General features: G+C 43.3%; 2 protein-coding genes across 6 annotated transcripts; one reads left to right on the top strand and one right to left on the bottom strand.

Annotated features, from left to right (window-relative positions):
* Positions 1 to 201: 201 nt before the first annotated feature.
* LOC139416609 (regulation of nuclear pre-mRNA domain-containing protein 1B-like) lies at positions 202 to 10,084 on the top strand. 4 transcript variants are annotated; one of them, XR_011635110.1, is made up of 9 exons: positions 722 to 884; positions 1,217 to 1,426; positions 1,552 to 1,681; positions 3,192 to 3,331; positions 3,497 to 3,618; positions 3,910 to 4,036; positions 4,225 to 4,400; positions 8,618 to 9,878; positions 9,926 to 10,084. XR_011635110.1 is itself a non-coding variant. In XM_071165476.1 (8 exons), the coding sequence occupies exons 2-8, from the start codon at positions 1,276 to 1,278 to the stop codon at positions 8,765 to 8,767; spliced, it is 996 nt and encodes a 331-aa protein (XP_071021577.1). In that variant the 5' UTR covers positions 729 to 884; positions 1,217 to 1,275; the 3' UTR covers positions 8,768 to 10,084. The 4 variants fall into 4 exon arrangements, 2 of the variants coding, with proteins under 2 accessions (XP_071021576.1, XP_071021577.1); XR_011635109.1 differs by having other exon boundaries at positions 212 to 1,426; XM_071165476.1 differs by having other exon boundaries at positions 729 to 884; positions 8,618 to 10,084.
* Positions 10,085 to 23,376: 13,292 nt separating this feature from the next.
* On the bottom strand, positions 23,377 to 48,335 carry LOC139416610 (pleckstrin homology domain-containing family G member 4B-like). 2 transcript variants are annotated; one of them, XM_071165477.1, is made up of 24 exons: positions 48,070 to 48,335; positions 37,056 to 37,253; positions 35,403 to 36,843; positions 35,138 to 35,314; positions 34,911 to 35,034; positions 34,721 to 34,814; positions 33,313 to 33,399; positions 33,065 to 33,181; positions 31,582 to 31,680; positions 31,331 to 31,482; positions 31,088 to 31,226; positions 30,875 to 30,997; positions 30,555 to 30,749; positions 28,921 to 29,864; positions 28,501 to 28,750; positions 28,303 to 28,392; positions 27,974 to 28,192; positions 27,646 to 27,816; positions 27,252 to 27,429; positions 26,492 to 26,608; positions 26,142 to 26,399; positions 25,530 to 25,777; positions 25,313 to 25,370; positions 23,377 to 25,214 (listed from the first exon to the last, which is right to left on the bottom strand). In XM_071165477.1, exons 1-23 carry the CDS (start codon positions 48,070 to 48,072, stop codon positions 25,329 to 25,331), a joined length of 5,466 nt encoding a protein of 1,821 aa, XP_071021578.1. In that variant the 5' UTR covers positions 48,073 to 48,335; the 3' UTR covers positions 23,377 to 25,214; positions 25,313 to 25,328. The 2 variants fall into 2 exon arrangements, with proteins under 2 accessions (XP_071021578.1, XP_071021579.1); XM_071165478.1 differs by having other exon boundaries at positions 25,032 to 25,214; positions 26,142 to 26,372.
* Positions 48,336 to 72,089: the final 23,754 nt, after the last annotated feature.

Here is a 72,089-nt window from a genome sequence, read left to right on the forward strand (position 1 = left end):
GTTTTAATATGTTATTACAACAGATTTAAAAAAAAATACCTTTGCTAGTATATATTTAGTGACGGACATCTGAGACGAACTCATTTCGAGATACAGCACTGAAACTAAATGAAGACAGGCTAGCTGTCCTAGCCACTGATGGTCCCTGCTGTCCGTCACACAAGCATCACTATTTCCTGTAGGACGTCACTATTCTGCGACGCATACAGTTGTGAATGCTTCCCATGCTTGTTAGCGAGCTTTGGTGCACTTCATACTTTAAAAGAAAGATATTGCAACGGTTTTCAGATCAAAGTTCACTTCGCCCAGGTAGCTAAGCGAGTAGCCGGAGATACTCTTTGGCTACGCTAACTTACTAACAGTAAGCTAGCTAGCGCAACATTTTTGCTGATGATACTGTACTTGTCTTTAAAAAAAAATTTAAATGTCACATTTATTTAACCAGGTAGGCCAGTTGAGAACAAGTTCTCATTTACAACTGCGACCTGGTCAAGATAAAGCAAAGCAGTACGACAAAAACAACAACAGAGTTACACATAAACAAACGTACAGTCAATAACATAATAGCATAGTCTTGACCGACGTCGGTTGATCTAGCTAGCAACTTTGCATGTCATTTTAAGTCGTTTGAATAATGTTTATAGTCATGATCTAATTTCAAAAGATTCACAAAGGGTTTTGAACAGACTTTGAACCCTGTGTGTCGGGTGAAAGGTCAAGCGGCCATCTTTGAAGCGACCCAGAGAGCTGTGGTGGTTTCTAGAATGCTAGTTAACTAGCTACTATACTAGTACTGTAGCTAACGAAGAAACGTACGTTTCAAAGTAACGTTACAGCTACATGTATTCAAACGGCACATTACTAAATTATAAATAGATGTATTGGTAAGTAACTTACATCTAGTATCGTAGTAGCTAGCTAGTAAACAAAGCAAGTGGATAGATTAGCTAGCTTGCTAGGCTACCTATCTAGGACTTTCTAGTTGGCCATTTGTAAACAGATAGCTATTATAGTTGTCTCGCTAGGTAAACAAGCTTACACACTCATCAATGTAAATGCGCATGTATATTTTACACGGGTTCGTAGCTATCCTGTTAGCGAAGAGAAGCATAGACAGACGATTAGCTACTAACGAGTAGCTAGACAGTTTTATGCAGCAGGTTGCGTGTTTAACTGGCGGGAACTTTGTTTTTGTGGACATTGTTGGTTTCCTCAGTTAACCTCAAAGTTGTGGGGTGTGTAACGGTACATCAAAGAGTACTTTCTGGGCACATCATGTCTTCTTTTTCTGAGTCTGCGTTGGAGAAGAAGCTTTCTGAGCTCAGCAACTCTCAGCAAAGCGTACAGACGCTGTCTCTGTGGATCATTCATCATCGCAAACACTCGCCGCTCATCGTCAAAGTATGGCACAGAGAACTGAAGAAAGGTGAGAACTTATGAACGTTGCCACCTCGACAGCATTCTTTAACTGCTATTTACACACTGAAACGTTGTCACACGAAGTATGCCAAACCATATTTACCCGGTCTACGTTCTGTATTTGTCTTTCAGCAAAAAGCAGCAGGAAGTTGACTTTCCTGTATCTTGCCAATGACGTGATTCAAAACAGCAAGAAGAAAGGTCCAGAGTTCGCCAAAGACTTTGAGACAGTCCTTGTTGACGCTTGCTCTCATGTTGCAAGGTATGTGGTCTGGTATGATACAGTTTCAGGGCTAAACTTGTCTAGCACTGAAATGTGCAGGTTTGTGATGCAGGCCTATGTTTTTATTGTAAACTGGGTAGTTTGGGTACTTGTAGCCCTTGATCAGGACTCTCAGTTCCATTACATTACACATAAGTCATTAGACGAAAGCATCTTCTGTACATGGGAGTTTTGGTAAGAGCCCCTACGCTCAATCTGAACATTAACACCCATCGCGTGCGGTATGGTTTTGGAAGCATAAGGACTTTAATATCAGCTACAATGTTTCAAAAATCAAAAGGTTAAATTGATACACACCTTGATAGGATTAGTGTTCTCACATGGCCATATCTCCATGTTACAGGGCTTGTTTATGGAAGATGAGGCGAGCACCTGTGCTAATTAGGGGCTCCCGAGTGGCGCAGCGGTCTAAGACACTGCATCTCAGTGCTTGAGGCATCACTATAGACACCCTGGTTCGAATTCAGGCTGTATCACAACCGGCCGTGATTGGGAGTCCCATAGGGCAGCGCACAATTGCCCCAGCGTTGTCTGGGTTTGGCCGGTGTAGGTCGTCATTGTAAATAAGAATTTGTTCTTAACTGACTTGCCTCGTTAAATAAAGTTTACATACAATTAGGTACATGGCATGCTCCGAACACCTGTTTGTGAGAGAAATTCGGAAGTGTAGTGTCATCGGATGAAGGAACCCATAGCTGTATGGATCTGTGAAAAACTGCTACAGTAAGTGTACCTTTTTTTAATTAATGTTCTTTCTCGCTGATGAAAGATAAGGACCATATGTTTCGAAAGCCGCATCGCAAGCAATGATTATTGACGTTACGAAACGTTAAAGCATAGCGTCGGGATTGTAGTTCACATGAGTTAGTCGTGGGCAAAGATAATGGCTGAAAACTTGAAAACTGTAGGTAGAAAGCAGAATGTCGCCTAGAGTTTTTGAGAGCTAGGGTACCGGATGCTGATTAGCTTCAACAGCATTTCAGCCATGTGTGTATCCGACACTATACCACGGGTATGATGCAAAAATACATGTTTACTGTTCTATTTATGTTGGTAAGCAGTTTATAATAGCATCAAGTCACCTCAGGGGTTTATAGTATATGGCTAATTAATGTTGTCACGATACCAATATCGTGATACTAGGAAGTAAAGAAGCAAAGGAAACAAAACATCAAGCAGACTTAATGTCTTAAGGAAAACAGTCGTTGTGTTGGAAAAAAACAGCCCTATGTTGTCACCTAGAGTCACATTTGTTTGCAAGCTATAGAACACAATATTTTACAATGCCAAAATTTACCTGGGGGTGTTAATTTTAGGCCCTGGGTAGACATTAACCTGCTTCAAAACATTGGTAAATGGATTACACTGCTGCTGTCTTCTACAGCAGCATAACAAGACAAGAACAAAGAGGATCAAATAAGTTATTGAGTTGCTCGGTGAGGAAGAGTTGAATTTCATGATGAATCTCTGTCTCTTTCTCTCCCTCCAGAGAGGCAGATGATGGCTGTAGAAGGCCCATCGACAGGCTGCTCACTATCTGGCAGGAGCGCAGCCTCTACAAGGCAGAGTTCATCCAGCAGCTGAAGCTCGCTATCGAAGACTCAAACAGCCCCCAACACCAACCCACAGGTACAGTCAGAGTCCCCTGGGTCTCCACTGACAGTTCAGCTTTACATAGGCTTGTTTCCTATGTAGGCATTTTGGATGTCAGAATTTCCAAGAAACATGCACGTTGAATTTGTTGTTTTTGTGAATATGGGTGTTTTCTTTCTAAATCTGTGGTATCTTTTGCAGAGGAGAAGAAGGCCCCTAAACGGACCTATCAGAAGATGATCCAAGAGCCGGAGGAAGAGGAAGAAGATGACTACAGGGGCAACATGTCCCCACAGAATTCAGACTTCTCAGGGCCACAGCTGGTAGGCTGAACAAACACAACTCCATAAGCCTTTAGCTCATTCACCAGTACTTTGTCTATTACACTGCAATTTGTGACAGCTTTTCACACCAGCTGAAGTTATCTCCCAACTCTCCTCTAGGTGTCAGTGATACAAAGATTGTCCCATGGACTCTTGATTTGGAAGATTATATATTGTAGTTTGTGCTCTGGTTGTGAATTGTTGTTTAGAAAAATGGTCAAGCTTGAAAATTGGATATTGTTGGCCAGAGCTTTCACATACCCTTCTCTCCTTCCCTCCCTCTCCCCTCAGACGGAGGAGCTGGTCAAAGCCCTGCAGGACCTGGAGAATGCAGCCTCGGGTGATGCTGCGGTGCGCCAGAAGATTGCCTCTCTGCCACAGGAGGTGCAGGATGTGTCCCTGCTGGAGAAGATCACCGGTAAGGAAGCCTTCATGGTACCTGAAGCACAAGGGAACTTGACCCTCCAGCTTTCTCCAACCTCAATGTGTATTGTAGGCCTAAGGGATTGTGTTTTCTCAAACTTAATGTTGTTTCTATTCAATTGTTTCAATATTATGTAGGTAAAAACTCCACCCTATTTGACTTGACTCACCCTGTCCCTATAGATAAAGAGGCAGCTGATAAACTCTCCAAGACAGTGGATGAGGCCTGTCTACTGCTGGCTGAGTATAACGGACGTCTGGCTGCTGAGCTGGAGGACAGGAGGCAGCTGGCGCGCATGCTGACCGAGTACATCGGTAGCCAGAAGGAAGCCCTCACAGAGAGGGAGAAGAAACTAGAAGCAAGTCTAAACCATCAAAATCATTGTTTTGCTGTTACAAACAAGCAATTAGAATGTGAAAAATGTACACTACCATTCAAAAGTTTGGGGTCACTTAGAAATGTCCTTGTTTTGAAAGAAAAGCACATTTTGTCCATAAAAATAGCATCAAATTGACCAGAAATACAGTGTAGACATTGTAAATGACTATTGTAGCTGGAAACGGCAGATTTTGTTTTAAATGGAATATTTACATAGGCGTACAGAGGCCCATTATCAGCAACCATCACTCCTTTGTCTAGCTAATCTAGTCTAAAGAAGGCCAGTTTTATTGCTTCTTTAATCAGAACAACAGTTTTCAGTTGTGCAAACATAATTGCAAAAGGGTTTTCTAATGATCAACTAGCCGTTTTAACACAACGTGCTTCCGGTGCCGACAGAGATGGCCGCCTCGCTTCGCGTTCCTAGGAAACTATGCAGTTTTTTTACGTGTTATTTCTTACATTAGTACCCCAGGTCATCTTAGGTTTCATTACATACAGTCGAGAAGAACTACTGAATATAAGATCAGCATCAACTCACCATCAGTACGACCAAGAATATGTTTTTCGCGACGCGGATCCTGTGTTCTGCCTTACAAACAGGACAACGGAGTGGATTCCATGCAGCGACCCAAAAAAACAACTCAGAAAAAGAGGGAAACGAGGCGGTCTTCTGGTCAGACTCCGGAGACGGGCACACCGTGCACCACTCACTAGCATTCTTCTTGCCAATGTCCAGTCTCTTGATAACAAGGTTGATGAAATCCGAGCAAGGGTAGCATTCCAGAGGGACATCAGAGACTGTAACGTTCTTTGCTTCACGGAAACATGGCTCACTGGAGAGACGCTATCCGAGGCGGTGCAGCCAACGGGTTTCTCCACGCATCGCGCAGACAGAAACAAACATCTTTCTGGTAAGAAGAGGGGCGGAGGCGTATGCCTTATGACTAACGTGACATGGTGTGATGAAAGAAACATGCAGGAACTCAAATCCTTCTGTTCACCTGATTTAGAATTCCTCACAATCAAATGTAGACCGCATTATCTACCAAGAGAATTCTCTTCGATTATAATCACAGCCGTATATATCCCCCCCCAAGCAGACACATCGATGGCTCTGAATGAACTTTATTTGACTCTTTGCAAACTGGAAACCATTTATCCGGAGGCTGCATTCATTGTAGCTGGGGATTTTAACAAGGCTAATCTGAAAACAAGACTCCCTAAATTTTATCAGCATATCGATTGCGCAACCAGGGGTGGAAAGACCTTGGATCATTGTTACTCTAACTTCCGCGACGCATATAAGGCCCTGCCCCGCCCCCCTTTCGGGAAAAGCTGACCACGACTCCATTTTGTTGATCCCTGCCTACAGACAGAAACTAAAACAAGAAGCTCCCACGCTGAGGTCTGTCCAACGCTGGTCCGACCAAGCTGACTCCACACTCCAAGACTGCTTCCACTACGTGGACTGGGACATGTTTCGTATTGCGTCAGACAACAACATTGACGAATACGCTGATTCAGTGTGCGAGTTCATTAGAACGTGCGTTGAAGATGTCGTTCCCATAGCAACGATTAAAACATTCCCTAACCAGAAACCGTGGATTGATGGCAGCATTCGCGTGAAACTGAAAGCGCGAACCACTGCTTTTAATCAGGGCAAGGTGTCTGGTAACATGACCGAATACAAACAGTGCAGCTATTCCCTCCGCAAGGCTATCAAACAAGCTAAGCGTCAGTACAGAGACAAAGTAGAATCTCAATTCAACGGCTCAGACACAAGAGGCATGTGGCAGGGTCTACAGTCAATCACGGACTACAGGAAGAAATCCAGCCCAGTCACGGACCTGGATGTCCTGCTCCCAGGCAGACTAAATAACTTTTTTGCCCGCTTTGAGGACAATACAGTGCCACTGACACGGCCTGCAACGAAAACATGCGGTCTCTCCTTCACTGCAGCCGAGGTGAGTAAGACATTTAAACGTGTTAACCCTCGCAAGGCTGCAGGCCCAGACGGCATCCCCAGCCGCGCCCTCAGAGCATGCGCAGACCAGCTGGCCGGTGTGTTTACGGACATATTCAATCAATCCCTATACCAGTCTGCTGTTCCCACATGCTTCAAGAGGGCCACCATTGTTCCTGTTCCCAAGAAAGCTAAGGTAACTGAGCTAAACGACTACCGCCCCGTAGCACTCACTTCCGTCATCATGAAGTGCTTTGAGAGACTAGTCAAGGACCATATCACCTCCACCCTACCTGACACCCTAGACCCACTCCAATTTGCTTACCGCCCAAATAGGTCCACAGACGATGCAATCTCAACCACACCGCCCTAACCCATCTGGACAAGAGGAATACCTATGTGAGAATGCTGTTCATTGACTACAGCTCGGCATTCAACACCATAGTACCCTCCAAGCTCGTCATCAAGGTCGAGACCCTGGGTCTCGACCCCGCCCTGTGCAACTGGGTACTGGACTTCCTGACGGGCCGCCCCCAGGTGGTGAGGGTAAGCAACAACATCTCCTCCCCGCTGATCCTCAACACTGGGGCCCCACAAGGGTGCGTTCTGAGCCCTCTCCTGTACTCCCTGTTCACCCACGACTGCGTGGCCACGCACGCCTCCAACTCAATCATCAAGTTTGCGGATGACACAACAGTGGTAGGCTTGATTACCAACAACGACGAGACGGCCTACAGGGAGGAGGTGAGGGCCCTCGGAGTGTGGTGTCAGGAAAATAACCTCGCACTCAACGTCAACAAAACTAAGAAGATGATTGTGGACTTCAGGAAACAGCAGAGGGAACACCCCCCTATCCACATCGATGGAACAGTAGTGGAGAGGGTAGCAAGTTTTAAGTTCCTCGGCATACACATCACAGACAAACTGAATTGGTCCACTCACACAGACAGCATTGTGAAGAAGGCGCAGCAGCGCCTCTTCAACCTCAGGAGGCTGAAGAAATTTGGCTTGTCACCAAAAGCACTCACAAACTTCTACAGATGCACAATCGAGAGCATCCTGGCGGGCTGTATCACCGCCTGGTACGGCAACTGCTCCGCCCTCAACCGTAAGGCTCTCCAGAGGGTAGTGAGGTCTGCACAACGCATCACCGGGGGCAAACTACCTGCCCTCCAGGACACCTACACCACCCGATGTCACAGGAAGGCCATAAAGATCATCAAGGACATTAACCACCCGAGCCACTGCCTGTTCACCCCGCTATCATCCAGAAGAAGAGGTCAGTACAGGTGCATCAAAGCTGGGACCGAGAGACTGAAAAACAGCTTCTATCTCAAGGCCATCAGACTGTTAAACAGCCACCACTAACATTGAGTGGCTGCTGCCAACACACTGACACTGACTCAACTCCAGCCACTTTAATAATGGGAATTGATGGGAAATGATGTAAATATATCACTAGCCACTTTAAACAATGCTACCTTATATAATGTTACTTACCCTACATTATTCATCTCATATGCATACGTATATACTGTACTCTATATCATCGACTGTATCCTTATGTAATACATGTATCACTAGCCACTTTAACTATGCCACTTTGTTTACATACTCATCTCATATGTATATACTGTACTCGATACCATCTACTGTATCTTGCCTATGCTGCTCTGTACCATCACTCATTCATATATCCTTATGTACATATTCTTTATCCCCTTACACTGTGTACAAGACAGTAGTTTTGGAATTGTTAGTTAGATTACTTGTTGGTTATTACTGCATTGTCGGAACTAGAAGCACAAGCATTTCGCTACACTCGCATTAACATCTGCTAACCATGTGTATGTGACAAATAAAATTTGATTTGATTTGATTTGAACACAGGAGTGATGGTTGCTGATAATGGGCCTATGTAAAAAATAAAAAATAAATAAATAAATAAATATAAAAAAGTGCAGTTTCCAGCTACAATAGTAATTTACAACATTAACAATGTCTACACTGTATTTCTGATCAATGTAATTTTATTTTTATGGACAAAATGTGCTTTTCTTTCAAAAACAAGGATAATTCTAAGTGACCCCAAACTTTTGAATGGTAGTGTATATTTTCCCATTATCCAACTAGAGCAGCTTTGTGAGTCACTTGGGATTGTTTAAAAGAAGAAGAAAGTGGACCCACTGGAACTGTATCTTCTGACATGGGTACTGTTCTTTGTATTGCAGGAGTACAAACAGAAGCTGGCACGAGTCACGCAGGTGCGCAAGGAGCTCAAGTCTCACATCCAGAGCCTGCCTGACCTCTCTCTGCTGCCCAATGTGACGGGAGGCCTGGCCCCTCTACCCTCTGCTGGAGACCTGTTCTCCACCGACTGAGCTTCCTGCTCCCTGTCACACCCTGCCTCTCGCCAGGGCACACACTCCCTGTCGAACCCGCTCACTAGCTACTGAACCCTAGGGAGAGACTGAGAGGGACATTGGAAGCTTGGGGACATCCCTGGTGGGAGAGACAATGGTTGTGGAAGATTCCGTTCCACCAGCTTGGACAAATCTCTTTTACATTTTTATTCTGAACGCCAGTCAAACGCTAGCTAACTGATTCTGTGTTGAAGATAAATGTTGGGTCATTAGCCAATCCCCATTTTTGTGTTCATATAGTGAGATGGTGGCTCGCACACACACTAGATCACGTGTCAAACTCATTCCACGGAGGGTCAACTGTCTGTGGGTTTTCACTCCTCCCTTGTACTTGATTGATGAAATAAGGTCACTAATTAGTAAAGAAATCCCCTCACCTTGTTTCTGTGTCTTAGGGAAAAGCAAAAACCCTCCATGGAATGAGTTTGACACCCCTGCACTAGATCGTCGAGACAGCTTTGTGAAGAGACACATCACATTTATTTTAACGGCTTTAAGTTGGTTGCTTTTTAATGTTGATGAAATTTCAGGTGATTTTTTGTTAGGGTGTATGTAGGGAGGGGGCCTGTTTTTCCATGTAGGTTGTCATTATTTACCATTCTCTGTAATTCCAGTTCAACACACAACAATATCCTTACCTTTCAGGTTTGTCATACATAGCACTGAGTGGCCAATCATTGGTCAATAACATTTCATCCATGTAGTGGTGTTTCTCAATCCATTGTGAAATAGTTTAGCCCTCAGACAAGTGACTGATTGAAGTTATTTGATCAAACTTGGGGCAGATTGAGATGCTCACTGTCTTTGCTGAGCTCTGCTGATGTCATCCTTTGTCACAGATGATTGTATCACTTGGTACAAATGTCAAACTAAGAGGCTTTTCAGGACTTGGCCCGGCCACTACTTATTCAGCATTATTCAGACTTTTTTGAAGAGTAGCAGAAAGTTAACATGGTTTGTTCTGTCACTAGTTTGGATTATGGACACAGACCTGAGAGAGAAGTGTTTCCCCATGTTGAAGAATAGTAATATGACATCTGCCCATGGAAATGTTGCTTTACTACAGATGGTAGACCTGTGTGGCATGTATTTCTCTCTGCCGATGCTTTACTACAGATGGTAGACCTGTGTGGCATGTATTTCTCTCTGCCGATGCTTTACTACAGATGGTAGACCTGTGTGGCATGTATTTCTCTCTGCCGATTCTTTACTACAGCAGTCATTTCACTTATAGAATAATTCCATGGATAGAAATAAAATGGAACCATTTGGAAAGAGCTGTGCTGACTGGTTTATACTCTGAGTAATGTGACATTGATACGCTGGACCTGTTAATTTTTTGGGGTGGACGTTTGGAATCTATCGACTTTCACCAGCGTCTTCCGACAGGTGGCGTCACTCATCTTTCACAGCGTTCTTTCACAGCGTTCACGAAAAAAAAAAATATATATATATATACACAATATATACATTTTTTTTCGTGAAAGCTTATTTCTCTTAAAATTTTGTCCACTAATTTGTTTACATCCCTGCTAGTAAACATTTCTCCTTTACCAATATAATCCATCCACCTGACAGGTGTGGCATATCAAAAAGCTGATTAAACAGCATGGTCATTAGCCAGGGGCACCTTGTGCTGAGGATAATAAAAGGCCACACTAAAATGTGCAGTTTTGTCACAACACAATACCACATATGTCTCAAATTTTGAGTGTGCATTTGGCATGCTGACTGCAGGATTGTCCACCAGAACTGTTGCCAGAGAATATGTTTATTTCTCTACCATAAGCTGCCTTCAAAGTCATTTTAGAGAATTTGGCAGTGCGTACAGGCAAACATTGATAAATGTCACCTTGTCCGAGAAGATTTACAAGGGTGTCAAAATCCCACGCCAGGGTAAGCCTACACAAAACACAGCCCTTTTTTAAAAAATTCTGAAATCCCCTATGGGAAAAATGAATGGTGGAAAAACGATTGGAACCATTTCCCTGTTTGGCCGCTAGGTTTTATAGGTATTATGACTCATACTGTGGCACTCTATTAACGATGTGTTATATAGGTTTTGTATATTTCAACCAGTAGTTTTGAAAGTAGCGCTCACAAATGCAAGTATTCACACCCCTGAGTCAATACATGTTATAATAACCTTTGACAACAATTGCAGCTGTGAGTCTTTCTGGGTGAGTCTAAGAGCTTTGCGCACCTGGATTGTACAACAATATTATTTTCAAATTTCTTAAAGCTCTGTCAAATTGGTTGTTGATCAATGCTAGACAGCCATTTTTAAGTCTTGCCATAGGTTTATAAGTCGATTTTAAGTCGAAACTAACACATTTAATGTCATTTTGGTAAGCAACTCCAGTGTATATTTGGCCTTGTGTTTTAGCTTATTGTACTCCTGAAAGGTGAATTCGTCTCCCGGTGTCTGTTGGAAAGCAGACTGAACCAGGTTTTTCTATAGGATTTTGCCTGTGCTTAGCTCTATTTCTAGTCCTTACCGATGACAAGCATACCCATAACATGATGCAGCTACCACCATGTTTGGAAATATGAAGAGTGGTACTCAGTGATGTGTTGTGTTAGATTTGCCCCAAATATAATTATAGGACATAAAGTTAATTTCTTTGCCAACATTTTTTCAATTTGACTTTAGTGCCTTATTGTAAAAAAGGATACATGTTTTGGAATAATTGTATCCTGTACTCTGTCATTTAGGTTAGTATTATGGAGTAACTACAATGTTGTTGATCTATCCTCAGTTTTCCCCTATCACAAACATTAAACTCTGAATCTCTGAAACTGTTTTTTAGCCACCATTGGCCTCATGGTGAAATCCCTGAGCGGTTTCCTTTGTCTCCGGCAATTGAATTAGAAAGGATGCCTGTATCTTTGTAGTGACTGGGTGTATTGATACACCCTCCAAATGAATAACTTCACCATGCTCAAAGAGATATTAAATGTGTGCTTCATATCGCTTGACCCATAAAGGCAGTGAATATATTACAAGTAGGTGCAGATTACAGTCTAGACGGTGATGCAACTGGTCAGAGTGCTCTCGATGGTGCAGCTGTAGAACTTTTTGAGGAGCTGAGGACCCATGCCAAATATTTCCAGTCTCCTGAGGGGGAAAAGGTTTTGTCGTGCCCTCTTCACAACTGTCTTGGTATGTTTGGACCATGATAGTTGGTTGGTGATGTAGACACCAAGAAACTTGAGACTCTCAACCTGCTCCGCTACAGCCCCGTCAATGTGAATGGGGGCGTGCTCGGTCTTCCTTTTCCTGTAGTCCACAATCATCTCCTTTGTCTTGCTCACATTGAGGGAGAGGTTGTTATCATGGCACCACACTGCCAGATCTCTGAGTTATGGTCAGGTTTGCCAAATGGAGGGCGAGGAGAGCTTTGTACGTGACTCTGTGTTGTGGACTAAAGGTGGTCTACAGTTTTTCTTCCTCTGGTTGCACATGTAACATTCTGGTAGAAATGAGGTAAAACGGATTTAAGTTTCCCTGCATTAAAGTCCCCGCCCACTAGGAGCGCAGCCTCTGGATGAGCATTTTCTTATTGGCTTATGGCCTTATACAGCTCGTTGAGAACGGTCTTAGTGCCAGGTTTGGTTTGTGGTGGTAAATAGACAGCTATGAAAAATATACTCTCTTGGTAAATAGTGTGGTCTACAGCTTATCATGAGATACTCTACATCAGGCAGGCAAAACCTTAATATTAGATTTTGTGCGCCAGCTGTTATTGACATATAGACACAGACCGCCACCCCAGTCTTACCGGAGGCAGCTGTTCTATCTTGCCGATGCAGCGTAAACCCAGCCAGCTGTATGTTATCCATGTCATCTTTCAGCCACGACTGTGAAACATAAGGCACCACGGCCTGTGTCCCCTATATCTCTGTCTCTTCTTCATACGAATGACAGGGATTTTGGTCGGTGTATGAAAATCCTTCGTGTCCGACTCGTTAAAGAAAAATCTTTGTCCAGTACAAGGTGAGCAATCTCTGTTCTGATATCCAGAAGCTATTTTCGGCCATAAGAGACGGTGGCAGAAATATTATGCAGAAAATAAGTTACAAATAACATGAAAAAAACACACAATAGCACAATTTGTTAAGAGCCCGTAAAAGGGCAGCCATCACCTCCGGTGACAAAATGTTACACATACAACATATTCATGTACAGCATATACTGTACACACAACATATTCAGGTACAGTATATACTGTACACACAACATATTCAGGTACAGTATATACTGTACACACAACATATTCATGTACAGTACAGCATATACTGTACACACAACATATTCATGTATAGTACAGCATATACTGTACACACAACATATTCATGTACAGCATATACTGTACACACAACATATTCAGGTACAGCATATACTGTACACACAACATATTCAGGTACAGTATATACTGTACACACAACATATTCATGTACAGTACAGCATATACTGTACACACAACATATTCATGTACAGCATATACTGTACACACAACATATTCAGGTATAGCATATACTGTACACACAACATATTCAGGTACAGTATATATTGTACACACAACACATTCAGGTACAGTATATACTGTACACACAACATATTCAGGTATAGTATATACTGTACACACAACATATTCAGGTATAGCATATACTGTACACACAACATATTCAGGTACAGTATATACTGTACACACAACACATTCAGGTACAGTATATACTGTACACACAACATATTCAGGTACAGTATATACTGTACACACAACGTATTCATGTACAGCAGATACTGTACACACAACTGTTTAGGTCGTACAAAGTCAGAGTCATTGTGCCGTGAGGTGTTACCTCACTTTGTTTTGCTGCTTTCCTGAGTGACCCGAGTTGGAAGTGTTCCATGTGACCATCGCTCGGTACAATACTGTGAGTACTCTTGAGTGCATTCTGGATTTGGGGACTGAAGAGACCCCTGGTGCCATGTCTGGTGGGGTAAGTATGTGTGTCAGAGCTGTATGTAAGTTGATTATTCAAACTATTTGGAATTTTCAAGACATTTATGTTTCTTACAAGAGATGATGCAGTCAATTCTCTACTCCTTTGAGCCAGGAAAGACTGACATGGATGCTGTTGATATTAGCCCTCTGTGTACAGTGAAGGGCAAGACGTGCTGCTCTGTTCTGAGCCAACCGGAGCTTTCCTCGGTCTGTTTGCGCAGCTCCTGACTATATAACCATGCAATAGTCAAGATGTGATAAAAACCACAGCCTGCGGGACTTGTTTGGTTGAATGTGATGTTTAAAATGTTCTTTATCACAGACAGACTTCTCTCCATCTTTCCAACAACAGAATCAATATGCATTGACCATGAAGGCAACACCAAGAAGTTTAGTCTCCTCTACATTCTCAAGAGCTACATTATTCATTACCAGATTCATCTGGGTATGCGGCAGTCGGACAGCGGAGGAAGCTAAGCTGTTATCAGCACTCTGACCACTGCTACACAGTCATTGATGCCTATGACTAGGTATCCTCCTCTCCCTTTTCCTAATATACGGATTTTATACAAATCCTTGTACTTTAGTGCTCACACCTACCATGGTACTGACTCACATAAACTCACATTCTCCTTCCAGAACAGTCTGCATCAGCATCTGACATTATCCAGGAGAACACATCCAGCATCCCATGCTCAAACTGCAGAGGGAGAACCAGGACACAGGGATGATAGGAAGATTGCTATGGCTTGTCTTCTAATGTACGTCATTCTGATTCCCCATGATGTGTGCAGAATTTATTGTATCTATCACATAACGATCTTCGATGGAAGCACCATGTGTGCCACAGAAGGCTGTTGAGGGGAGGACGGCTCATAATAATGCCTGGAACGGAGCAAATTGAATGGCATCAAACACATGGAACCATGTATTTGATACCATTCAAGTGATTCCGCTCCAGTCATTGCCACGAGCCAGTCCTCCCCAATTACAGGTTGGTGCCACCAACCTCCTGTACCTAGCAAAACATCCACGAAGAGGCTTTGATTTGTTTCGTTGTAAATTTGTAGTTGAGACGAGCCTGGGATAACACATACTCCTACCTGTCACTCTCTTCCTCCATGTAAACTGCATCCTCTGTAGCCAAGAAAAATAGACATCTGGGTTACAGATCATATTCATTACACAGCTCCTTGGTCTAATGATGGCGACAGATGGTGCAAAGTAAACACTTTTACTTTGTACCATCTCATAGCTCCACAATGAGATAGGGTGCAGGCCAGGCAGCAGGCTGTTAGCCAGCCTGCCAGCTTAGTGGAGTCTGCCACTAGCACAGTCAGTGTAGTCAGCTCAGCAGTGATAAATTCATGAACTTCTTTGATGAAAAGTTAATGAGCATTAGAAAGCAAGTTACGAGCTCCTCTTTAAATCTGCGTATTTCTCCAGCGTGTGGGACTGTGGGTCAATTAACTTTGTCAGAGTTGTTGCCCTGATTCTAGTTTGTGAGCTAGGCAGACTACTGCCTGGGAAGGTCTCCCACTCAGAAGTATGAGATGGGGAGGAGGCGGGGGTAGGTGGACCTCAGGTCTCCCTACTGGAAGCCCGAGGTAGTGGGAGCGGGGGAATCTATCAAATAGCGCACCTCTAACTTTGTACAGACTAATGCAATTAGTCTGTATGCAATAGTGTAATAGTGTAATAACCAGGTCCTGTAGCATTTACTTCTGTCATCATGAAGTGCTTTGAGAGGTTAGTCAAGGATCATATCAGCGCCACTTTACCGGCAATCGCCATCACACTGCACACTGCCCTATCCCATCTGGACAAAAATAATAACTATGTAGGAATGCTGTTCATTGACTACAGCTCAGCATTCAACACCATCATCAACACTCATCATCAAGCTGGAGGCCCTGGGTCTTAACCCCGCCCCGTGCAACTGGGTCCTGGACTTTCTGACGGGCTGCCCTCAGGTGGTGAAGGTATGAAACAAATCAAATCAGATCAAATGTATTTGTCACATACACATGGTTAGCAGATGTTAATGCGAGTGTGGCGAAATGCTTGTGCTTCTAGTTCCGGCAATGCAGTAATAACCAACGAGTAATCTAACCTAACAATTCCAAAACTACTACCTTATACACACAAGTGTAAAGGGATAAAGAATATGTACATAAAGATATATGAATGAGTGATGGTACAGAACGGCATAGGCAAGATGCAGTAGATGGTATCGAGTACAGTATATACATATGAGATGAGTAATGTAGGGTATGTAAACAAAGTGGCATAGTTTAAAGTGGCTAGTGATACATGTATTACAGAAAGATGCAGTAGATGATATAGAGTACAGTATATACATATACATATGAGATGAGTAATGTAGGGTATGTAAACATTATATTAAGTAGCATTGTTTAAAGTGGCTAGTGATATATTTTACATCAATTTCCATCAATTCCCATTATTAAAGTGGCTGAAGTTGAGTCAGTGTGTTGGCAGCAGCCACTCAATGTTAGTGGTGGCTGTTTAACAGTCTGATGGCCTTGAGATAGAAGCTGTTTTTCAGTCTCTCGGTCCCAGCTTTGATGCACCTGTACTGACCTCGCCTTCTGGATGATAGCGGGGTGAACAGGCAGTGGCTCAGGTGGTTGTTGTCCTTGATGATCTTTATGGCCTTCCTGTGACATCGGGTGGTGTAGGTGTCCTGGAGGGCAGATAGTTTGCCCCCGGTGATGCGTTGTGCAGACCTCACTATCCTCTGGAGAACCTTACGGTTGTGGGTGGAGCAGTTGCCGTACCAGGCGGTGATACAGCCTGACAGGATGCTCTCGATTGTGCATCTGTAGAAGTTTGTGAGTGCTTTTGGTGACAAGCCAAATTTCTTCAGCCTCCTGAGGTTGAAGAGGCGCTGCTGCGCCTTCTTCACGACGCTGTCTGAGTGGGTGGACCAACTCAGTTTGTCCGTGATGTGTACTCCGAGGAACTTAAAACTTACTACCCTCTCCACTACTGTCCCATCGATGTGGATAGGGGGGTGCTCCCTTTGCTGTTTCCTGAAGTCCACAATCATCTCCTTTGTTTTGTTGACTTGGTTATTTTCCTGACACCACACTCCGAGGGCCCTCACCTCCTCCCTGTAGGCCGTCTCGTCCTTGTTGGTAATCAAGCCTACCACTGTAGTGTCGTCCACAAACTTGATGATTGAGTTGGAGGCGTGCATGGCCACACAGTCGTGGGTGAACAGGGAGTACAGGAGAGGGCTCAGAACGCACCCTTGTGGGGCTCCAGTGTTGAGGATCAGCGGGGTGGAGATGTTGTTACCTACCCTCACCACCTGGGGGGTGGCCCGTCAGGAAGTCCAGTACTCAGCTGCACAGGGCGGGGTCGAGACCCAGGGTCTCGAGCTTGATGACGAGTTTGGAGGGTACTATGGTGTTAAATGCTGAGCTGTGTGCAGTGTGGTTGAGATTGCATCGTCTGTGGACCTATTTGGGCGGTAAGCAAATTGGAGTGGGTCTAGGGTGTCAGGTAGGGTGGAGGTGATATGGTCCTTGACTAGTCTCTCAAAGCACTTCATGATGACGGAAGTGAGTGCTACGGTTCGGTAGTCGTTTAACTCAGTTACCTTAGCTTTCTTGGGAACAGGGACAATGGTGGCCCTCTTGAAGCATGTGGGTTCAGCAGACTGGGATAAGGATTGATTGAATATGTCCGTAAACACACCAGCCAGCTGGTCTGCGCATGCTCTGAGGACGCGGCTGGGGATGCCGTCTGGGCCTGCAGCCTTGCGAGGGTTAACACGTTTAAATGTTTTACTCACGTCAGCTGCAATGAAGGAGAGTCCGCAGGTTTTGGTTGCAGGCAGTGTCAGTGGCACTGTATTGTCCTCAAAGTCGGCAAAAAGTTATTTAGTCTGCCTGGGAGCAAGACATCCTCGTCCGAGACGGGGCTGGTTTTCTTTTTGTAATCCGTGATTGACTGTAGACCCTGCCACATACCTCTTGTGTCTGAGCCGTTGAATTGTGACTCTACTTTGTCTCTATACTGACGCTTAGCTTGTTTGATTGCCTTGCGCAGGGAATAGCTACACTGTTTGTATTCGGTCATGTTTCCGGTCACCTTTCCCTGGTTAAAAGCAGTGGTTTGCGCTTTCAGTTTCACACGAATGCTGCCATCAATCCACGGTTTCTGGTTTGGGAATGTTTTAATCGTTGCTATGGGAACTACATCTTGCACTTTCTAATGAACTCGCTCACCGAATCAGCGTATTCGTCAATGTTGTTGTTGGAAGCAATACGGAACATATCCCAGTCCATGTGATCGAAGCAGTCTTGAAGTGTGGAATCAGATTAGTCGGACCAGCGTTGAACAGACCTGAGCGCTGGAGCTTCTTGTTTTAGTTTCTGTCTGTAGGCAGGGAGCAACAAAATGGAGTCGTGGTCAGCTTTTCCGAAAGGAGGGTGGGGGAGGGCCTTATATGCGTCGCGGAAGTTAGAATAGCAACATCTCCACTTTAGTATCAGGAAAACTACCTGCCCTCCAGGACACCTACAGCACCCAAAAAGATTACCAAGGACAATAACTACCCGAGGCACTCCCTGCTCCCACCGCTTTCATCCAGAAGGTGAGGTCAGTACAGGTGCATCAAAGCTGGGACCGAGAGATTGAAAACAGCTTCAAGGCCATCAGACTGTTAAACAGCCATCACTAACTCAGAGAGGCTGCTGCCTACATTGAGATCCAATCACTGGCCACTTTAATAAATGGATCACTAGTCACTTTAAACAATGCCACCTTAAATAATGCCACTTTAATAATGTTTACATATCTTACATTACTCATATCACATGTATATACTCTATTTTATTCCATCTACTTCACCTTGCCAATGCCGCTCGGCCATCGCTTATCCATATACTTATATGTACATATTCTCATTCATCCCTTTAGATTTGTGTGTATTAGGTAGTTGTTGGGGAATTGTTAGATTACTTGTTAGATATTACTGCACTGTCGGAACTAGAAGCACAAGCATTTAGTTACACTCGCCTTAACATCTGCTAACCATGTGTATGTGACCAATAAATTTGATTTGATTGAGAATTTCTAAGCAAACAGCTGGAGGCAGGGCTTTATCCTATAGAGCTCAATTTTTATGGAATGGTCTGCCTATCCATGTGAGAGACGCAGACTCAGTCTCGACCTTTAAGTCTTTATTGAAGACTCATCTCTTCAGTAGGTCCTATGATTGAGTGTAGTCTGGCCCAGGGGTGTGAAGGTGAACGGAAAGGCACTGGAGCGACGAACCATTCTTGCTCTGCCTGGCCGGTTCCACTCTCTCTCCACTGGGATTCTCTGCCTCTAACCCTATTAAGGGGGCTGAGTCACTGGCTTACTGGTGCTCTTCCATGCCATCTGGGTTGGCGCCCCACCTCGGGTTTGTGCCGTGGGGGAGATCTTCGTGGGCTATACTCGGCCTTGTCTCAGGGTAGTAAGTTGGTGGTTTGAAGATATCCTTCTAGTGGTGAGGGGGCTGTGCTTTGGCAAAGTGGGTGGGGTTATATCCTGTCTGGTTGGCCCTGTCCGGGGGTATCGTCAGACGGGACCACAGTGTCTCCCGACCCCTCCTGTCTCAGCTTCCAATAATTATGCTGCAATAGTTTATGTCGGGGGGCTAGGGTCAGTCTGTTATATCTGGAGTATTTATCCTGTCTTATCTTCTGTGTGAATTGAAGTATGCTCCCTCTAATTCTCTTCCTCTCTTTATCTCTATCTCTTTCTCTCTTATCTCGTAGAACCTGAGCCCTAGGACCATGCCTCGGACTACTCAGGACTACCTCAGGGCTACCTCAGGACTACCTGACTCCTTGCTGTCCCCACTCCACCTGGTCATGCTGCTGCTCCAGTTTCAACTGTTCTGCCTGCAGCTATGGAACACTGACCTGTTCACCGGAAGTGCTACCTGTACCAGACCTGCTTTTCGACTCTCTCTCTCTACCGCACCTGCTGACATTTACTCCTGAGGTCCTTTTGCACCTTCTACAGTACAGCCACTGTGATTATTATTATTTGACCCTGTTGGTCATCTATTATTTGACCCTGTTGGTCATGTACTGTTATAATCTGTTATAATCTCCATCCGGCACAGCCAGAAGAGGACTGGCCACCCCTCAGAACCTGGTTCCTCTCTAGGTTTCTTCCTAGGTTCCTGCCTTTCTAGGGAATTTTTCCTAGCCACCGTGCTTCTACACCTGCATTGCTTGCTGTTTGGGGTTTTAGGCTTGGTTTCTGTATGGCACTTTGTAACAAAATATTGTGATTTACAGGCACACCAGAGATTAAAAATAATGTGATTTACTGGCACACCATTGATTGAACAGCAGTACAAACTCCCACAGTTTGACTTTCTGGCCCTGGTCCAAAGTCAAGAAGTACAGTCCAATGGGGACATCAGGAGGAGAGGACACAGATACTGAGATGACATTCCCAGAGGGAGTAGTAGCGAAAGCACTCCAGCCTGTCTTTGATGCAGAGTCAGTCAGGCTGAAGGTAGCCTTGGTGCCTAACTCCTCTCTCGGCAACAGCCCTGTAGAAAGATACACAGGACAGATGTGTTCAGGACATATCAGTGGACCGTATGCAGAAAGGAGACACCTAAAAGTACATATCTGTAAAGTCATATCTACAGTCTTGCTGTCTAAATACTGAATGTTCAAGCAAGGATTCCCCGACTAATGAGGTCTTTATATTGTGTCCACAGTACTGTACTTGTCTCTGCTATGAACCTGAAGGTGCTGACGCCTGCTTGGAAGTGACTCCCATATTTTAGGTGCAAAGTGATGGTGAATGGCAGGCCTCTTCTCACTATCAGTTGGTCAAACCCATTCTGTTCGGTGTGGTGAGCAGTCATGCTGATTTTACTCTCGAAATGCATTGTTCTATATCCAAGGCTGTGAAAGAAGCCAAATAAAAAACATTTCAATCGTATGAAGACCATTTTCTTAAGTAGTAATGTACATTAGGGACACCTTCCTAATATAGAGTTGCAACCCCCCCCCCCCATCCTTGATATACACAGGGAACTGTTGAGCATGAAAAACCCAGCAGCGTTGCAGTTCTTGACACATTCAAACCGGTGCGCCTGGCCCCTACTACCATACCTCGTTCAAAGGCACTTCAATCTTTTGTCTTGCCCATTCACCCTCTGAACGGCACACATACACAATCCATGTTTCAATTGGCTCAAGGCTTAAAATCCTTCTTTAACCTGTCTCCTCCCCTTCATCTACACTGATTTGAAGTGGATTAAACAAGTGACATCAATTTTCATCTGCAACAACTTACAAAATGTACATTTTATTTTCTGCTGATGGTGTTTCATTGCAAAATAAGTCATCAATTGTTTAACAACCTGTCAACCAACGTGTCAACCCTGGAGTGTTTCCATCAGTAAACACCAGACATTTCTTTGTAGTACGTTTTTATCTACTGTAAGTATAAGGACACAAGGCGAGACCCATATGCAGACACAGGAGGCAGATGGTTGAACTCCAATATTTATTATAACACCAGGGGTAGGCAAAAGGCAGGTCGGGTACAAGCGAGAGTCCATAAACCAGGTCAGAGTCCAAACAGTACAGGGCATTAGACAATCTCGAGGTCAGGGCAGGAAGAATGGCCTGGACAGGCAAGGGTCTAAACCAGTAGGACGAGGAAAAACGTGCTTCTGGGAAAAACAGGAGCTAGGAGATAAACGCTGGTTGACTTGGCAAACAAGACAAACTGGCACAGAGAGACAGAAAGCACAGGGATAAATACACCGGGGATGATGAGCGACACCTGGAGGGGGTGGAGACAAGCACAAGGACAAGTGAAACAGATCAGAGCGTGGCAGTAAGTCTGTACCTTGATCCAATAGTTTAAATAATGTCTGGTGTTACTGGTCTAGAGAGTGTGCTTGATGATATCCTCGCTTCAATGTTACTCCAGGGATACTTGTAGTATTTGTAATATGACCATTTTGTCTGTCAAGCCACGTCCTCCTTGAAGCTTTTTTTGGTCACGTTAGTTCCTTCCTCAACATGGTTCAAATGGTTTTCATCACATAAAGATGCCATAGTGAAACGTAAGTTTGTAAATTCAGCCTATTGTAAAGCTATACCACTTACTATACAGTACCAGTCAAAAGTTTGGACACACCTACTCATTCAAGCAGTTTTCTTTGTTTTCACTATTTTCTACATTGTAGAATAATAGTGAAGACATCAAAACTTTAAAATAACATATATGGAATCATGTAGTAACCAAAAAAGTGTTAAAGAAATCAAAATATATTTGATATTCTTCAAAGTAGCCACCCTTTCTCTTAATGACAGCTTTTCACACTCTTGACCTTCTCGCAACCAGCTTCACGAGGTAGTCACCTGGAATGCATTTCAATTAACAGGTGTGCCTTGTTAAAAGTTAATTTGTGGAATTTCACATTATGGCAAGAAATGCTCAAATAAGAAAAGAGAAACGACAGTCCATCATTACTTTAAGACGTGAACATTTCTACAAGTGCAGTCAAAAAACCATCAAGCTCTATGATGAAACTGGCTCTCATGAGGACCGCCACAGGAAAGGAAGACCCAGAGTTACCTCTGCTGCAGAGGATGTGTTCATTAGTGTTACCAGCCTCAGAAAAATCAGCCCAAATCAATGCTTCACAGAGTTCAAGTAACATTTCAATATCAACTGTTCAGAGGAGACTGCGTGAATCAGGCCTTCATGGTTGATTTGCTGCAAAGAAAACACTACTAAGGGACACCAATAAGAAGAAGAGACTTGCTTGGGCCAAGAAACATGAGCAATGAACATTAGACCGGTGGAAATCTGTCCTTTGGTCTGATGAATCCAAATTGGAGATTTTTTGTTCCAACCGCCATGTCTTTGTGAGACGCAGAGTAGGTGAACGGATGATCTCCGCATGTGTGGTTCCCACCGTGAAGCATTGATTAGGTCTGATGGTGTGGAGAGCTTTGCTGGTGACACTGTCTGTGATTTATTTAGAATTCAAGGCACAGTCAACCAGCATGGCTTCTACAGCATTCTGCAGCAATACGCCATCCCATCTGGTTTGCGCTTAGTGGGACCATCATTTGTTTTTCAACAGGACAATGACCCAACACACATCCAGGCTGTGTATGGGCCATTTGACCAAGAAGGAAAGTGATAGAGTGCTGCATCAGATGACCTGGCCTCCACAATTACCCGACCTCAATTCAATTGAGATGGTTTGGGATGAGTTGGACCGCAGAGTGAAGGAAAAGCAGCCAACATGTGCTCAGCATATGTGGCAACTCCTTCAAGACTGTTGGAAAAGCATTCCCGGTGGAGCTGGTTGAGAGAATGCCAAGAGTGTGCAAAGCTGTCGTCAAGGCAAAGGGTGGCTACTTTGAAGAATCTCAGATATGAAAGACTCACATCTAAACTTCACACCTGCATGCAGGTCTGCATATACTTTACAACAACTTTTTTTTTAACTTCCGAAAAAGAATAACTAACTTTTAAAAAATTCATTAACCTTTTATTGTTTTATGTCACATACATGAATAAACACAGAGGTTATAATTAACTGACTAACCAAATGTAAATAAAGAATATCTCAATGAGTAATTTGTTTACTGATATTGTATGTAACCCATTTGTGACACAAACTGTTCAGGACAGTGGAGGGGGGCTATGGTAGAGGAGCGTTCAGTTCAACAGGGTGACCTACACAACAATGTTATCTGATGGTTAACCGATGGCTATGTGCTGACCAAAAGGGCTACGCTTGGTCAGTCAGGTCACAATGTTTAGTCATGGCCTGTGACCTCTGTGTCAGGATTCACATTCCACTGAAGGATGTTGTTCCCATTTCTTCTGATTGCACAACATCAGTGTGAGTTGATGTTCAAACCAGCTGCTGGAGAAATACAGGAAAAAGTACAAAATTCTCTACAAAAATGGCACTGATCCTATAATAAATAGCTTTTCAGTGAGAATTATATACATTAGGTTTTATATAAAAAACTAAATATAACCCCAAAAGTGTGGACAATGAACAAAACTAACATTGATGACAGTGGTTTCAAAGAAAGTCTCACCATATTGACATGTTAAAAAGATAGACTGTGATTCAATCAGATCAAGAGTTAACCTGCGTTGGCCGTAACTACAGTATGAGTTGACAAATTGGAGAGCGGCTGCTCGTGTGTTCAAAACGGCGATAGAAAGTGTAGGCGCTATCGATGTTCATTTGAATGGGGGTATTTATAGCCTGTTTGAAGTGTAGACAATAGCCTAGAACAGGGATGGGCAACTTTGATGGGGGTGGGGGGCACAAAAATCTGAACTCATCATGAAGCCCCCCCCCCCCCCCCCCCAGAACCTAGCCCTAAGCAAAATTGCTCATTCAGTTTTCACAGAAAAGAAAGATCTCAATAATATACATGGTTTGTAATGAATATTGTAAATTAATATGTTGACTATTAGAACAACTGGAGAAATCTGAAGACACTGGTTTCTGATGAGTTGAAAATGCCAGATGGACCCCTTAAATTATTCCAATTTAGTGGTTTTCTCCCTTTCCAGACATTTTTCACAGCAATATAGTACAACGCTGGGGAAAATGGGAAAAAATATTAAGTAACTTGCTGCTCCTCTGCTATCCCACCTGGACATCAATAGTTGATCCCTAATTTATCTATACATCTGGGCAGGAAATTATGTCAGAGTGCCACTGACAAGTTGTCCTGAGCCTGCAGAGAATACTGATGGGAACAAGTGTTTCTATAGTCAGTTGTTTGAGTTTGACATGTGTACCGGTACATTATAAACCGTGTTAAATGTGTGTAATTTGAAGAAAAAAACATTAACCCATATTTGACATTTCATGGGAATATGGGGTCATCAAGAGATGGGGTGATCAATATGGGGTCATCAAGAGAGTCAACATGACATGGTGAGAATGATGTGTAAATTCCAAAGAAATCCCTTGTAAAAGTTAACAGCTGAAATACTACTAGTATTACAAAGACAAAAAAGTATGTTCTATGAACCAATGACAGCAAAACAATAGCCATTCAGTTAAAGCAGTATCTGATAAAGAAGTGGTTGCTTAAGAAGTATTATTAGATAAATGGACACCATAAGTACTTTAAAAACTGACCACAATCCATCATGTGTTCCTTTTCATGATATTTCAGCTAGAATATTCCAGATACATTAGTTCTTCAAAGACAAAAAGTCACTTTCTCTTCAGTGCCTGTCAACGAGTGGTCCATTCAGTCTGTTATCATAGTTTTTAATTGACTGTCAGCCTGATTGCTCTCCATCATCACTGCTCAGAGATCCACAGGATGAACCATCTAGAAGGAAATCAATCCCATAATATGTTAAACAACTACATTGCACATGTATGCACCTTGTATGGTAATAAAAAGTACTGTATTTGGTCTCAACTCACCCATTAAATCCACTGGTTAAACTTCTGTTGATTTTCCTATAGCAAACATTTTTTTGCCCTGTGAAGAAATTATTGGCTGTAAGTTTTCTTTGATCTTTATAGAGATTTTATGTAAAATATGTAACTAAAATGATCCATTTGAAAATGTACAGTGTAATTATTATGAAGGTTTACTATTAGGTCCAATTACTGGCATGATTACATCATTTCACCACACCTTTTGCAGGCTCTGAGGAGCAGCCAGCACTGGTGGTTTGGGAGCAATGGAGGGCTTCTTCCTGGTCGTAGCAGGGGAGCTGTTCTTCCTGAGATTGGGTGCTGCTGTTCTCTGGGTGACACGGGACTGGGAGCTCTGGGACAGGACAGATGACGAGTCCTCCACCTCTCCACCAATGGCAGAGAGGCAGCTGCACTCCGAGCTGCTGAACACACTGCCACTCTCACCTGACGACTCCATGCTGTCCACTGGAATCAACAGAAAGGTAAGTAGATATGGCATCACCCACGTTTAGTCACATGCTTGCACATATCAAGTGTCATGTTCTGTATGTCTGTTTGTGTTAGTCTGCAGTCATGCACCATGCATAGGGCCCTGTGTTTTGGTTAATCATGTCACATTACCTGGATTTCAACCTTTTATTTAAAGATTTTTCATCACTGTCCCCTTTCTTTTTATGTCAGATGGTCCAGCACCATCCTCAGACAATTACTTACTTACTTTGGTCTAATTCTCATTTCTAGAAAAGACTTAAAGCAAAGGTTAAAATTCAGGTAATTTGGCACGATTAGCCAAAACACAGGGCCCTAATGAAAGAACAAGAAAACTCACTGAGAAGATGAAGGTTTTGTTTCTGGTGATTGTGATGGTTATTGGGGTTATCTTCAGTCACAGTCTCCGGGGAGGAATAGACAATGTGATTGGTTTCCCCACCTTGTATCTGGTTACCAGGGTAACCTACAGGAGGTAAAGAACCTCGTCCAGAGGAGGAAGATGAGTGGCTGCAGGAGGTAGAGGCACTACTGCCTGAACCAATGGAGTTGGGCCGGAGACATTCAAGATCTGTTTGTGGAAAAGACGGCACAGGAGCTGACAAAGCAAAGAGGCAATTCAGTCAGTGAGTACATTACACATTTGTGTTGTCAGTTCCTGGGTATGGGACTTGGCTGTGGACTTGTTACCTCTTCCTAGCAGGACACAGTTGGTGGCCCTGTCACAGATGGCTGCCTCGTTAGGCTGTATGTCCATGAAAGGGTTCCTCCCCGTGCCCATGAACACTCTCTCCTGTATCCTCAGTTCTACAACACACCAAACACAACATCTGTCTTAATGCTCAAACTTACTCAACCAAAACATCAATTGGATGTATTTAGTGTCTGATATAGCATTTCTTTACAATTGCACCCCCACAGGGGTTCCCAAATCTTTTCACTCGGGCTCCCATTCCAGCATTGGGGAAAATCCCCAACGTGGCACCACATCTATTTCTATGGACACAATCACTGTTCATGACACACTGTTCGCACCCCTCTTGTAGGCGGAGAGAAAAATGTGTAGGTTTAAAGCTTATTTCCTGCAATTCTACACATTTTGTCATGGTGTGCAGAGAAAATAGTGCAGTTTTAAGCACATTTTCTTGCACTTCTATACATTTTTCCATGTCTAATGTTTATTCGTGTGATATCTGAGTGACTCAAACATTACAAGAAAATCGATGGGCTAAAAAACCTAGCTACAGAACATTAGCTGACATGGGCTAGTTGATCTGGACATTTATAACAAGTTATAAATATCTCTCTAAGGTATGTCATGACTAACATGACAAGAGGAACTGATGATGCACGACCCAATTTAGAAATAGCACCTTGTGATTCTACTATTACAACTTTCAAGATTAAGTTGAAAGCCAGACTGAGTTCCCCCCCCAAAATGAGGATTCACCTCTGCTGTAGGCAGCTTGTTCCCAGAGGATCTGCTCCAGGTCTCTGGTCCAGGCCCTTTTCACCTCCGCCCTGTCAGCCTTCAGAGTGTAAGTGTCCTGGAACTTCCTCCGCCGGAACCAGATCTCAAAACAGAAACCACTCTCTCCAGAGTTATGTGTCATCCCGATATCAGATGTCTAGACAGAAACAGAAGTGAAATAAATACTAAAGAAAGAATGCTTGCTGTTACCAATGTCAACATAAGGGCTGGATGACTTGGTCTTTGTATAGCAAACATAAAGGCAGTTAAGATAGCATTCTTTTTGTTGAACAATAATTACAATGCTCAAAATCCATTCTGTAAATTGGGTCTTATGTTCGTTTTTACATTTTTTATAATATGGTATACACACCTTGAAAGACTGTTTGTAGATGTACACATCATTGCCCACATTGGTCTTCTTGGTCTTGCTGAAGAGGATGAGATCCTGGAAGAGGAAAATACGGCGGGAGCATTTCTTCTTTCTGAAGAACACGATGAACTCATCCTGGCGAATCAGCTGGCCCTGCTCCTTCAGATTCACCTGGTGGCGGAGGGAGGAGTGGAGACAAATACATCCATGTTTATTCCTGAAAATCCTTGATACTGTTCATTCAATAATGGGTGATCATTTCCCACTTATATGCCCACATTTAAGTGACACATTTTGGAGGTTGTGATGATGTGGATGGTAAACTTACGTCACAGTCCTGGATGGCGTCCATGGTGAGGAGGTCGTTGCCATGACGCATCTGAAAGCGGACCACTTCGGCTGCAGCCTGGAGCTCTTCCCTGTCTCTCTGAGGCCCACACATCCCCAGCATGTCCTGCAGAAGCAGGCTGTACTTACTGATCCTCTGGATGGGCCTCAGCAGGTAGGAGGACAGGTCCATATGATCCCCCAGCTCCTGCTGCTTCCTCTGGGGTGGAAGGAGAGGAGACAGAGGATTGGTCACAGTAGGGATGGCGAGAGCATTGATACGACGTGAGCATTGATCTTTGACATTGAGCATTGATGGGAGTACCTCACCTTGAAGATGTCAGGGCGATGGTGAAGGATTAAGGCATCCGATTGAGGCTTGTTCTTGCTGTAGAGAGCATAGAGGCCTAAACTGTCTCTCTACATATAGGAGGAAGAGTTTACAGTCACAACAGGAATATTAAATGTATTCAACTTCAGTAGCAAATTCAGCTAAACAGAGTTATAGGACACAGACATGTAACTCACGTGTCTCAGGAAGCAGCGAGCCACTTGTAAAGGCTCTGTCTGACAGGCATCCAGCTCTCTGAGGAAGAAATGGCCGTGGAAGTCATACAGCTTTTCCAGGTTCCCAAAGATGACTCCACGTTTGCCCCGCAGGTCTTGTGGCACGTCAGGCCTCTCCAGCAGGGGGAGGTAATGAGTCAGGATGTAACCCAGGGAGCGCACATACTCCCTCTCTGTTAACAGTAGCTCCGCCATGATCCGCTGCAGCTTTCTACAGATAAAGTTACACCAAACACACATTTTCAGTCCTCTGGAAATAATAGAAAATGAATCATTGAAATGTACCTTTGTCAAGATAGTGCAAGCTTAGAGTAGATGAAGCAAAAGTAAAAACACATTGAGTCAATCTAAGGTGAAGGTCTTGCTCCATTAGGAACTCACATAATATTGCCAGCCTTCTCCTCTGAACTTGCCAATGATGTTGTTCCCTCACACCTCCTCACTGATGGGCTAGTATTCCTTGAAGAGGTCCTCTCTGCCCCCTCTCGGACACTACAGGATTCTTCTGAGCAGAAGCTGCCATGCCGTGAGATCTGGAACTTCTGAGCGGCCTGCAGGATCCGACAGGAGGGTTTCCCGTGGGAGCAGGAAGGCGTCTGGACGCAAGACTCAGACTGACTGGACGTGGCGGTCGCACACGAGTCCTCGCTCATGGACCGGCCCAGGCCCCCACGTTGCCACGGGAACCACTCACAGCCCACAGTGTGCAAGTCGGCAAGGGTGGCGGCCTCTGTGCTCCTCCCTCGGCAGGCCTCTCTCCCACTGGGCTCTCTCTCCGCTCTCCTAATGGATCTGATATGGGGAGAGGCCGGCACTGTGGTGGTCTTTGACCGTTTATAAGGTCTGTTATTCTCAGGCTTGAAGTTTATATTACAGCAGGTCACAGAGTTGTTCCTGCTCTCCAAGGCCCCGTGATACCTTCCCATCATAGAGCCTGATGGGGGATTGTACCAGTGTGGTGGACCAGGTCTGGGCAGTACCAGAGCTCCATCATGATGAGTCACTGTATGAACCAAGGCCTCATCCTCACCAGCTCTAAGTTGTTCATGCCAGGGGCCTGTGTTCCGCAAGGCCCTCTCCACATCCTGTAGTCTCTCCTCTAGCTGCTGCCTAACCTCCTGACACTTTAGCCACGCTACGTTCCACACCCGCATGCCCCTGGAGCCCCTCAAAGCACACGCCTGGCCCTTCACCTCCTGGAAGAGCTCTGGGGAGAACTGGACAAAGCTCTCCTGGTACATCTGGAGTGTAGAGACATCATCCGTCTCTGGGCGTCTGACAACCTGGTCCAGGTATTGTCTGCAGTCTTTGGCCAGCTCAGTAGCCTGGAAGAAAGGCAAAATACTTATCCAAATGGAGTGGCTGTGGATCCGACTTTTCTGGAACTTTCTTCCCGACAGCTAAAGTTACCGAAGTGTCTGTGTGATTCTCTACTTTACGCACAGTCTCTGCTCTACTCGTAGAGAACAGGCTACTCTGATGAATGGTGCTTGTTTAAAGGGATCCTTTGTGATTTTGGCAATGAGCCCATTTATCTACTTCCCAGAGTGAGATGAACTTGTAGATAACATGTTTTTTTCCCTGTGTCCAGCAATTGTACAAGAGCTAGTTAGCAACTTCCTTCAAACTGCAAGCAGAGACATAAAAATGGTATCCGCGAGTTCATCTGACTCTGGGGAAATAGACAAGGGGTCTCCAGAAGTATCCCTTTAATAAAGCTGAATCAATGTCTGCAAGAACACACAATGATAGTATTCTACATAACAGGACCGAATATAATAGCATAACCTTGCTACTGTAAGACAAAAACACCACCTAATTTCTTATAAGATTTTAGGATAATTGAGATCAAATGGTCACATTTTTCTTTCATGTGGCCAAAATTCAGGTCCAGAAATGTCAGATCCGCAGCCTCAGCCTATTCAAAAACCTTGAAAGAGACAACAGAGTTGACTGAAATGTTTACTAAACAACGTGGAACAACAACCAATCCAGTTTTCAGTATAGACACCAACCTGCTCACAGAAGTTGCACACAGTGACCATAGTCTCCAGCTCACTACAGCACCTCTCTGCCCGGGAAAGGAAGTCAGCCAGGCCAGATTTGAAGGTGCAGACCATGGTCCTGAACACCTCAGTCTCAGGGTATGGGGATGGGCCCTGGATCTTCTCTGCCTCCGTCACCAGGGCCATAGCCGTGTGCTTCTGCTCCTAATGGACAGTTACAGTAAATATGTGATTCAATTGAAACATGGACTTTCATGGGCACTTCCATTTCTGCATGAAACAGTGTCACCACTTTGCGTCATTGGGTGAGTGGAGATAGACTGACTTACATTGGCTTTAGTGAGGAATGCACTGAAACTATGGAGAGTCTGCTCCACTCTTTTTCTAGAGTCCTCCACGGATTCTGCCTCCAACAACCGCCGTTCCCCTTCTGCATCAAACCATTCCCTGATCTACAGAAGGGAGGAGGGTTACTAAATATCCTAAGTGTTTACCTAATGGATATAAAGTATGTATACCATATGAGGAGCCTCTGAATGTACCTTAGAGAAATGGCCCTCCATTTCTCTGAGTTGGAGCAGGTATTCAAGGTGCTCCAGGGACATGTTGGATCTGTGCACCAGCACATGGGCCTGCTCCTCTACATGGTTGTACATGCAGGTCACAGAATCCACTGCATCACTGCACAAAGCGGTCATAGGTCAAGGGAATAATACATTGATAAGCATCCTTTGAAGAAGGCCCACAATTATCCTGCTCATAATAAACAGTGAGAGGTAGTATACCTGTAATCCTCACAGTGAGAGTATCTGAGGTCACTCTCCCTTCTCAGTCTAGCCAGCATGGCTCCTCCCTCCCTTTGCAAAACGACCAACCGTCTGTCCTCCAGAACATCCTTCATCAGAGTTCTCTGTTCTAGAATACACCTCTGTACATCCTGCCACACAGGGAGAGAAGAGTTTGAGGGTAATAAGAACCTCTAGTCCATTCCAACATGTTTTCAATAATACAATGTCGTCAAGGTTAAATCCAATACCTGCACTGTGTCAATCTTACGGTCTTCCTCTAGTTTCCTGATGGCTGTTAGTAGCAAACCTGAGGCCTCCTGGAGATCTGACATAAAGGGATGAAGTTTCTGAAAGATAAATGTTCTGAACATCAGACGTCAAAGCAGAACAAACAAGAGGTCTGTAGTGTCTGTTAAAAGGCCGTGGCATAATATCCAGTCGAACCGTGACTAAATGTTGTGCCAGTTTTGTTCGTTTTGGTGTTTTTTTTTGTTGCTCTTCGGCGCACACAATTTATTTTCTCAAGGCAAGTTGACGTTTGGTAGGCGAAGTATACTTTAGTCAAATTTATAACCTATCAGCCCCCTTTGTCGGTGATTGATCAACTGGTCATTTTTCAAGGGAAGGTCTCTAAGGGAGTATGCAATCACAGTCGTGCGCTAAAGCCTAGACGAGTTCTGCGAGGAGCAAACAGAACCTAGTCTGAGGTTGCTTTGATGCTCTGACTGTCCTACCTGATGGAGCCAGTCCTAGTGGCTTTAGGACAGGGTGTCCTCTAGGGGCCTACATGATGGAGCTGCAGCCAGTCCTGGTAGCTTTAGGACAGGGTGCCCTCTAGGGGCCAACATGATGGAGCTGCAGCCAGTCCTGGTAGCTTTAGGACAGGGTGCCCTCTAGGGGCCTACATGATGGAGCTGCAGCCAGTCCTAGTGGCTTTAGGACAGGGTGTCCTCTAGGGGCCTACATGATGGAGCTGCAGCCAGTGCTGGTAGCTTTAGGACAGGGTGCCCTCTAGGGGCCTACATGATGGAGCTGCAGCCAGTCCTGGTAGCTTTAGGACAGGGTGCCCTCTAGGGGCCTACATGATGGAGCTGCAGCCAGTCCTGGTAGCTTTAGGACAGGGTGCCCTCTAGGGGCCTACCTGATGGAGCTGCAGCCAGTCCTAGTGGCTTTAGGACAGGGTGCCCTCTAGGGGCCTACATGATGGAGCTGCAGCCAGTCCTAGTGGCTTTAGGACAGGGTGCCCTCTAGGGGCCTACATGATGGAGCTGCAGCCAGTCCTAGTGGCTTTAGGACAGGGTGTCCTCTAGGGGCCTACATGATGGAGCTGCAGCCAGTCCTGGTAGCTTTAGGACAGGGTGTCCTCTAGGGGCCTACATGATGGAGCTGCAGCCAGTCCTGGTAGCTTTAGGACACGGTGTCCTCTAGGGGCCTACATGATGGAGCTGCAGCCAGTCCTAGTGGCTTTAGGACAGGGTGTCCTCTAGGGGCCTACATGATGGAGCTGCAGCCAGTCCTAGTGGCTTTAGGACAGGGTGTCCTCTAGTGGTCTACATGATGGAGCTGCAGCCAGTCCTAGTGGCTTTAGGACAGGGTGTCCTCTAGGGACCTACATGATGGAGCTGCAGCCAATCCTGGTGGATTTAGGACAGGGTGTCCTCTAGGGGCCTACATGATGGAGCTGCAGCCAGTCCTGGTGGCTTTAGGACATGGTGTCCTCTAGGGGCCTACCTGATGGAGCTGCAGCCAGTCAATGTGGTTGTAGGGAAGGGTGCCCTCTAGGCCTGAGGTCAGCTGACTCCCCTCCACCAGCTTGTGCAACCCCTTCAGTGAGGTCACCACAGCAATCTACTTATAGATAGAGAATGGCACAGTCAGTGACATCAGAGAGCAAGCCACCCAGAATGAATGCATTAACTATTTCTAAAATTCTAAGCTTGATGGAAATCATTAGAGGAAACCCTTGATTCAGATCTGACCTGTAGTCTAGGACATTTCTCTATGCGATGGCAGCTCTCCTTCTCCACTAGGATCAAGACACTGTGTATTGCATGGGGAATCTGCTCCTGTAACATAATCCAAATAGGAGACCTCACAGTAATAAATAGGTATGAGTAAATACAGTAGCCTATAACTGCAGGTAAAACTGAGCACAATCTGGGGAGTAAAGACAAGAATAAACAGAGGGAAAAGTCCAGAGTCCGGGTAGGAATAAAATAATTACCTCATTATGTCAAGATCACAATTTATGTATCTCATGATCACTACATAACGAAAGTTATTTTGTCGAGATCACAATAATTTTCTCATGATCACGACATAGCAAAATAGGAGTGGACATATTGTGGATGTATTGATGACAGATTGACAGTATGGCTGAGGCAGCAGAGCCCATGGTGGATCAGCGCATACGTTTATATTGATTGCTACACTAAGGGATGGTACATTTCATGCTAACATCACACTTTCATTTGTGTTTGGCGCTCATTATCAGTGTATAACTTAGAATGTTAGCAAGTTAAATGTCCCTTACCTTACCTGAGGCGTTTAACCCCTGAACGATGTCTGACAGGCAAAGCCTGTTTGCCACCCCCAAGCAACAACACAGCTAACTTGGCTAGATTTGTGAGTGAATGAGTACGAGCTAGCTAGTTAGCTAGGGAGTTCTGTTAGCTAGACTAGCTTGTTAACTATTCTGGTTGTTGGCTTGCATAACTCATACAGTATGTGTATAATTGTAAGTGACACTTAATGTTTTATGGATTATATTTACATTTACAAAGTGGCTGTATCCATTCCTGACAGGCTGATCAGATTAAATTTCAGCCTCAGAGGCTGATAATTTCAGCCTTGGAATCTGTCAGCAAAGGCACAATTATGATTGATCAGCCTCTGGGGCAACTATTGAATCTGATCAACCTGCCAGGAATTGAGCTCAGCCATTCTGGATTATATGCATCTGCCTATAAAGCATTTACAGTTAATCTGCCTGCAAGGAGCCTTAATTATAAAACAGCCTACAACGCAGCATCCTGACTTTTCAGCCTTAGAGGCTGAAATTGAATTTGATCAGCCTGTCTTGAATGGAGCTCACCCACAGTAAATGTAAATATTATCCACAAAACAAGTGTCTCTTATAATTTTAAACATATCTGTTATGCAAGCTAACAACCAGCATAGATAACATGCTAGCTAACAAGACTACCTAGCTAGCTAGCTCACCAGACTAGCCAATTTAGCTGTGTTGTTCCTTTCATGCGTTTGGCTGTGGTCTTGGGGGCCAGCCTGGGAGACATGCCCCAGGAGTGCATTGCGATCAATGCAGCCACAAGGCTCCTTGATGAAGTGGTTATTGTGCATCTGAACAAATGAATGGATGAACCTTACCTGAACCACCAACAAGGCCTTATTGAACTGTGGTGGAGGTGGAGTCTTCCGAGCATCAATAACTAGTGTCATTCCAAGTTCTCTTAGTTCTCGCCTATAAATTATGAAGATGAAAACAATGAATTAAGAATACAATCCAATGGTTCAGGCTACATAAGAGAGGGACCAGCCCAGGGGGTATCATACATACTTGATTACAGAGTGGAGGTAGAGCAGAAGTTTGCTGAGTTCCAGACTTGACACTAAAGGAGATCTCCATCCTTCCTTGTCTCCGTGCACCTCAACCACCAACCGACCTGTCCTGTCTCTGCCACCTGAGTATGGGAGAGGGGAACATGAGGATCTGATACACTTTCCCTGGACAGATATCATACACCTCTGTCTCTGAGGCAAACCATGTAAGGAGGTTTTCAATACCAGTTAGACATGCGACTCCCATCTGGAGATGGTGAGTGCTGTGTTCTGCTGAGGCTGGTAACAGGACCTTAGAACTGGGCACAGCATAGTGACCCAGGGGCTGCTGGGTAATTTCAAGTGGAGGGGTCTGGTGTCCGTTTGTAACAGGTATGAAGGGTTGGCCAGCCTGGGAGACATCTTTAGGAAGGAGGGATCATACAGAGGTATGTGATATATTTAATATACTACAGAATAACAACAACATGCCATGCTGTAGACCTCTTACCTTGGTTGGGCAGTCTCCGCCTGTTCATCTTTGGGGAAACCAGTCCAAAAGCTGTCGTGTTTTTACATTTCACTACATGTAAGCTGGGAATCATCTTTGTATTGAAGTCAATGTCCCTACTTTTTCTTCCTTGTATCACAACTTCACACTTCTCTGATATGTCCACAATAGTGGTCGACAGAGAGGAGGGACATCTCCCATCATCCTCTATGGTGTCATTCAGGCCTTGTAAAATTCCACTGGATATAGTGTTACTTTCTCCAGACTTCCAACAGGGAACCGTGCTAACAGGGGGAGTCTGGTTATGGTGACCTGGGTCTGGATAGTAGCACTGCTGGGAGGGACCAGGACATGATTCTTTACCCTCTGGTCCCAGTCTCCCCTCACATAGACTAGACTCCTCCAGAACCGCCAGTGTATTCAGTCTATTGTCTCTCTCAAAGGTAACAGGGTTCTGCAGTGCTGAATGGTAAGACTCTCTGTACCGGCACCTGATCTCCTGTGCTTTGGACACCTGGCCCATTCTCCTCCTCATGCAAGGGGTGCAGGGGGGGTCTTCGGGGAATCGGACGGTCCGGCCACAGTGTAACGGTTCCCTGAGGGGCCGGTGGGGGGCAGGAGCCAAGGCCGGGGGCGGGGGCAGGGCTGGAGCCGAAGGAACACCAGGCCTGTTGAGGGTAACAGGCCTAAATATGGGTGCTCTGGGGTGTGTGTGACTGTGAGCCCCACTGAGCAACGCTTCTTTCTGCTTAGTGAACTCCACCAAGTCTATGTATTCCCCCTCAACTTCAGAGGTGTTGTTGCTGCGGCTGTCCCATGTGTTGGGAGACACCCAGCCGATGGGCTTAGCCACATGCCTATCCTGATCCACCTTAACCAGCCTGGAGCAGTTACTGTCCACCAGACACAGCGACACCGCAATGCCATGTTTAGCAGGAGAGATCCTAGTCTCCACAGAGTACCCAGAGGCAGGCGGAGGCAGCGCCAACGAGGGCACTGGCCTTGCCACTTTCTCCTGTTGAGTAGCAGCAGGGTTAGGAGATGACAAGGCCATAGTTCTGGGTTTATCCACAAACTCAGGTAGAGCCACCTGTGCCCATGGCACCTTCACCATGCCCTGGTCTGTGGAGAGGATACAGTGGCTGAGAAGGGTGCCATGGCGGCCATGGTTGAGCTCCCCCAGCCAGTCCTCAGTGAAGATGCAGGGGTAGGAGGTCTCAGGGATGGGTGTCTCCTCTACCTCCCGACCCTGTCCCTCCTCCTCCCCCAGCAGGCTCCGGACCACAATGCGGGCGGACTGTTCAGAAAAGGGTGTCACCTGCAGGTAGAAGTCCCCTGGGCGCAGCAATAGGGGGTTGATGGAGGCAAGCTGGATCACCACCTTCTCATGCAGACACAGAGGCCAGCCCTCACAGCGGAACACCACATCAGAGTACTGGGCCTGACAGGAAAAATGACAGACGTTTCTTTACCATTTCATTTGTCTTTACACTTAGCATGACTTTGCAAGCTTTGTAATTGAGGTAACTTTGTTTTGTGTAGGTGGTCTTTATTTGAGCCTAAATGCCTGTATATAATGTGTATGGTGAACTTTTATATATTTTTTGTATAGCATCTGTGTTGATGTGTATAACTCGGAGGCTGTTGACTCACACAGGCAGCCTGCTGAACACTCTCAAGGATGTGTTTGGCTGTAATGAGGAAGTCCAGCAGACACTTGAGTGCGTCTCCTTGGTAACATTCCTCTATGACCTGGAAGAGCTGGCTCAGGACAGTGGGGGCTGTGGCCTCGAAGGGAGGGTAGAGGTCTGAGAGGGTGTTCTGGATGGACCTGTCCAGAGACTCAGGGTTCTATTAACATAAGAGACAGGCCTGAGGTCAGCACAAACATAAGTTAAAATATTCAAACGTTTTTTTTTGGCCTAAGAAAAGATGGAGATAAAGATTAGGTACAGACAGGAGTTGTTTTTCACATACATAGGCTGCGGTACATTTGTATCACATATCGAATTTTGAACATCTAAAAGCAGTTCTGCATCCCTTTAAAGAAAAGCTTAATTGACATCCATAAGGTCATAAAACACACAAACACCATTGTCTGCTATCCTTTGTTCCTGGCATCCCTTAGTATGTTTCCAGTAAGACCTCAGATCTTTTTCCTTCTTCCTTCACACAGAACAATCCATAACCATTCACCAGAGACGTTGACAAGGACAAAGTTGCTGTGGATGTCAGGGTGGCTACAGTATCACATGAGATATTTGAGCAGCATAAGCAGCATTTCGGCAGATACCAAGCATCCATAAACAGACTGGGGGTCTCTGCTAGAGGAGAGGCCTGGTTTATGGTTTCACATTCTCTCTGACCTCCATGGTGACCCATCAACCACTTTTAGGCCCTGCTTAATTTAGCTTTGTGAAAGCCATGCATCTGCTGTGGGAGGTAAATGTATATGTGGATGTTTCTTGTCTCAATGGAGAGTCTCTGTAGGAGGAAACATGGTTCTTATGGTCCCTGGTGCAATGTGGTTACCATGCCTTGCCAAGCTACGTAGACTGATTTCAATATAATTGTAGGGATATTATGACTGGCAAATGTTACTAGACACCACCCTCTTTATTGTTCAATTATATTTCAACAGATTGTGAATTAGAATACATTTACACAATAGAGTTATGAAGCCATTTTATTAACAATACACATTTTCCTCAATGGGAAAATATGTTGCCTACTTGCTCATAGTGATGAGTTTGTTTTTAATTAGTTTTTATTTTTTATTTAACCTTTATTTAACTGGGAAGGGCTCATTGAGATTTAAAATCTATTTTTCAAGAGCGTCCTGGCCAAGATAGGCAGCACCAAGTCATTACAAAAATTACAGACAAACAACATGAAAAACTAAAAGTATGCTAGTAAAAACCATAGAATTCACAAGAGTATAACAAAATAAAAAACAGCTAATTAAAAACATTGACAAGTCAGGGAATCAGTCTCAAGATCATTCATCAGTGATTTAAAATACTAATCGGGACAAGTTCTTCCAGTTTAAAAGTATTTTGTAAGGAGTTCCAAGACGATGGCGCAGAGTACATAAAAGCCCTTTTACCAAATTCAGTTCGGACATTTGGAACAGTTAGCAGGATAAAGTCCAGAGAACGAAGAGAGTACCCACCACATTTCTGAACAATAAAAATGCCCAAATAAAAAGGTAGTAAACCCAAAATGGCTTTGTAAATGAAAGTATACCCATGCCTGAGCCTACGAGTGACTAGAGAAGGCCAGCCCACCCTGGTATACAAAATGCAGTGGTGCGTAAGGGTTTTGCAGTTTAAAATAAATCTCAAAGTGCCATGGTAAAGGGTGTCAATTGATCTCAAACACTGAGCGAAAGCATTCATATATAAAATATCCCCATAGTCAAGTAAAGGCATAAATGTAGCTGATACTAGCCTCCTTCTGGCTTCAAAAGAAAAACAGGCCTTATTCCTAAAATAAAATCCCAATTTCAGCTTCAATTTTTTTGTAAGTTGTTGAATATGCAATTTAAAAGAGAGGCCGTCATCAATTAAAATGACAAGATATTTATAAGAGGTTACAACCTCAATATCCTTGCCCTGACAGGTAGTAATAGGTGAAAGGTTCAGAGGTCTATTTCTTGCTTTAGAAAACACCATTAGTTTTGTTTTGTCAGTATTGAGGATAAGCTTAAATTGACACAAGGTATGTTGAACAGTATCAAAAGCAGTTTGCAAGTTCTGGAAAGCTTTTGTAAGAGACGAGGCACAACAGTAAATAACAGTATCATCAGCATAAAAATGAAGTTGCGCATTTTGGACATTTTTGTCTAAATCATTTATATAAATAGTGAATAAGGGAGGACCAAGTACAGAGCCTTGGGGCACACCATTAAAGACAGACAATTTAACAGACATAAGCCCATCAAATTGAGTGCACTGAGTTCTATCAGACAGATAGTTAGCAAACCATGCAACTGCATGCTCTGAAAGACCTACACTCGGCAATCTCTGCCTTAGTATAGCATGATCTCCTGTATCAAAAGCCTTAGAGAGATCAATAAAAAGTGAGACTGCTGTTTTTTGTCAAGGGCTTCAGTGATATAATTTAAAACCTTCATGGCTGCTGTAATTGTGCTATGCTTCTTCCTGAAGCCCGATTGGTACATTGATAAAATATAGTTAGTAAATAAAAACTCTTTTAGCTGTTCACTCACAAGGGTTTCAAGTATTTTCACCAGGAGTGATAGCTTTGAGATTGGCCTATAATTATTTAAAAGAGTTGGATCTCCCCCTTTTAAAAGTGGTAGCACAAATGCTGATTTCCAGATTTTTGGAATTTCATTACATTCCAGGGTTAGTTTGAACAAATATGTCAGTGGTTCATCTATGAAATCAGCTGCCAGATTTAAAAAGCAGGGATCCAAAAGATCAGGACCTGCAGGCTTTCTCTGATCTAAGGATTTCAGGGCTTTATGTACCACCTGCACTGAGAATGTCAAAAAGCTAAAAGTTTGACCAGCTCTCACTGGTTCATCCACACAGGGTTGTACAGAGACAGAGAACACTGAATCAAACAGCCTAACAGACGATACAAAGTGCTCATTGAAACAATTCAGCATTTCAGTTTTGTCATATACAGCAACAGAGTCCTTCAAAACACATGACGATAATTCATGAACATTACTGTTACCAGACATAGACTTAATAGCCTTCCAAATCTTTCTAGGGTCATTCAGGTTATCAGTGGTAACAGACATAAAATATTCAGACTTGGCCTTCCTGAGAAGAAAATAACACTTGTTTAGTAACTGCCAAAAAATAAGCCAATCACTATCAGAACATTATTTCCTTGCTTTAGTCCAGGCTAGATTACGGTCGTGAATAATAAAAGACAGCTCAGAAGAAAACCATGGATTATTCCGCCCTTTAACCCTGAACCTGCAGAATGGGGCATGTTTGTTAACTATTTGGAAAAAAACACATTAGGGATAAGCTCAATCTTGCTCCAGTCAAAATAAAACAAATCATGAAAGAAAAAAAGCCTGCTAATTAAAACACTTCAAATTTCTCTTACGAATAAAATGTGGGTTTGTCTTTGGAACATTATTATTTCTAACAGCAACAACAGCACAATGGTCACTTAAATCATTACAAAAAACACCAACCGCAGAATATTTATGTGGAACATTTGTCAATATCAAATCAATCAGGGTAGATTTATCTGGGCATTTAAGATTTGGGCGAGTGGGTGAGTTAATCAACTGGGTAAGATTCATAGAATTACAAAACATTTTTAATTCACCAGACACCGGCTTTAACCAACACCAGTTGAGATCACCAATCAAGATCATTTCACTGTAAAGAAGTTTAGACATAAGGTGCATCAAAGAAGATGCACCTTGAATGGAGAAATACCACTGTGATGATTCCACAGACCATTCCACAGAACTCAGTGCATCCCAGCTCCGGTGTGGAGATGGAGGGAGAGTCTGGGCATATCAGGTCGTGATCAGAATGATCCCTTTGGACCTTGTCTGGCTGACTAGCCTACTTCCTTTAAAGCTCTCCGTTATTACTCCATCTACTAGTCTATGTTGGACAGGAGAAAAACCTAACCTTTGTCGTTTGTTGTTATCAGGCTGGCCGGTGTTGCCCAGAGTTCGTTCGCCAGGGGAGGCATCTCCTGCCTCTCTTCCCCCATCCGATAGCGGAGTCGAAGGAACACAGCAAGAGAGGCCTGGAGTGGATACAAACAACGAATAGTTTCACCGCCCTGGAGCCTGATCTTCCTGCACATTGGTCGCTGGGGGTATCTGTGTCTGTGGTCGCACGGCTTACTCCTACTCCTTCCCTTACGATTTCAAAATCGACGTCGGCAACCTTCTGTCCCTGCTCTGGATCGAGCGAGGCTTCTCCATCTGTCGGAGTCCTGCACCAGGCGCCGGGAACTACGGACTCAAGTTATCCTGCCTCTTGCCTGTCCTTAAAGGGTTCTCAGAATCCTGTGAAGCATGGGAGTGGGCAGATTTCCTCGTCTTTCTTGCCAGCCCTGATTTTGGGCAGCTCCATGGTAAGGAATGTGACTGTTCCTGGTGCAAAAACAATGTCCTATCCTGGAGCTGGAGTAAATTACATTACTAAGCTGCTCCAGAATGTACTACGCCAGGACATGGACATTGATTCTATCATAGTCTATGTGGGTTTTAATGACATTATGAAGGGCAGCTCTGAGCAGTTGAAACTGGATATCAAAGAGCTGATTGACTCTCTGCTAGACACTAATAAAATAGCCATCATATCTGGCCCTATATCTGGCCCTCTGAATTGTGGCATTGAACACTTTAGCAGGTTTCTTCTTCACAACTGGCTACGTGATTATTGAAGCTCAATAGGTGTAACTTTTGTTGACAATTTTGATACCTTTTGGAAACAACACGTTTTATAAGGAGGATGGGATCCACCCAAATCATTTGGGTTCCTGGATCTTTTCAGAGCCTTATAAGGCTGTGTTGAGACAATGACTTATCAATGACCCAAGCTCAGCTCAGTTAATCCCTACCATTGTGTCGCTGAGTCATCGTAACGCTTTAGCAAATGTACATGTAACGTAATTTATGTCCCTCTAACTGCCCTGCATGCCTCTGCTGATCCTACAGCTATTGTATGCAGCAATCATGTGCCTATGAACCAGATTTATGCTGTTAGCACTGAGGCTGTGTGCCCTAGTAGGTAGTCCACTGTGTGCAGATCACCCTGCACTAACATAAATAACATGACAATATCTACTAAGCTTCCCAGTAAAGCAATGAAAACAAACAAGCATCCCAGAAAAGTGCAAAAAATTGCCCACGTTAACATATGTAGCTTAAGAAACAAGGTTCATGAAATGAATCACTTGCTTGTAACGTATGACATTCATACTCAAGAAAAAGCTTCAAACAGTAACCAGTGCCTGCAACCTGGTTCAGGTTAACATGGTTCAGTCAACCTACCAGCGTAGTTACAAACAGCACAGGAATGAAATCATCAACATGTACTGATCACATCTTTACTAATGCTATATAAATGTGCTTGAAAGCAGTATCCAGATCCATCGGATGTAGCGATCACAATATATTAGCCATATCTAGGAAAACCAAAGCTCCAAAGCTGGTTCTAACATAGTGTATAAGAGGTCATACAATACGGTTTGTAGTGATTCCTATGTTGTTGATGTAAATAATATTTGTTGATGGTGTGTAATGAGGAGCAATCAGATGTTGCACTTGACACAATTATGAAATTGCTTATCCCAGTTACTAATAAGCATGCACCCATTAAGAAAATGACTGTAAAAACTCCCCGTGGATTGATGAGGAATTGAAAAATTGGTTGGTTAAGAGGGATAAGGCTAAATTAATGGCAAATAAGTCTGGCTGCACAACTGATTGGCAAACATACAGAGAAATCATGTGACTGAACTGAATAAAAAGAAGAAGAAACTACACTATGAAACAAAGATAAAAGACAAAGAATGATAGTAAAAAGCTTTGGAGCACCTTCAATTACATTTTGGGAAAAAAGGCAAACTCAGCTTTATCATTAATTGAATCAGATGGCTCATTCATCACAAAACCGACTGATATTGATATAACTACTTAATTATTTCTTAATTGGCATGATTAGCAAACGTAGGCATGACTGCCAGCAACAAATGCTGACACTACATATCAAGTATATTTGACCAAATTATGAAAGACAAACATTTTAATTTTGAATTCTGTAAAGTGAGTGTAGACGAGGTGAAAAAATGATTGTTGTCTATCAATAATGACAAAACACCTGACAACTTTTTTTTTGTGTTTTTTTGTTTGTTGAATTTTTACCCCCCTTTTTCTCCCCAATTTCGTGGTATCCAATTGTTTAGTAGCTACTATCTTGGCTTATCATTACTGAGAATAATAGCGGACGATATTGCCACTCCTATTTGCCTTTTTAATTTATTATTATTATTCTTTTACATTTAAGCTTACTAGAAAGTGTGTGCCCTCAGGCCTGGAGGGAAGCAAAAATCATTCCGCTACCTAAGAATAGTAAAGCCCCCTTTACTGGCTCAAATAGCCGACCAATCAGCCTGTTACCAACCCTTAGTAAAGTTTTTTTTTAAATTGTGTTTGACCAGATACAATGCTATTATACAGTAAACAAATTGACCACAGACTTTCAGCACGCTTATAGGGAAGGACATTCAACAAGCTTACACAAATTAGTGATGATTGGCTGAGAGAAAATGATGATAAAAAGATTGTGGGAGCTGTTTTGTTAGACTTCAGTGTGATTTTTGACATTATCGATCAGAGTCTGCAGCTGGAAAAAAGTATGTGTTATGGCTTTACACCCCCTGCTATAAAGTTACCTGTCTAATTCCCTAGGGCAGCTGTCTAGGCCCCTTAATTTTTTCAATCTTTACTAACGACATGCCACTGGTTTGAGTAAAGGCGGATGACTAAACACTATACACGTCAGCTACTACAGAGACTGAAATGACTGCAACGCTTAACCTCTACGGGATTGGTGTCGTTCCAACGGAACGGATGAGCTAACGTAGGCTAATGTGATTAGCATGAGGTTGTAAATAACAACAACAAAAATCCCAGGACACAGACATATCTGATATGGGCAGAAAGCTTAAATTATTGTTAATCTAACTGCACTGTCCAATTTACAGTAGCTATTACAATGAAAGAATACCAGGCTATTGTTTGAGAAGAGCGCACAATTATGAACTTGAAAATGTATTAATAAACCAATTAAGCACATTTGGGCAGTCTTCATACAACATACGCACTATACACACACGCAGACCTGGATTTTATGTTGCAAATATGTGGTAGTGGAGTAGGGACCTGAATGCACACACTTAGTGTGTTGTGAAATCTGTTATGAATGCATTGTAATGTTTTAAAATTGTATAACTGCCTTAATTTTGCCGGACCCCAGGAAGAGTAGCTGCTGGCTTGGGTCTGGGTCACCACAGTTCAGACCGTTCCCCAGTAAAGTGTAGAGGAGGTAGGACATCACACTGGACTGGGGTCCCCTGTATCCGATGGTGGGCTCATAATTATTTAGAATTCAGAATGTGGTGGAGATTCCGTACATGTGAGATTTTCATTTTATAAATATTTGGATCATTGTCTTGGAAAGCTGTGTTCCTCCTGAAGGTGATAGAAACACCTGCTTCGGGGTCCAGAGAGTTTCTGTGAAAGATTGTTATGTTCTTCATAGTCTGAACATTGTTTCCACGTCATTTCAACCCAAAAATTCTATGTGATGACGTTGAATTAACGCAGAAAACTGATTGGATTTGCAGAAAGTCATAAGTGTAAGGGAATTTTCGGCTTTTTTTTCACCCAACTTTTAACCTAAATCCAATGACGGGGAGACATTTTTGGTTGATTTCACATTGAATTCACGTTAATTCACAACTCAACCGAGTGTAAATCCAAACTAGACGTTAAACTGACATCTGTGCCAAGTGGGATGTGATGCAGGGTGGAGCTTGATGATGGGTCAATAGAAAATCATATCCTGGGCTGAACCATTGGAACATGCCACTGACCTGAAAACACTTTTCCAGCACCTGTAGGGGGTTCTGAATAAAGCTCTTGTGTTATGTCATACTATGGTTGAATGCTTCTTGATCTCTGCACATAAGTAACCTGCCCTACAGTGCTATTTTATCAAGGCATGATGACAAGCTCTAAGAAAAGCATGACAGGTCACTGCAGGTTTGAAATGAAAAAAAAATGAGCGCATCCAAGGGTTTGTAATGTGGGAAAGTGGCATTAGCAGGGCTAGCAGGTCCATGACTCATGGTTACTGTTATGTCTGAGCAACAAGAGAGCACCCTGTGGGTGTAAACAGCAAGCCTGCCTAACGGTCTGCTGCTGAGTGCTGACATTTTGCTGAAGAAACACTGGGGACTAAATAAATACACATCCCTCACACTCGGTCACTAAAATAAATGTCTTGTCTCAGATTGCAGTTTATTGCATTAGGATATCCCAGTGTGGGTAGAGTACATTCTGATATTTAACATTTCTCTTCACTTACCAGCTTACCCAAACAACTCCTTCTAAGCCGGTGGCGGACTTTGAAGTATCTTCAAGTATTTCAGTATAAATTATCTTGTATACATAATGTCTGGGAGAAATACTATGTATAATAGCGAGCCCATGGATTATGTAATTTAGCAGAGCATGTGAGCCATTTCTGACACCAATATAACTTCAAAAGCTACATTTCCTGTGTTATCTGTTTTTTTTTTAAGTTCAACAAATCGGATGCAGGTTCTCCCAGACCAGACCAACTAACTTTGTGATGTCTGAGCAACAGCTCTCTAATGGTCATCAGGAGATAACACTGTCCTGTCAGCCACCCCCAGGATGACCGTCCAAATACCACACATCCTTCTCAGTGATTCTCCAGGGCAGACAGGCACAAACACACAAAATGAATGGTGAACTGGAATAGCAGCTTGACCAATAGAGGGTTGCTATAGCATCCGTCCCTGTGTATCTCTGATATCCTACATTCTGTTACATTATTCACGTTTCTATTCAACATTTTAGCACGTGGGTCAGTTCTGTGTGACTGCTTTTGAATCAAATTATAGCCTGCTGTGGCAACCACTAAGCAACCAACACATACTAGCTTTTTAGGAATGCTTCACACTGGAGATGAGAACAAAAGTGTGTATTGTTTAGTTGGGATGAGCCGCCTGTCAATAACCAACCAAGATGCTATACATCTGTTCAGTTGAGAAGCTGAGAAGCACCTACCATGTATCCAAAGTATAAGACCTTAACATAAAGCCACGGCGCTTGTATTTAGAAGGAACCTCTTTCAATAAAATATGGGAGTGAATCAGTAAGAAAAGTACACTGGCGTTCATTTTTTTTCTGTGTTGATGATGTGCTTTAGTCTTATGTGCTTTAGTCTTAAGGCAAATAATGCAAACTAACACAGTACTTAACAAGTTTTCTTTGTAAGCTCAATCATCTGTGCTGTTTGGGTTTTGTGCCCAGATTTTGACTATTTAAATGTACTGGCGTGCCGTGACATTCATATCTGTGATCTAAATAAATCAATATTGCTGTAACATTGTTTTAATTTACGGGCCAGTTAACAGAATGATCTCATTGCATAATTTGAAACAAAACTCAGCCCAACTGCACTAAAGACACACTGCCGAATCATTACAGACACTTAATCAGGAGCGGTGTAGGTTTAGTGTCTTTTGGGTTCCATAAATGGTTACCCTGAGGGGGGCAGACTGACTGCTGCACTTTTACACACTAATTCAACTCTCCAGGTAAATTGGCTCCTTGAAAACTGTGCTTGTCCCCATAATAATGGAACTAGCTATATTATTAAATAGAGGTAGAATTTAAAGATAACTTCTCCTTGATAATACCGGAACAAAGTCATGCTACATGTTACCTGAAGTAAATTGGCCAGGGGCGCATAACATGCTGAGGGCAAGTATCTTGCATTACACAGCAAAATTTACAGACAGGCATTTAATTACATAGCAGATTTTCTAAACATCTTAGTTAACCACCTCAGGTTAGAACGTGCTAACGCCCTCCATGAGAACACGCCTAATGACATGAGAGAAAATAAACACAGGCCTAATCTTGTGGCTCTACTCTAAACCATCACTTAGCCACTAAAAAAGCAGATGCTATATTCCGTTTGCTTTGCAAATGTGGCCTTTCTTGCGTGCAAATGCTAATTATGATGCCTTGAGCAGCAGAAAGGCTTGAAGTTGGTGGCAAACCAGTAGTCCAGCAGTAGCAGTGATCTTAAAAACACTTCATTATATTAAAAGTGGGGGATCAGTTGCACATCGTCCTACCTGTAATTAAGTCACAGCTGAACATAGTGTTATTCAAACTGCCAGTTTTCCCTCCCTCCCATGATCACAGATATAACAAGTACACAGAGAGCATTAACTTAAAGCCTGAATTGTATGACGTTCCATGAGTGACCTCAATGTTTGAGAGCTTACTGAGGTAACCAGGCAAGACAGTACATCATTTTTACTGCTGAAGAAATAACTTTTGTTTTCATGTGGTGATTCAGTGGAAACATACTGGTATGATGGTCACTTCAGTTCCTAAGCCTACCTCTCCAATGTACTCTCATCCAGAGCTATAAAGAATATAAACATATAGCCATCCCCTCTCCAGAGTCTGAGTAGCACTTGAAACAGCAAAACATTAATTCAGTAATTTTTTCCCAAATGGATCCTTCTTGTAATTCTATGTGCTAGACTCATGCCTTGCTTTTAAAAGGGGAGATGCAGGCCAACCAATACAGCGAGTGTTTTGTGAAATCACTGGGAATGCACAGTAATTCCCCATTTTGCTGTGTAGCTAGCTATGTTAAGTGGGAGCACAGGAGCATCAAACCTACACGTGTGTTTGTAATGACAGAGATTATAGGGACAATTTAGACATTTGAATGTAAATGTAAATGTAAAATATGTAAAAACATGATGGACAATGATGAAAATCATATCAAAACAGCAAATACTGACACTAAACACATATGAAATGGAATGGCATAAAGTCAAAGTAGGCCATGTTGAGCAACAGTTACATTACCATGTTTCCTACAGTGTGTTGGTTGTCCAGTTAAGCAGGGACGACTGTGAGTACGGAGTCCAGTCAGGAGAATAATCATTAGACCGACGGGTCTCAGAAGTTGACAAACTGATCACACTATTCGCCATTCTATCCACATTGACTCCAAATTGCTTAGTGAGGAGGTCAGGACGTTAAGCAACAGGAAGACTCTAATAAATAAACATCTTAGAGCTCCTGGGTGATCTTCTGCTGCTGCTAATAGCTCTCCCTGGTGCTATGTTTGTCTGCCCACAGTTTGGGAGGAGGCAGCATGACCCATGCAGAGTATGAGAAAAAGCATGTAGGAGTAAGGGAGAGAGAGAGAGAGAGAGAGAGAGAGAGAGAGAGAGAGAGAGAGAGAGAGAGAGAGGGAGGGGAGGGGAGGGGAGGGGAGAAGGAAATCGCCTCAAGATTCTTTCTTACTTTTCTTTGGCGTTACTCTTAACCTCCATCTCACCTCTCCCTCTCCTTCTCTCTCTCTTTATCGCTACCTATCCTCTTGTCTCTTTCTCTCACTCTCTCACACATGCACCTTTCCACTTTTCCATTCCTTGGCTCTCATCCCATTCCACATTCCTGTCTTCTTTTGGGTGTCTGCATATTAACTAAATTTGCTTGTTGGTATGGCACTATGAGCATAGAGAATGTGAACAGGGTGGATATACTGTAGATACAGGTGATTTCACTCAGGAGGCCTAGCTGTGGTTTATTATTTTTATTTATTCATATTGGCATTCTAACCAGCTTTCTCAAGCTCACATTACCTTGCACATTAAACTCATGGACAATATATGACCAGGTTTTCTTATCACAGCTGTGAGGTGAGAGAGAAACAACCAGAAACTATACTAATTTCACCATTAAGAGTGAGACAGACAAACAATGTAGCCACTGATGAACTTTGCTGTCATTGATGTCCTGCCACTGGACTGGGTATCCTTACTGTTGACAAGCACTTGCAGGTCCAGACAAAGACTAAAATGATACAAGTCATCTGCAGTGGCTGAAAAAAGTACGTGAACCTTTTGGAATTACCTGGAATTCTGCATAAATTGGTCATCAAATTTGATCTGATCTTCATCTAAGTTGCAACAATAGACAAACACTGTGCTTAAACTAATAACACACACATTATTGTATTTTTTTTCTTGTCTTAATTGAATACATCATTTCATTATTCACAGTGCAGGTTGGAAAAAGTATGTGAACCCCTAGGCTAATGACTTCTACAAAAGCTAATTGGGGTCAGGAGTCAGCTAACCTGAAGACCAATCAATGAGACAAGATTGGAGATGTTGGTTAAAGCTGCCTTGCCCTATAAAAAAACACTCACAAAATTTGAGTTTGCTATTCACAAGAAGCATTGCCTGATGTGAACCATGCCTCAAAAGAGATCTCAGAAGACCTAAGATTAAGAATTGTTGACTTGCATAAAGATGGAAAGGTTTACAAAAGTCAAAAGTATCTTGAAAAGCCTTGATGTTCATCGGTTCACGGTAAGACAAATTGTCTATAAATGGAGAAATGTCAGCACTGTTGCTACTCTCCCTAGTAGTGGCCGTCCTGCAAAGATGACTGCAAGAGCACAGTGCAGAATGCTCAATGAAGTTAAGAAGAATCCTAGAGTGTCAGCTAAAGACTTACAGAAATCTCTGGAACGTGCAAACATCTCTGTTGAAGAGTCTATGATACGTAAAACATGATAGGACACCACGGAAGAAGCCACTGCTGTCTAAAAAAAACATTGCTGCACGTCTGAAGTTTGCAAAAATGCATTGGATGTTCCACAGCGCTACTGGAAAAAATATTATGTGGACAGATTAAACTACAGTTGAGTTGTTTGGAAAGAAGGAACACACAACAATATGTATGGAGAATAAAAGGCACAGCACACCAACATCAAAACCTCATCCCAACTGTAAAGTATGGTGGATGGAGCATCGTGGTTTGGGGCTGCTTTGCTGCCTCAGGGCCTGGACAGCTTGCTATCATCGACAAAAATAAATAATTCCCAAGTTTATCAAGACATTTTGCAGGAGAATGTAAGGCTATCTGTCTGCCAATTGAAGCTCAACAGAAGTTTGGTGATGCAACAGGACAACGACCCAAAACACAGAAGTAAATCAGAATGGCTTCAACAGAAGAAAATGTTCCTTCTGGAGTGGCCCAGTCAGAGTCCTGACCTCAACCTGTTTGAGATGCTGACCTCAAGAGAACAGTTCACACCAGACATCCCAAGAATATTGCTGAACTGAAACAGTTTTGTAAAGAGGAATGGTCCAAAATTCCTCCTGACCGTTGTGCAGGTCTGATCCGCAATTACAGAAAAAGTTTGGTTGAGGTCATTGCTGCCAAAGGAGGGTCAATCCTCCTTTTCCCACCCTGCACTGTGAATGTTTACATGGTATGTTCAATAAAGACATGAAAACGTATAATTGTTTGTGTGTTATTCGTTTAAGCGGACTGTGTTTGTCTATTGTTTTCACCTAGATGAAGATCAGATCAAATTTTATGATCAATTTATGCAGAATCCAGGTTCACATACTTTTTCTTGCCACTGTATGTGGATTTGGACAGTCATTGTTGCCCTCCCAGCGACCCTATACTATCTCTGTATAGAGAGCTGTGTGCAAACACACTCTCCCATGGACCAGCTCTTGCAGAGCGCACAGGGAGAGAGATCTCTAATTTATACCCAGACATCCTGCACTTAATGACAGTGTGTTGAGAGATAAATTCTAGTCCTTTGAAGAAACATACTTTGAAGAAACAAGATAACCCTCTAAGACTACATTCTAACAGAGCCATCCCTCTCTCTCTGCTTAGTGTGCACTGACTGGACCCCTTTTCCCTGCGGTAAATGTACATTTTCATTGTGTGGATAGATCTTGTTTAGAATACCAGGAGCGTTTTCTGGCCAATCCTTTACACAATATGTACGTAGAGACTCCAGACAGGAAGCCACACTGGGGAGGAGTGGAGAAAGTCATCAGTCCATTTCCTTGTCCTCACTCTGTGGTCTAAAGGGTGGAACTGTACAAACAGAGAGGGGTGTGTGATGAAATACCTAATAACTCACAGCAGTTGAGAGTAACTGTTCTAAAGGAAGTGGAACATGTATCTGGTCCGTACGGCTGAATAAGCAAACCTGGCCAGAGAGAGTAGTTGGAGAGCCAGCCAGGGAGGGAAGAGCATTGAATCTGACCCTGACCGTGGGAGAGAAGACCCAACCGGCACATTCCTCTACAGCTTACAGCACCGCTCAGTTCATCCAAAGGACAGGAAGTGTGTTTGTGTCTGTGTGTGGTTACAGTATATGTAAGGGATAGATATCTACATGTTTCCCAGTTTGCAGGTTCATTCCACAGGCCTTATAATGCGCTAATATCTAAACACATTAAAGGAGTCAGCTTCTCCCTTGTGGACAATGTTTAAGTGTTTGCCACGGCTTATTCAGTGTAATAGCAAAATCATTCTTTCACAAAAATGAAATGAGCAGTTATTAAGTATTACCTGACTTAGTACTATACATGCAGTCACCTGAGACAAAGCATATAGTAATTATCCATTATCCTATCAAACAATCCAGAGACTGGCAACGGGATGATGAAGTAAATGTTGACCCCCATAGCCATCAGAGAGATATCTTAATCCATGGTGAGGATGATATGATCAATTTTATACTCCCATTATGGTTGCATTTCAGCAGGCTACCTTGTGACGGTCACCAGCCAATGTGTCCTAGTGACCAGGCTTTCCTGTTGTCTGTAATACGTGTGTAATAAGTACGTTACTCACTTTTCCTTGGCCTTTGCTTGTTTGCTCATGCTAGAAGGCAGTGCATTGCTCTGACTAACACATACTGGGCATAAAAACATTCACTCTCTCCCTACATCATCTCCGGCTAGGCCCATGGGCAACATGAAGAATGTCCTGCCACATTTCTGGCATTTGGACCAGCATGTTATGGCCAGGGGAGTTGTCCCTGGTTTATGCATTAGTTAGCCAAGTCTTGGTTGACCTTGTATCATTGACCTGATATCCCACGGGTGACCACAGTTCCACTGTGACCCACAGGAGTTGACAGTCACAGACAGTCTACACAAAGAACACTGCCAGTAGTCTGCAGGTGTCTATAACAGTAGCACTGTGGAATGGACTGTTTATGGTCATAGTGTTGTTAATGCTGGTCCTTCGGAAAACAAACTGACCTCGCACCTCCACACTATTTTTGACTTGAGAATCCATTGAACGTATGGCATGTATGAACCAAACACTTGGCTAAAGCAGCTAACGCGACATTATCATTTAACAAAGCAGTTAACATACGAGACGAAATGCCTTGAATAAGCCATCAGTGGCTGATCGTATTATTTACAATAGAGGCCTAATTAGGAAACTCAAAGCACTTTAACATTTACATTTGTTTTTCTATGACAGATATGATGAGTGAGATAGATAGACTCAGTGGGAGAGGTCTATTTTGGCATTCATCTAACTGGCTGTGTGAAACCCTGACCCAGCCTCTTAGGCTGAACTCTGACCCTGTCACTGTAAATCACCCGCCTGTTTGGTTTGATTCAAAAGGTCTGGCTTGAAAAGCAGCTGCATCCCTTTTTTAAGCTTTCACATTGCTGTGCATGTACTTGTGTTTTTTTAACTGACCTGTGTCTGGTCTGGAACAACATAGAGGGGAGTTCAGCCACTTGATAAGAAATGTTTGTTAAACTGTCACGTCCAGCTGCATCCAGACAGTTGGTAGTTGAGGCATCAGAGAGAACCGCCTGGAAAAAACCTCAGAGACCACAGAACTCTAGATGACACAATAAATGACAAAACTGATGGCTAGGAATGTAATGATAGTGAGTTACAAGACAAGTTAGACGTGCTAAGTACGGAGGAAGGGGGGGGGGCATTGGGCAATCTTCACTCACTCTAAATATCCAGCTGAAATGCTGAATATAACCATAACCCTTTATCTAAGCAGGGGTTACTGATGAATGAAGAATCCATGTTGAATTAGAAGACAATTTACTTCAAGGTAACTATGAGTCATCACTGTCTTCCTTCAGGCTAATTGACATGGAGCCTTGTTTTTGACTCATACATGTCCTCCAGGGTATCTCTAATGATGCCCTCTCTATTATGACTCACCCATGGACAACCCAATCACATTTTAACAGCATGGAGAGTCTGCTGGTAATAAGGCGTCACTGTGACCCCAACCCTCCTCATGTACCCGAAACTAAATCTAATATGACCCATGGATCATATAGACTGCCAACCCTGCTGGTGGTCTCATCCCCACACACATTCATTGTCTGGCTCTCCCAGCATGCACTCTGTGGAGGCTGCCAGGGCAGGTCTCCTCCCTGACTCACCCTGGCCTCCTTCTCTCCTCTCCCCCACCCCTAGCTGTTCTCCTCCTTCTCTCCTCTCCCCCACCCCTAGCTGTTCTCCTCCTTCTCTCCTGTCCCCCACCCCTAGCTGTTCTCCTCCTTCTCTCCTCTCCCCCACCCCTAGCTGTTCTCCTCCTTCTCTCCTCTCCCCCACCCCTAGCTGTTCTCCTCCTTCTCTCCTCTCCCCACCCCTAGCTGTTCTCCTCCTTCTCTCCTCTCACCCACCCCTAGCTGTTCTCCTCCTTCTCTCCTCTCCGCCACCCCTAGCTGTTCTCCTCCTTCTCTCCTCTCCCCCACCCCTAGCTGTTCTCGTCCTTCTCTCCTCTCCCCTACCCCTAGCTGTTCTCCTCCTTCTCACCTTTCCCCCACCCCTAGCTGTTCTCCTCCTTCTCTCCTCTCCCCCACCCCTAGCTGTTCTCCTCCTTCTCTAATAGAACGATTGGACTGACAGTGTGCAGCTGCTTAAACAACACAACGGCTGAATGTCTTGCTGGGATGCACTTCTTGGCATTTTATTTATAACTTGTTGCACAGGGGCAGTCCTAGTGGAGAGATACGGACAGCAACAGCTGGCAAGGAACAGAGAAAAAGCAGTACAGTGGGGGACCATTGGAGGGATGGAAGATATGTAATGGAAATAGAAAAGGATGGATAATATTTAGCTGAGCTCGTGAAGCAAATTACTAATTTTCTCATACCTGGACAGTTCTGGTGTTGGTTGTAATAGGTTATAGGGAAAGTGTAGCTCCCTCTAACGGGCTTACCGTTGTACCTTTTTTTAATGCTTTGGTACTATTTTCACATGTACTGTATGTGGTAAAATGCAGCACAAAACTCTAAACAGATAATCAAAAAGGTCATTTTTTTCACAACTCTAAGCACATTTTCAATTGACTAGGTACAACACACCAAATGACACAGTCATTTTTTTCACCAAACCTAATCAAATTCAGATAGAAATACCATTCATATAAAGAAATTGCCTTTTACAATGTAATGCTCATACTACTTTTCATATGATTATCTTCTCATTTGCTTAAATACACTTGACCATCACTTAATTAAACTGTGCTTAATGCTTAATCACATAACTGTTTTGGTAAACCTATAGATTTTAAACTGGCTTGTCTACTATATATGGATTTTGGGAAATACAAAAATATTATGTGTGTTTGTAAAGTATAAACATCTAAATGACATGTATCATATATGATAACCATACATAATGACTACTCGTTATCGCTAATTGATTTCACATAGTCGTGGCCACAATTGGTCACCATATAAGGGTATGTGTGAACATTGAAACAGGATAGACAGCAAGGAAGAGGAAGAAATCAAAGAGCTTGTGGACAAGGAGCCTGTCAGAGAGGTGGGCATGGGCCCCATCAAGGTGGTAAAAGAGGTGGGTATGAGCCCCATCAAAGAGGTGGGTATGGGCCCTGTCAAAGAGGTGGACATCATAGAGAGGGAGGCATTCGGCAGGGAATTGTTGTGTCTAATGAAGTCAAATCAAATCAAATATTATTGGTCACATACACATAGTTAGCAGATGTTATTGCGAGTGTAGCAAAATGCTTGCGCTTCTAGTTCCGACAGTGCAGCAATATCTAACAAGTAATATCTAACAATTCCACAACAAATACCCAATACACACAAATCTAAGAAAAGGAATGGAATAAGAATATATAAATATAAATATATGGATGAGCAATGACAGAGCGGCATAGGCTAAGATGCAAAAGATAGTATAGAATACAGTATATACAGTGGGGCAAAAAAGTATTGTCAGCCACCAATTGTGCAAGTTCTCCCACTTAAAAAGATGAGAGAGGCCTGTAATTTTCATCATAGGTACACTTCAACTATGACAGACAAAATTAGAAAAAAAAATCCAGAAAATCACATTGTAGGATTTTTAATGAATTTATTTGCAAATGATGCTGGAAAATAAGTATTTTGTCAATAACAAAAGTTTATCTCAATACTTTGTTATATACCCTTTGTTGGCAATGACAGAGGTCAAACGTTTTCTGTAAGTCTTCACAAGGTTTTCACACACTGTTGCTGGTATTTTGGCCCATTCCTCCATGCAGATCTCCTCTAGAGCAGTGATGTTTTGGGGCTGTTGCTGGGCAACACGGACTTTCAACTCCCTCCAAAGATTTTCTATGGGGTTGAGATCTGGAGAATGGCTAGGCCACTCCAGGACCTTGAAATGCTTCTTACGAAGCCACTCCTTCGTTGCCCGGGCGGTGTGTTTGGGACATTGTCATGCTGAAAGACCCAGCCACGTTTCATCTTCAATGCCCTTGCTGATGGAAGGAGGTTTTCACTCAAAATCTCACGATACATGGCCCCGTTCATTCTTTCCTTTACACGGATCAGTCGTCCTGGTCCCTTTGCAGAAAAACAGCCCCAAAGCATGATGTTTCTACCCCCATGCTTCACAGTAGGTATGGTGTTCTTTGGATGCAACTCAGCATTCTTTGTCCTCCAAACACGACGACTTGAGTTTTTACCAAAAAGTTATATTTTGGTTTCATCTGACCATATGACATTCTCTCAATCTTCTTCTGGATCATCCAAATGCTCTCTAGCAAATTTCAGACGGGCCTGGACATGTACTGGCTTAAGCAGGGGGACATGTCTGGCACTGCAGGATTTGAGTCCCTGGCGGCGTAGTTTGTTACTGATGGTAGGCTTTGTTACTTTGGTCCCAGCTCTCTGCCGGTCATTCACTAGGTCCCCCCGTGTGGTTCTGGGATTTTTGCTCACCGTTCTTGTGATCATTTTGACCCCACGGGGTGAGATCTTGCGTGGAGCCCCAGATCAAGGGAGATTATCAGTGGTCTTGTATGTCTTCCATTTCCTAATAATTGCTCCCACAGTTGATTTCTTCAAACCAAGCTGCTTACCTATTGCAGATTCAGTCTTCCCAGCCTGGTGCAGGTCTACAATTTTGTTTCTGGTGTCCTTTGACAGCTCTTTGGTCTTGGCCATAGTGGAGTTTGGAGTGTGACTGTTTGAGGTTGTGGATAGGTGTCTTTTATACTGATAACAAGTTCAAACAGGTGCCATTAATACAGGTAACAAGTGGAGGACAGAGGAGCCTCTTGAAGAAGAAGTTACAGGTCTGTGAGAGCCAGAAATCTTGCTTGTTTGTAGGTGACCAAATACTTATTTTCCACCATAATTTGCAAATAAATTCATTAAAAATCCTACAATGTGATTTTCTGGATTTTTTTTCTCTCATTTTGTCTGTCATAGTTGAAGTGTACCTATGATGAAAATTACAGGCTTCTCTCATCTTTTTAAGTGGGAGAACTTGCACAATTGGTGGCTGACTAAATACTTTTTTGCCCCACTGTACATATGAGATGAGCAATGCAAGATATGTAAACATTATTAAAGTGTCATTATTAAAGTGACTAGTGGTCCATTTATTAAAGTGGCCAATGATTCCAAGTCTGCATGAAGGCATCAGCTTCTCTGTGCTAGTGATGGCTGTTTAACAGTCTGATGGCCTTGAGATAGAAGCTGTTTTTCAGTCTCTCGGGCCCAGCTTTGATGCACCTGTACTGACCTCGCCTTCTGGATGGTAGCGGGGTGAACAAGCATTGGATCGGGTGGTTGTTGTCCTTGATGATCTTTTCAGCCTTCCTGTGACATTGGGTGGTGTAGGTGTCCTGGAGGGCAGGTAGTTTGCCCCCGGTGATGCGATGTGCAGACCGCACCACCCTCTGGAGAGCCCTGTGGTTGTGGGCGGTGCAGTTGCCGTACCAGGCGGTGATACCGCCCGACAGGATGCTCTCAATTGTACATCTTCAGCCTCCTGAGGTTGAAGAGGCGCTGTTGTGCCTCCTTCACCACACTATCTGTGTGGGTGGATCATTTCAGTTTGTCCGTGATGTGTACGCCGAGGAACTTAAAACTTTCCACCTTCACCACTGCTGTCCCATCGATGTGGATGGGGGGGTGCTCCCATTGCTGTTTCCACAATCATCTCCTTTGTTTTGGGGTTATTTTCCTGACACTACACTCTGAGACCCTTCACCTCCTCCCTGTAGGCTGTCTCGTCGTTCTTGGTAATCATGCCTACTACTGTTGTGTCATCTGCAAACTTGATGATTGAGTTGGAGGTGTACATGGCCAGGCAGTCATGGGTGAACAGGGAGTACAGGAGAGGGCTGAGCACACACCCTTGTGGGGACCCATTTTTGAGGGACAGCGAAGTGGAGATGTTTTTTCCTACCTTCACCACCTGGGTGCGACCCGTCAGGAAGTCCAGGACCCAATTGCACAGGGCAGGGTTGAGACCCAGGTCCTCAAGCTTAATGATGAGCAGGTACTGTTGAACTGGTGTTGAATGCTGAGCTATAGTCAATGAACAGCATTATTTTTATTATTTTTATTTTCTTTTTGAATTTTACCCCTTTTTCTCCCCAATTTCGTGGTATCCAATTGTTGTAGTAGCTACTATCTTGCCTCATCGCTACAACTCCCGTACGGGCTCGGGAGAGACGAAGGTTGAAAGTCATGTGTCCTCATATACACAACCTAACCAAGCCGCACTGCTTCTTAACACAGCGCGCATCCAACCCGGAAGCCAGCCGCACCAATGTGTCGGAGGAAACACTGTGGTTAGCGCGCACTGCGCCCGGCCCGCCACAGGAGTCGCTGGTGCGCGATGAGACAAGGACACCCCTACCGACCAAGCCCTCCCTAACCCGGACGACGCTAGGCCAATTGTGCGTCACCCCACGGACCTCCCGGTCGTGGCCGGTTACGACAAAGCCTGGGCGCGAACCCAGGGACTCTGATGGCACAACTGGCGCTGCAGTACAGCGCCCTTAACCACTGCGCCACCCGGGAGGCTTGAATAGCATTCTTAAATAGGTATTCCTCTTGTCCAGATGGGATCGGGCAGTGTACAGTGTGATGGTGATTGCATCGTATGTGGACCTATTTGGGCAGTAATCAAATTGAAGTGGGTCTAGTGCAGGCCTGGGCAATTATTTTCCATGGAGGACCACATTAGAAAATATTTTTGCCATCGCGGGCCATAATCATATTACAGGATTATACATCATGTGTATGACTGTGTTGACAGATATATCTACTGTAATCAAGTCCAGATATGCTACAATTAATTTTTTTATTTTTTTAAACATGCACAGAAATAAACTACATCCATGCTCTCCTTTTGGTAGGTATTTTCATTATTAAACATGCAATGAACTACACGGAGGGAAAAGTACAGTGTGCATTCAGCACCATGGACAGAACTCTTGTTAACGGGTATTTACAAAAACACAAGAAAGAGAAAGAGCTCAACATCACATTTCAATTACTCAATCAGTTTGAGGAGTGTCTGATGGGTCTCTGATGGGCATTGACTATAGCTGTGAAGTCAGGTATAGTTTCTGACGTCGCTATGCGAAGGATTGCTGAGAGGTGAGAGTCAGTAAGAGTTGATCTATGCCTTGACTTGTTATATTTCATCACTGAAAATGTCTGTTCATACATAGGTTGACCCAAACAGTACAAATACACGTATCTTCTGAGCATGACTCCTAATCTTTGGAGAGTTTTGTTCATTGAGAGATGCATAGAACCTCGTCAGTGACATTGTTTTGAATAGTACTCCTATCACTGCATCAGACTGAAGATCGATAAGTTTGAGTTGCAGGTCAGTGGGAGCGTTATCTACATTAAAGGTGAAAGGAGAGAAAATCAACAGCATGTCGTTTTCCAACACTTTGAAATCCTCAAAATGACAAGAAAACTCACCTTTCAAAGCATGCAGCATCGATGTATACTTCTCCCGCTGGTCATCTGACAGGGAACAGACTTGTAGTGTCGGAAGGTGAGATTGTTGGCTTCTACTTGGCGGGTCAGGAGGATTCATTTTCCCTTGAAAGCTTTGACAAGGCTGTACATCTGATGTGCAAAAGGGCCAAAAAACACCCTACATTCATTGTCTACTTTCCTTTACTTATTTTTGTGTTTGAAAAACACATTTTTGCGCAATTTCTAGCTAGCTACTATTTGTAACTGAGATGTGTGTGTCAGTCACTGTCTGTCCTCTTGCAGTTGTTAATTATACGTGCCTTCAAAATAAATGTCCGACAAGCGGTGGGAGTTAAATCATTATACAAAGGCTAGTATTCATTGGGCTTTTAATTTGAATAACAAATACTTTTTTCAAAACTTTACTATCGCAAATTCTTTATGTGATCTGAGCATGATTCCACGGGCCGTATTGAATCAGGTCGCATACGGCCCCCGGGCCAACCTTTGCCCAGGCCTAGTGACAGGTAAGGTGGAGGTGATATGATCCTTGACTAGTATCTCAAAGCACTTCATGATGACAGATAGTAATTTAGTTCAGTTACCTTTGCATTCTTGGGTACAGGAATACCCAAGAATACGGGCCGGGCGCAGTGCGTGCTAACCAAGGTTGCCAGGTGCAAGGTGTTTCCTCCAACACATTGGTGCGGCTGGCTTCCGGGTTGGATGCGCGCTGTGTTAAGAAGCTTGGTTGGGTTGTGTATCATAGGACGCATGACTTTCAACCTTCGTCTCTCCCGAGCCCGTACGGGAGTTGTAGCGATGAGACAAGATAGTAGCTACTAAACAATTGGATACCACGAAATTGGGGAGAAAAAGGGGTCACATTTTTTTTTTAAAAGGTCAAAAAGAGCTAAATAGAAAAGATATCATTGGCTCCCGAGTGGCGCAGTGGTCTATGGTTCTGCATTTCAGTGCTTTAGGCGCCACTACAGATCTGGGTTTGATCCTGAGCTGTGTCGCAGGCTTGTGTCCGGGAGACCCATGAGACAGCACACAACTGTCCCAGTGTCGTCCGGGTTAGGGAAGACTTTGGCCGGCCGGGATGTCCTTGTCCCAATGCACTCTAGCGACTCCTGTGGCGGGCCGGTTGTATGCACGCTGACTCGGTCGCCAGTTGTGCAGTGTTTCCTCCAACACATTGGAGCAGCTGACTTCTGGGTTAAGCGACCAGTGTGTCAAGAAGCAGTGCTGTTTGGCAGGGTTGTGTTTTGGAGGATGCGTGTCTCTCGACCTTCGCCTCTCTTGAGGCCATACGGGTGTTGCAGCAATGGGACAAGACTGTAACTACCAATTGGGGGAAAAAGGGATAAAAACGTACACCCCTAGAAAATATATTATTGTGTTTTGGTGATTAAACTAATGTTCTCATTACATTTCACAATAAACGTACACTACCGTTCAAAAGTTTGGGGTCACTTAGAAACGTCCTTGTTTTTGAAAGAAAAGCACATTTTTTGTCCATTAAAATAGCATAAAATTGATCGGAAATAAAGTGTAGACATTGTTAATGTTGTAAATGACTATTGTAGCTAGAAATGGCTGATTTTAAATGGAATATCTACATTTTTATAGCCATATCTCAGACTGGCCAATAAAAAGAGAAGATTAAGATAGGCAAAAGGTAGCTTAGTAGTTAGAGCGTTGGGCTAGGAACCAGGTGGTTGCTAGATTGAATCCCCAAGCTGACAAGGTAAAAATCTGTCGTTCTACCCCTGAACAAGGCAGTTAACCCACTTTTCGTAGGCTGTGATTGTAAATAAGAATTTGTTCTTAACTGACTTGCCTAGTTAAATAAAGGTTAAAAAAAGAACACAGACACTGGACAGAGGAACTCGACCTAGAAGGCCAGCATCCCGGATTCGCCTATTAACGTTGAGAAGGGTGTTTTGCGGGTACTATTTAATGAAGCTGCCAGTTAAGGACTTGTGAGGCGTCTGTTTCTCAAACTAGACACTCTAATGTCCTTGTCCTCTTGCTCAGTTGTGCACAGGGGCCTCCCACTCCTCTTTCCATTCTGGTTAGTGCCAGTTTGTGCTGTTCTGTGAAGGGAGTAGTACACAGCGTTGTACAATATCTTCAGTTTCTTGGAAATTTCTCACATGGAATAGCCTTCATTCTCAGAACAAGAATAGACTGATGAGTTTCAGAAGACTGTATGTAATCCAACCCACAAATGCTGATGCTCCAGATACTCAACTAGTCTAAAGAAGGCCAGTTTTATTGCTTATTTAATAAGCACAACAGTTTTCAGCTGTGCTAACGTAATTGAAAAATTGTTTTCCAATGATCAATTAGCCTTTTAAAATTATAAACTTTGATTCGCAAGCACAACGTGCCATTGGAACACAGGAGTGATGATTGCTGATAATGGGCCTCTGTACGCCTATGTAGATATTCCATAAAAAAATCTGCCATTTCCAGCTACAATAGTCATTTACAACATTAACAATGTCTACACTGTATTTAGGATACATTTGATGTTATTTTAATGGACAAAATATTTGTTTTTCTTTCAAAAACAAGGATATTTCTAAGTGACCCCAAACTTTTGAACGGTAGTGTATATTTTCAATCAGTGGTTGTGTGGTGAGAGATGTTTACAATTGAAATGAATGCACAATGACAGGTTTTGAATGAAAGACTGGCTGCGATACAAGTGTGATCAGTTTAAAGTTTTGTACTAAGAGCTGTGAAAATGTACCACATACTTGTGAAAATGGTTCCAAAGCGATTAAGAGAAACGGTAATCCACTCAGGGATATATTCTAATGCGGGAAGCAACAGATCAGATGGTAAATTATGTAAATAAATAATGAGTAAAAACTGGTGACCAACAAATGGTAGATGGTGTAAATGTGTTCTGACAGTGTAAATAGCATAATGCTAAATACCAGAGGTGTGAACTCGAGTCAATTGACTTGGACTAAAGTTAGACTCGAATCACAAATATGATGACTTGCAACTCGACTTTGACTTAAACACCAATGACTCGTGACTTGACTTGAACCTTATGACTCGACCTGACTTGATACCCTCCCCAAGGCCAAATTAACAATGATGCTATTAAAAAAAGTGTGCAGCGCATCAACTCTTCATTTAACGTATTAAAGTTTGAATCGGACAGCAGCCAATCAAATTGTGCCAGCTGAGAAAAAGTTGTGTGTGGCAATGCAGAGGAACGTCGGCGGGTGAATTCAGATTGAGCCATTGGAAAGATGATACCCAAAATTATTATTTTCAGATATACAGACAATGTTGTAGTCAACAAAAAAACGGATTGCAACTTGCCAAACATGCAGGAAGAAAATTACAGATGGAGGCACAACAACTTACAACTTTGTTCGACCTTTGAAGCTGCACAAAGAACGGTAAATCGTGGCTAATATAGCCGACAGCTATATATAACTTTGCTAGTATAGCATGTAGGCTAACAGAATGTTAAATCAATGAGCCTCCAAACAGTCAGTCAGTGCATGAACGTGATCATTGCACCCAGGATTGAGACCAGGCAAGATTGTGCTACTGCCCCGCTCAATTATTTGGAGACCCGTGTAGGGCAGTACAGCATGAATCATCCACAGTAGAAAGCTATCAACAATGCAATACTGTCCGACCTGGTTATCGATTGCAACTTTCCTCTTGTCTATGGTGGAAAACAAGAGTTTTAGTCCCTTTCTGTTAGTGGTTGACAGTAAGTACAGCCCAGTGTGTCGTAGAACATTGACATCAAAAGTAGAGAACCTCGCTACAGAGAGACGTTGAAAACTGAAAACTCAGTTGAGCAACACAGACCATGTTTCAGTCACAGTGGACATTTGGTCCAACCGAAAGATGAGGGGGTTCCTTGGTGTCACTGTGCACTGTATGGAGAAAGATGGAGAGAGGATACAGCGCAAGTCCAATCTCTTGGCCTGTGACCGCTTCAAAGGCCCACACAAGGCCAAAATAATCTGTGAGCAATTTGAGGCCATATGTGGTGAGTACAGCATTAAAGATGAATTGGACTATATCATTAGTGACAATGCTGCAAACATGAGAAAAGCATTCACGGTGTGAACAAGAACAAGAAGATGAAGTACATGACGAAGATCACCTTGATGACCCAGAGCTCTGGAATGGCTAAACCCTGGAAGACCAGCAAACAGTGGATGCTGCTATTGCAAAAAAACAGCGCTTACAAGTGTTTTGCCCACACTCTCCAGCTGGTGGTGGGAGATGGCTTGAAAGAAACAAAAGTGATGACTCCTTCTCTTTCAAAGTTATCAAAAATCAGCTCACTGCTGCATATAAGCACAACATTGAAAGAGGTGTTTGAGGCTGAATTTGGGGAAAGAGGCATCCCTGCTGCTGTCAACACAACATGGAACTCCACACTGAGACAAGTGAAGGCAGTTATCCCATGTGACCCTCGAAAGCTCAGTCATGTTCTAGAAAAAGCTGGGCACAAGGAGTTGTTGTTCACAGTACGAGAGTAGAATAAGTTGAAGGAGTTGGAGAAGCAAGAGGTATGGCACAGGGGGAGAAGGTAGTCACAATCAGTTCTGTTCCCTCGGTCCTGTCCCTGAATCACCACCTGGAGTAGCGAAAGCCTCAAGTCCATTTCCTGAGCGGCCTGGTCAGAACTCTCCAGGCATCCCTGAACAAAATATTTATTGGAATCTTCATCAATGTGAAAATGGCCAGGACATAAGATGGAATCACTGCCCCCTTTTCAGATCAAATCAAAATCAAATCAAATTGATTTGTATAGCCCTCCATACATCAGCTGATATCTCAAAGTGCTGTACAGCCTAAAACCCAGCCTAAAACCCCAAACAGCAAGCAATGTAGGTGTAGAAGCACGGTGGCTAGGAAAAACTCCATAGAAAGGCCAAAACCTAGGAAGAAACCTAGAGAGGAACCAGGCTATGAGGGGTGGCCAGTCCTCTTCTGGCTGTGCCGGGTGGAGATTATAACAGAACATGGCCAAGATGTTCAAATGTTCATAAATGACCAGCATGGTCAAATAATAATAATCACAGTAGTTGTCGAGGGTGCAGCAAGTCAGCACCTCAGGAGTAAATGTCAGTTGGCTTTTCATAGCCGATCAGTAAGAGTATCTCTACCACTCCTGCTGTCTCTAGAGAGTTATGAACAGCAGGTAGCACGTCCGGTGAACAGGTCAGGATTCCATAACCGCAGGCAGAACAGTTGAAACTGGAGCAGCAGCACAGCCTGGTGGACTGGGGACAGCAAGGAGTCATCATGCCAGGTAGTCCTGAGGCATGGTCCTAGGGCTCAGGTCCTCCGAGAGAAAGAGAGATACTTAAATTCACACAGGACACCGGATAAGACAGTAGAAGTACTCCAGAAATAACAAAGTGACCCTAGCCCCCGACACATAAACTACTGCAGCATAAATACTGGAGGCTGAGACAGGAGGGGTCAGGAGACACTGTGGCCCCATCCAATGATACCCCCGGACAGGGCCAAACAGGAAGGATATAACCCCACCCACTTTGCCAAAGCACAGCCCCCACACCACTAGAGGGATATCTTCAACCACCAACTTACTATCCTGAGACAAGGCCGAGTATAGCCCACAAAGATCTCCGCCACGGCACAACCCAAGGGGGGGGCGCCAACCCAGACAGGAAGATCCCGTCAGTGACTCAATCCACTCAAGTGACGCACCCCTCCTAGGGACGGCATGAAAGAGCACCAGTAACCCAGTGACTCATTCCCTGTAATAGGGTTAGAGGCAGAGAATCCCAGTGGAGAGAGGGGAACCGGCCAGGCAGAGACAGCAAGGGCGGTTCGTTGCTCCAGAGCCTTTCCGTTCACCTTCACACTCCTGGGCCAGACTACACTCAATCATATGACCCACTGAAGAGATGAGTCTTCTGTAAAGACTTAAAGGTTGAGACCGAGTCTGCGTCTCTCACATGGGTAGGCAGACCATTCCATAAAAATGGAGCTCTATAGGAGAAAGCCCTGCCTCCAGCTGTTTGCTTAGAAATTCTAGGGACAATTAGGAGGCCTGCGTCTTGTGACCGTAGCGTACGTGTAGGTATGTACGGCAGGACCAAATCAGAAAGATAAGTAGGAGCAAGTCCATGTAATGCTTTGTAGGTTAGCAGTAAAACCTTGAAATCAGCCCTAGTCTCAACAGGAAGACAGTGTAGGGAGGATTTCACTGGAGTAATATGATCCATTTTTTTGGTTCTAGTCAGGATTCTAGCAGCCGTATTTAGCACTAACTGAAGTTTATTTAGTGCTTTATCCGGGTAGCCGGAAAGTAGAGCATTGCAGTAGTCTAACCTATAAGTAACAAAAGCATGGATAAATTTTTCTGCATCATTATTGGACACAAAGTTTCTGAATTTTGCAATGTTACGTAGATGGAAAAAAGCTGTCCTTGAAACAGTCTTGATATGTTTGTCAAAAGAGAGATCAGGGTCCAGAGTAACGCCGAGGTCCTTCACAGTTTTATTTGAGACTGTACAACCATCAAGATTAATTGTCAGATTCAACAGAAGATCTCTTTGTTTCTTGGGACCTAAAACAAGCATCTCTGTTTTGTCCGAGTTTAAAAGTAGAACGTTTGCAGCCATCCACTTCCTTATGCCTGAAACACAGCCTTCTAGCGAGGGCAATTTTTGGGCTTCACCAGGTTTCATTGAAATGTACAGCTGTGTGTCATCCGCATAGCAGTGAAAGTTAACATTATGTTTTCGAATGACATCCCCAAGAGGTAAAATATATAGTGAAAACAATAGTGGTCCTAAAACGGAACCTTGAGGAACACCAACATTTACAGTTGATTTGTCAGAGGACAAACCATTCACAGAGACAAACTGATATCTTAACAGATAACAGATCCAGTCTACCTCAAAGCAGCTGCCTTGGATCCGGCTTTTTCTCTGATGTGGGTGGAGCACCATGTGCTGGTCAAGGAGGAGGTCAAGGAAGAGGTGGCACAAAGTGTAAAAGGTAAATATTATTGAGTTGAATGTAACTTTTTCTCATAATTTAATCCAATTGACTGCAACAATAATACTTTTTCATTTTAATCCACTGCATCACCAATACTCTAATACCATCATTTTTGTTTCTGCTATGCTTTTACATGTTTTGCCAGAACTGATTCTGCAAGATGCTACAGGGACTGAGCAAGCTGTGCCTCTTGTTGATGAGGAAGAGTGAGAGGACCATAGTCTTGGACAAGAAGAAGGGCTGTTTGCAGCATGCTGTAAGAGGCAGAAGAAAGCTGTTGGGACCACTCCAGCACTACAGCTAAGTCACTACCTTGACATATGCGAAGGACAGAATGCCCTCGTGTGCTGGGCAATGAACAGGAAGGCTCTTCCTTCACTGTCCCGAGTGGCCATCAGGGTCTTGGCAGTGCCTGCCTCCAGTGTTCCGGTGGAGCATGTCTTCAGCCATGGTGGCATCATACTGCGGCCTCATCGTGCACAAATGACTGACAGACTTTTATCGAATTTGGTCTTTTGCAAATGCAATGCATCATAGGGCCCTGAGATAAGAGAAAAAATGCAACTGTTTATGCATTACACACACACACATGTAGTCTCCATGTTCAGGTTTTATCTCCCATCTTTGGGATCTATATTTTTTTCTCAGACATTCATTGTTCAAATTGTAGGCCTCAGTTCAGTGTCAGTTGTTTAGATGTACCTTTAAATAAATGATTGTAACTTTATGGCAGGATTGTTTTAGGTGTCTAGAGTATATCTGGAGAGAGAGATAGAGGGAGAGAGAGCACTACAATATTTTGTTTTTGTTGTCATATTGATGTCTTTCTCATGGCTACCCATGTATTTCCATGGAAATATAAAGTTTATTTGGAAAGTAATAAATATATATATATTTAAAAGCATTCATGATTTGCGTAAATGTAATATACTATTACTCTTGTTAAATATGAAATGGTATTACATTTGGTGAAGAGCACATTATGACTTGTTTAGTACTCGAAACTCAAAGTTTAGGACTGGAGACTTGACTTGATACTTGACAGATCTTGACTTGAGACTTGACTAGGACTTGCCTGTCTTCAAATGGGACTTGACTTGGGACTTGAGTGCTAAGACTTGAGACTTATTTGTGACTTGTAAAACAATGACTTGGTCCCACCTCTGCTAAATACCAACACCAACGAAAAATTCAGGGAAAGTCTTCAAAGTTGACTTCAGTAACTGATTGAGCCAACTTGCTATTTAACATCAGAAATGTAAAAAACACATTTACTGTTATGTGGTAGTGCTCAGCACAATTTCCTTAGCCTGGAGCTGTCAGAGCAGCACCAGTGTCAAAATAAACACCAGACCTCATCTCCTTACATAACGAAGAGTGTGTGGGAATCATTTAATTACCAAAGAACTTGCAGGCTGTAATGAGATATTTCATATTCACTGAAAGTCCTATTTCTTACAGTGAAATCCCACCTGACCATGTACATAACAGTGTTTGTACTTTATTTTATAGGCCTATGTAAAGGCGATGATCGTCAATATCTATATGTTCTAGTCTTTAGACATGGATGTGATGCTGTGTTCAATAGACTAATTCATTGCCATTTCTGCACCCCTTTACAAAGGAGACATGGGAGTTGTAGACTAGACAGTTTGTACAAGAGTACATTTTGAACCTGATAAAATGTAATAAGGCCCCTAGTGTTCAATGTGACTCCTTTATGTGACAAACAAACATGCCTTTATTTGCCACTGTGCAAAACTCAAACAGTAAACATTTAAGTTTGAAAGCAGACTCTGTCCTGAGTGTGCTATACAGCTCCTGCCCACAACTGATCATCACAGAAACTTTGCCAAACTAAATACAACCACATACAGAACTTTTTCTGGACCAGTAGCCTGCAATAGGCTGAGAACTTTATGCCTGTAGCCTATAATAGCACATTAGTACAGTATTTAACCCTACACTGATATGCTTTTATTAATCTGACCAACATTTTGAATGATTGAATGATCAATTCGGAAAAAAAATGTGAGACACTTACCAGTCCTATCTGTGTCTATGTCACCCATTTAATATTCTAATAACCAATCCCAAAGGTTATTTATTTGGAAGAAACCCTTAATGCAACCTAGTCGACGGGTAGACACATCTCTGCCGGTGCTCAGTAGGCTGCATTCCGATTTAGGCCTGTTTCACACTGTGTCTGTGCTGCGGAATGCCTGCAGTTGCAGCAGCAAGTGCGAAAGGTCTCTGAGGCTCTTCAGTTATGACTGTCTGACAGGTCCTTTTGTTCAGATCAATAATGGTGCCCACCCCTCTGGTGCCATGATGTCTCCACTGTATCTTTCATATTTTTTTGGTGAGATCTGTTCAACCTTGAAACCTACAGCTGTGGAATATGACTAGTGTTCTTCTGCTGAATTCACAGCTTTTCAAACAAACAAAAAACTCTTATGCACATGGCAGCATAGCACGAGTGGGTTATTCATGGAACAGGATATGAGTGTGGGAATTCAGTGATTCCGAATGTTGCAGTCTTTCTTCAAGAAGATTATTTACATGAACCTAGGTCACTCCATTCTAAACAAGGGCATTCTGTTCTGTCTCTCCCATAAATAAATAAATCACTGCCAAACATGGATTGGTTCGTAGTCCTAATTTAACAACACATTATCTCTCTTCTCTTGAAGCTTTCCTTTCCTTTTCCTGGTCCTGTGTAGCTCAGTTGGTAGCGCATGGCGCTTGCAACGTTAAAGTTGTGGGTTTGATTCCCACAGTGGACCAGTGTAAAAATGTATGCACTCACTACTGTAAGTCGCTCTGGATAAGAGCATGTGCTGAAATGTAAATGTCTGTTTTTATTGATTCAATTAGGTCTACATGAAGGCCTACTGTACGCATCCAATTGAAATAGGTAGTCGGAAAGGTTATCATCTTATACCAAAAAATAGGATATGATTGAGGACATACAGTTGAAGTCGGAAGTTTACGTACACCTTAGCCAAATACATTTAAACTCAGTTTTTCACAATTCCTGACATTTACTCCTAGTAAAAATTCCCTTTCTTAGGTCACCACTTTTTTCTTAGAATGTGAAATGTCAGGATAATAGTAGAGAGAACGATTAATTTCAGCTTTTATTTCTTTCACGACATTCACAGTGGGTCAGAAGTTTACATACACTCAATTAGTATTTGGTAGAATTGCCTTTAACTTGTTTATCATGGGCCAAACGTTTCGGGCAGCCCTCCACAAGCTTCCCACAATAAGTTGAGTGAATTTTGGTCCATTCCTCCTGACAGAGCTGGTGTAACTGAGTCAGTTTTGTAAGCCTCCTTGCTCGCACACTCTTTTTCAGTTCTGCCCACACATTTTCTATGGGATTGAGGTCAGTGCTTTGTGATGGCCACTCCAATACCTTGAATTTGTTGTCCTTAAGCCATATTTCCACAACTTTGGAAGTATGCTTGGGGTCATTGTCCATTTAGAAGACCCATTTTCAACCAAGCTTTAACTTCCTGACTGATGTCTTGAGATGTTGCTTCAATATATCCACATAATTTTCCTCCTCATGATGCCATCTATTTTGTGAAGTGCACCAGTCCCTCCTGCAGCAAAGCACCCCCACAACATGATGCTGCCACCCCCATATGCTTCACGGTTGGGATGGTGTTCTTCGGCTTGCAAGCCTCCCCCTTTTTCCTCCAAACATAATGATGGTCATTATGGCCAAACAGTTCTTTTTTTGTTTCATCAGACCAGAGGACATTTCTCCAAAAAGTACGAACTTTGTCCCCATGTGCAGTTGCAAACAGTAGTCTGGCTTTTTTATGGCAGTTTTGGAGCAGTGGCTTCTTACTTGCTGAGCAGTCTTTCAGGTTAGGTCGATATCGGACTCGTTTTACTGTGGATATAGATACTTTTGTACCTGTTTCTTCCAGCATCTTCACAAGGTCCTTTGCTGTTGTTCTGGGATTGATTTGCACTTCGGCTTGCATGCCTCTCCCTTTTTGCACAAAGTAAGTTCATCTCTAGGAGACAGAAAACGTCTCCTTCCTGAGTGGTATGACGGCTGCGTGGTCCCATTGTGTTTATACTTGCGTATTATTGTTTGTACAGATGAACAAGGTACCTTCAGGCATTTGGAAATTGCTCCCAAGGATGAACCAGACTTGTGGAGATCTACAATTTTTTTCTGATTTCTTTTGATTTTCACATGATGTCAAGCAAAAAGGCACTGAGTTTGAATGTACAGTAGACCTTGAAATACATCCACAGGTACACCTCCAATTGTCTAAAATTATGTCAATTAGCCTATCAGAAGCTTCTAAAGCCATGACATAATTTTCTGGAATTTTCCAAGCTGTTTAAAGGCACAGCCAACTTAGTGTATGTAAACTTCTGATCCACTGGAATAAGTTAAATAATCTGTCTGTAAACAATTGTTGGAATATTTACTTGTGTCATGCACAAAGTAGATTTCTTAACCGACTTGCCAAAACGATAGTTTGTTAACAAGACGTTTGTGGAGTGGTTGAAAACAAGTTTTAATGACTCCAACCTAAGTGTATGTAAACTTCCAACTTCAACTGTACGCATAATCTCAGATCATGGAATGATCCCAAAAAATGCAGTTATTTCTGTTGATCAGCATGTCCAAAGCTTAAACAAACATTATTCACAGATCTATGTTGTTTCTAATGCCTTTTTGCACTATTTTAAGTTCCATGTAGCATAGTTTTGCCCTCTTGTAGAGTATAATGATGCTTCACATTCCAACCCTGTTTATATCATTCAAGTATTTCTATTGGGAACAACAACAAGAGATGTATTTTTCTCATAACATAGGCTATTCTTCAATTTATTCATAATCTTAAATTATTGGACTTGCCAGTTAAATTAGAGTAATCAAGTCCAAAGTAACTAAATTATCTAAATGACCAACATTGTTTCAGCATTGCCCTAAAATACATCTCCATCTTAAATGTTCAGGTATGATCTGGTGTGATAACTGTTGCAAACCCTTCTTCACTTAGATACAATCTAATACTGCAATTTATGTCCCTCAAATTTTCCCAAAGATAACTGTTTCACAAGCAGTGTGTTGCAGACCCATTTAAAAACAGCAGATGGCAATATAAGGTTGTGTGTGTGGTCTAAATTGAAACGTATTGATATGAAATATGCAAACTATGCTGCTATTGGTGGTTACCCAATAAAAGATGTAATGAGCTGTTCTAAGAGATGACAATGCAGTTTGACTAACTTCCTTACTGCACCTGCATGAACTTATGAACTTATGTATGTAGTAATTTGAACGGAGTGTTCTTTTTTATGTCACACAGCTGTCCAGTGCATGAACCACTACACTTCCTCCACTTATGCATTCAGACAATTATTGGCATTTTATAATGTTACCAGTGGTGACCTGTCATTCAGGGCCATTTTGAGACCCACATTTTTAGCTAAACAATGTGGGTCTTGTGTTTTGGCCTTACCTGTTTTGCTTGTTATTTTGGCATTAATGCATGTCACATATCAGTTTGCAAACAATGTAAAATAAAAATCGAAATATAATTGAGTTAATAAAGCAGCATACAAACATGGTCTCTTTTTTACTTTCTTGAGTAAAGCAGCTCCAAAGTGCAGGTTTTTCAGTTTAGCTCAGTGCTTTCTGTAGTGGTGGGGTAGCCAGCAGAAAATACAGAGCCTAGGGGTTGGTAATGTTCTCTAGTTGCACCATGATTAGCTCAGTGTTCTGCCACT

Source organism: Oncorhynchus clarkii, chromosome 9, assembly GCF_045791955.1.
Source record: "Oncorhynchus clarkii lewisi isolate Uvic-CL-2024 chromosome 9, UVic_Ocla_1.0, whole genome shotgun sequence".
Classification (NCBI taxonomy): domain Eukaryota; kingdom Metazoa; phylum Chordata; class Actinopteri; order Salmoniformes; family Salmonidae; genus Oncorhynchus; species Oncorhynchus clarkii.

Excerpts from the sequence above, each read along its gene's own strand:
- LOC139416609 (XM_071165475.1), top strand. The coding sequence starts at position 1,276 with ATGTCTTCTTTTTCTGAGTCTGCGTTGGAGAAGAAGCTTTCTGAGCTC. Across the intron at positions 1,682-3,191 it reads GCTTGCTCTCATGTTGCAAG|AGAGGCAGATGATGGCTGTA; the intron begins GTATGTGGTCTG and ends CTCTCCCTCCAG. Across the intron at positions 4,401-8,617 it reads AGAGGGAGAAGAAACTAGAA|GAGTACAAACAGAAGCTGGC; the intron begins GCAAGTCTAAAC and ends TTTGTATTGCAG.
- LOC139416610 (XM_071165477.1), bottom strand. Across the intron at positions 30,750-30,874 it reads CATTCCTCACTAAAGCCAAT|GAGCAGAAGCACACGGCTAT; the intron begins GTAAGTCAGTCT and ends ACTGTCCATTAG. Across the intron at positions 26,609-27,251 it reads ACAAGCTGCCTACAGCAGAG|AACTGAGGATACAGGAGAGA; the intron begins GTGAATCCTCAT and ends GGTGTGTTGTAG.